The 62,759-nt window shown below is 52.2% G+C and overlaps 2 protein-coding genes and 1 non-coding gene across 7 annotated transcripts; 2 read left to right on the forward strand and 1 right to left on the reverse strand.

Moving 5' to 3' along the window:
• Positions 1 to 31,894: 31,894 nt before the first annotated feature.
• On the forward strand, positions 31,895 to 40,043 carry LOC119113921 (uncharacterized). Of its 5 annotated transcripts, none has more exons than XM_037238146.1 (9): positions 31,895 to 32,035; positions 32,223 to 32,305; positions 33,282 to 33,371; positions 33,949 to 34,133; positions 34,477 to 34,591; positions 36,547 to 36,661; positions 37,269 to 37,418; positions 38,174 to 38,401; positions 39,081 to 40,043. In XM_037238146.1, the coding sequence occupies exons 2-9, from the start codon at positions 32,230 to 32,232 to the stop codon at positions 39,121 to 39,123; spliced, it is 1,002 nt and encodes a 333-aa protein (XP_037094041.1). In that variant the 5' UTR covers positions 31,895 to 32,035; positions 32,223 to 32,229; the 3' UTR covers positions 39,124 to 40,043. The 5 variants fall into 5 exon arrangements, with proteins under 5 accessions (XP_037094041.1, XP_037094044.1, XP_037094042.1 ...); XM_037238149.1 differs by having other exon boundaries at positions 31,907 to 31,932; XM_037238147.1 differs by having other exon boundaries at positions 31,908 to 31,987.
• Positions 40,044 to 46,978: 6,935 nt separating this feature from the next.
• On the reverse strand, positions 46,979 to 47,050 carry TRNAA-UGC (transfer RNA alanine (anticodon UGC)). The gene has a single exon. It is a non-coding gene; the product is annotated as a tRNA-Ala (tRNA).
• Positions 47,051 to 47,911: 861 nt separating this feature from the next.
• LOC119113479 (zinc finger protein 2-like) lies at positions 47,912 to 51,508 on the forward strand. The gene is made up of 4 exons (XM_037237788.1): positions 47,912 to 48,102; positions 48,654 to 48,784; positions 50,143 to 50,894; positions 50,939 to 51,508. The coding sequence occupies exons 1-4, from the start codon at positions 48,017 to 48,019 to the stop codon at positions 51,506 to 51,508; spliced, it is 1,539 nt and encodes a 512-aa protein (XP_037093683.1). The 5' UTR covers positions 47,912 to 48,016.
• Positions 51,509 to 62,759: the final 11,251 nt, after the last annotated feature.

Raw genomic sequence — 62,759 nt, forward strand, 5'->3', positions numbered from 1 at the left:
CCAGCGGGAGCCGACTGTATCCGGCCAGGTGGTCCCAGCAGGGCCGACTGTATCTGGCCAGGTGGACCCGCCTGCGACACAGTATTTATCCGCCACGGTTTATCGTCCTGATTATTGTTTCTGCCAGAGCTGCTGCGCCAGCTCCGCCCCCGGCCAGAAGAAAGCTTCCGCGGCCGCGCAGCTAGCGAACGGAGTCACGCGGCTCGCCAGGCATCCGCCGGCGCAGGAGAAGCGTTCAGCAGCCGCCATATCACCGCCCGACGCAGCGGCTTCGCTGGTCCAGGCGGATATGCGAGGAGGAGAGGATGGCTTTGACGACTTTCAATTTCACGCCTGGCAACAGGCCGTGGCAGACAGGCGCACCGCACCCCTTAACCGCAATTCTCTGCATCGATACTGGCGTGCTGTCACCAAGTTTGAGTTCAACGCTGGCCTTCATCAGCCGCAGATGTAACGGTCGCCTGGGTAAGATTTGCTGGGAGCGTGCGGCCGAAGGTGTTCTGCCGTCCACCCGGCAACCCAATCACTCCCACGGGCTGTTTTCTGCTCTACTCCTTTTTTGAGAGCGGTGCCCATATTTTACACGCGCTCGGGTGGGAGTGGGGGGTCCAACTGAACCCCCCGAAGGTTTTTCCAAAATGGTTTCCGAACGGTGCGGCGTAGCCGCGCCAAATTTTGCATAACTGTACACAATTAAATAGCGGATCGTTTGAAATCAAACATTTAGATGTACCTTGTAAGGTCTCTGACCTATAGCAGGTCAAAATCAGGCCATGGTTTCAGCGAAAGAAATTTCTAGGGAATCATCCAATCTGGTACAATAACGGAGTGTTGACGAAGCCATACATTTCTGAGATGCTTTCTTAGACACCACAAATATTGAATGAACAAATTACGTTGACCTAAGGTCAGGTATGAAGGTAAGACCAAGGTCACAACCAACCCCATTTATCACTCTAGGGCTTGCTGTATGGGATAGTTTCTGGTGCTTTTTTCGAATTTATTGAGAGCAGAAATCGTATTACACATCTTCCATTGACTTCTTGGAGGTCAGAAAAGGTCAATGACCTACGATGACCCGGGTCGACATTTTCTTTCAGAAACGTACTGCCTGGCGTCATCTTTGTTGCTTATTCAAATGCAAAACTCAAAGCAGTCTTGCATGCTTTTCGTCACCATGACCGTCAAAACGTCAAACAAGGTCACTGACCTAAATGGGCTTTTGGCCTTTTGCTTAGAAACAGTTGCCTGGGTTCTGGGGCACTTTGGAGACCAACCTGGAATCTGACCTTGTTTCACCTTATTTGGCTTGAATGCCATGACCCAGGAAGCTTGAACTTTGACCTAAGTGAGTTCACGTACAGGTCAAGACACCCGAAAACTTGGTGTCTCTAGCTTTCTTAGTTCCCAAGATCTCAGGCGGGTCAAATTGACCCCCCACCCCCCCACCCGAGCGAAGGGTATCTAGCCGGCCACCCTGGCGCGTGTTAAGGCCATTATGACTTATACACCAACCCTTCGTTTATATTTCAGTCACAAAAGCGGGTGAGATCGGCGTTACAACACACAAGCACACACGAGGCAGGGTACCGATGACATGCGCCAGAGCTTCGTTATTGCAGCATAAATAAGTCGCTGAACTGCAACCGTTGCTGGTATGGAGGTGAAACGGATCTACTAACTAGTTGCACTAAGCAAGGGTTCCATCACAACCTGGTCTTTGTAAACGCACCATCCAAAGGCGCGTAGTAAGTCGGCTCACGCTTGAAAGCGACACACGCCTGTCCATGGTTCATGTTTGGCGCCAGGGCAGGCTGTACGGTCTCGTCTCGAGGACAGACAGGGTGTCGGGACCTAGTGTCAATGCAGCGGCTGGGGCGTGGAGATATGTCATCTGCAGCCAAAAACCGACGAAGGGCGCCACACATATGCAAGGTTGCAATCCTGTCCCTATCATCAATGGGACACATCGGCTGGATTCACAGAGCGAAGCTTTCAGTAGGCTCACGGAATGTCTTACATGACCGCGTGCAGCTGGCATGAAATGCACAACAGCCCCACGTGTGTAAGACCTAGTACACCATATCCACTGTCAAGGTCAGGAAAAACGGGCAGTTCGTTATTCATTTTGCTACAAATGTCACAACCGTTCTCTAACAAGATGTGGCAAAATTTGACGGGACAGCTAATTGGTCTCGGTCATTCCCAGGTCCAATCTCAAGAGAAAATATCCGTGTAATACTCGTACACCAATGCATTAATTTGTCATGGCTTCACCGGATTTTGAAGCGTGGAAGTGAATGCACCATTATCAATTCACGAAGCGCTTGCATCTATCAGATTCATCTATTGTGGCCAACAGGCAATCTCCTGCCGTTCAAGATTTCGCCACGCAACGCGGTGCAGACTACCACCAGCAGCGAATTGTGTCAAGTGCAAATGTGAATATCAGGGAAACGGTCCAACCCTGCCGCGCAATCAAATCCACCCCACTCCACTCCACTCCACTCCACTCCACTCAGACTTTGATGCGTCTCGTTGGTCGGCAACATCAAACACGAGCACCCAAAGCCGAGCACTCGGCCCAGTCTGGCGGCGGCACATCAACCGAGTGTCGGAGCCAACTGCGCAGGTCCGAACCACCCCCAGAGACACCTCACTCAGCACGAACCTGCCGATACAGCGCCACTGAGAGCCTAGCCGGCGAGAAGGCGAGCTGGGCGAGACCGCGGCATGTCGTAACCAAACCCCGGCGCTGGCTCGCCCAAAGTTCGGGCCGCTTCGCAAGCGCCCGAACTTGGGCGGAATCAACACATTGAGCAAGAGGCGGTCGCTGGGCGCCGAGCAGCCCCCAGGAGCGGTGGCTGGCGCTAACGACGCCTCCCTGGTGGGACTCGCGCCGGGCGCCTCCAGGAAAGGTGGCTGGCGCTAACGGCGCCTCCCTGGCTGGACTCGCGCCGAGCGCCCCAGGAGTGGTGGCTGGCGCTAACGACGCCTCCCTGGCTGGGACTCGCGACAGTCCCCTTCTGACCCGCAGCGAAAGGCGGCCAAGACGACGGCCACCAACTTTTCTGCCTGTCAGCCGGCATGGCCGCGAAGACGGCGTTGAGAGGCGATCTGACAGCGGGACAGGCTCACCGAGAGAGGCACCGGCCAGCTCCAGCCTGCTGCAGAGGGCCTACACCTCTACACGCCAGTGAAGGCCACTCCAGTGGACCTTCCAGTCGTTCCGGCACTCGCCATGGATATTCAGACCCGTCAGGGCCACTGCTAAGGTGTGCATCGGGCCGGCATGGATGGGATACAACCGCCACACCGTCCAGCCGAGGGCACCACCCCTTACCCCCCCCCCCCCCCCCCCCCCCCGTACCCTACAGACCGCGTGACCTCACCTGACCTGGCCGGAAACCGGGCGTTTCAGAACACGTGCCTGAGGCCAGAGCCCCTCCCGTTGATTGCGCTATATAACTCCGGCAGTATCTGCCTGCCGCATGTGAATGCATGGGCCGGCCTGATCCCTTGGTATTGATTCGCCATCTAGCCGGACGGTGGGGCCGGCAGGACGACGGCGGCGGTACGGATAGCCCGTTCCAGATGGCGTTGGTCGCGACTATCCTGATGTCTTGCGCCGTGACCGCAGGACTACACGGTGCCCAAACGCCAGCACCAGCTGAACCACAAGGCGCACATGGAGTGGCCGCTGGCGACTGTGCGACACCATGTCCGCGCGTGAACCCTGGACGCGGCGGACATGTGGTGGCCGCCGGCGACTGTCGGACATGTGGTGGCCGCCGGCGACTGTGCGACCCTGGCACACGGCGGACATGGAGTGGCCGCTGGCGGACTGTGTGACCCTGGCACGCAGCGGACATGCGGTGGCAGATGGCGACTGTGCGACCTTGGCACACGGCGGACATGGGGTGGCCACCGGCGACTGTGCGACCCCTACACACGGCGGAGATGTGGTGGCCGCCGGCGACTGTGTCACCCTGGCACGCGGCGGACATGGGGTGGCAGATGGCGACTGCGCGACCCCGGCACACGGCGGACATGTGGTGGCCGCTGGCAACTGTGCGACATCGGCACGCGGCGAACATGGCGTGGCAGATGGCGACTCTGTGACCCTGGCACGCGACGGACGAGTGGTCTGACCAGTCCGACAGCCGGCTCAGCCTCTCTCGCCCGAGAGCGGGGATCAGGAGACGCCCTGGCGACCCGCGGCCGGCGTCCGTCCCGCCCACAGCACACTGGTGACAGGGTCAGACAGCACCGCTGGTGATGGGGCAGACAGCATCGCTGGTGACGAGGTCAGACAGCGTCGCTGGTGACGGGTCAGACATCACCACTGGTGACGGGGCAGACAGCATCACTGGTGACGGGTCAGACAGCACCGCTGGTCACGAGGTCAGACGGCACTTGCCGATGTCGACGCACGACAAGGAAACTTGTGATGAAGACGCCACGCCACAGCGGGAGTCCATAGAGGTGTCAAACAAAAAAACAACGTGTTCTCATGAATGGCGGGCCTGATAAAGGTGCGCATTGCTGGCGTGAGGCTGCCATCACCGCTTTGAAAACCCCACAAGCGCCGCGGTCCTGCCAAACTCTCCACGGAGCGGCCCGAGCAGCGTACCCTGCACCACCGCAGCCGCCGCCATCGGCGAGTGTCGCCGTGAGCGGGCGGGCACGCGAAGATCGTCCGCGCGTTTACATTTAGACCAATCGATAACGGCCTGTCAGCTGGAATCGCGCGGCAATCGTCGCGAACGTGGGCGGGTTGCGGCCGCACCGACCGCTTCCATTGCGCGCGGCCGCCTTAACGGAGCCGTAACCCGTGGGCGCGCGTCTGGCCGCCGCCGTGACGTCAGGTGTCACGTGGTGCACGCGCGTCTGGCTGCCGCCGTCACACCAGGTGTCACGTGGTGCACGTGGTGTCTGGTGTCTGGCCGCCGGTGAAACGCGTACGGTGACCCACAAAGCTGGACCACGGGCGGCGGCGGGCCGGGGTGAATGGAGCACGAGCACGAACATGAGCGCAGCGCTGGATTTTTCGTTTGAAGCGCTGGATTGCAGAGCAACTGTTGTGTTGTTAGGGAGTAAGAAGTAAAAAAATAATTTCATGGAATCGTCGAAGGCAATCAGCAGCTTTCCAACTGCTTGTAGAAGCCACATGCATCATCTGCGATGATTGAGCTCTTCTCAAATAAGAATTATGCGGCAGGTCGCGTGAAGACGAAGTAGAATCTGAGAGTAGAGGGAGTGAAGATCAACCTCTTTCTGAACGGAGAAAACCCAGCAGGAGTCCCAGTTCCCACCGCTGCTCGAGCTCGAGTGGCCACGGATCTCTGTCGGTTTGTGACAACACGCCACCACGCCACCACGCCGAGCGGCAGGGGTGGTGTGGTGACCTCTCCGTGTCGCTCGCGGGTCGGGTAGATCGAGGCGACATTTCATGGCGCAGGGTAACCGGGCCGCCCGAGACGCGCGGCGCTGGCGTGGATTTGGTGGTGCTATTTTTAAGCGTTTTGTTATGAGCGCTGTCGGGAATGGCATGCGGAATTAGAACAGAAAGAAGACAATTCGGTGACAGAGATGTAGACAGCTTCACCTATGCCAGCGAATATAACGTTGATCAGAGCACAGCACATACGAAAGCATATACGAAAGGGCATCGTACTGGCTGGCAAGGGCGCAGAAACGTCCTACACTGGGAAAATACCCCTTTCCACCCGTTAAGTCTTTCCATACACCACAACAGAGCTCGTGTTAAGCCTCCAAGATGAGTGGGGGCATGGTCCCGCTCCCTCTTGCCCCGATAACCTTCGCTGATGTAAGCTGACACACTCACATCGTGAACCTCTGGACATGACAAAATGATTAACATAATGTCCACAGAATTTCAAGAACTCAAACGCAAAACCCCGCGCTAGGGAGATTGCAAACCTTTCATCAGCTTGAAACATAAGTCACCAGAAAGCATGTTGCATCAGTATTGGGAACACGGTGGCCTAAATATCGATGCTCGATTAAAGGTTCCTCTAACATCACTGAGGCCAACAATGTATCAAATGCGACTAACCGTACTAAGCCCTTCAGCCTTGCGGTCTGAATAGCGATAAATATATTGTCATCATCATCATCACCAGTCATCATGCATTATTCACTGAGGACGCCCGCTCGGACAAAGCTCTTGTGAGAATGTAGTTTCTTTTCGATGAGGATAGTCATTGAGTGCACAAATGCACGTGACATGCATGCAAGATGAGGTCACCTGTGAATAATAACCTACCAACATCCCGGATCAGCGTGCTTTCAGCTTGGCAGCAATTGTACGAAGTTCAGTGGGAACAGATACACAGTCCATACTACTTTTTCAGAGCGACCAACAGAAAACCAAACTGGGTGCCGATTCGTTCGTTCTCTGTCATACCACAGTCGTTCATCATCCCGGCAAATCGATTATTATTTTCTGATAATGAACGTGCCATCAGCGGCCCCTCCCCCCCTATTCAGTAGTGGGGTGCTTCTTATGCTAACATTTACCATCATTCACTCATCACTGACTGACTGGAACATATCAGACACAGCACCGATTTGCACGGCGTCGCCTGCCCCCGGCAGCGAGCCCCCAGTCGCCGGCACACAGTCGGCACACAACCACCCAGCCAGTGCAGCTCAGCCACGCAGCGAGCCTCCAGCCGCCGGCACACAGTCGGCACACAAACCACCCAGCCAGTGCAGCTCAGCCACGCAGCGAGCCTCCAGCCCCGGCACACAGTCGGCACACAAACCACCCAGCCAATGCAGCTCAGCACGCAGCGAGCCTCCAGCCGCCGGCACACAGTCGGCATACAAAGCACCCAGCCAATGCAGCTCAGCCAAGCAGCGAGCCTCCAGCCGCCGGCACACAGTCGACACGCAAACCACCCAGCCAATGCAGCTCAACGGCACAGCGTGTCTTCCTATACCGCTTCACTCGCTAACTGTAACCCCCCCCCCCCCCCCCCCCCAGCGAACTAACGCGATAGTTTACAGAAACGAGGCGCGTTTCCAAAGCGGATCACCTTCGCACAACACTTCACGCCCATCAATGTGCTGAGAATTGTTGACCGCGGCCGACTATTGAAGATCGCTCTCAATACACGGACTTGACGGACCGCACGCTTCGTCCGCCTCACCGTCCGGGGGCGCCGCTGTTGACGCAGCGGCCTCCACACCTCCGGGAGACGGCCGGAGAGGCGGGACGGGGTACGGACAGGCTGGGTTGTTTGCATGCGGCGGGGATGGCGGCAGGCCGTCCGAAGGACATCTTCGTAGCGTCAGCAGCTCGGATGGCGGGGACAGGTAAGCAGAGGCGGTGCAAGGCAGCAGGAGGGGGAGGGGGCTGTCCGACGCGCCATCATAATACAACTGCTGCTACGGGTCACATCTGGCAGACAGACAGAGGGGTAGAGAGAACAGGGGAGACAATACAGAGGAGGGAAGACACGACAGACAAGGATAGAGAAAGAAAGGCAGGCGGGCAAACGGAGGGAAGAAGGGCAAAACGGCGGAAAGGCATATGACAGGCCGAAGAGAGGCACCGACATAGAGGTGAAGGGAGAGAGAGACAGGCAGACAGGCGTACCTCCCCATCCCCATACATCCACCCACCCAAAGCACACGCGAGGAGTAATCTGCCCCGCGACCGAAGTCCAGGCGGCCGGCTATCAGCTCCCATCGCTCTGCTGATAACCGTAACGCACAGCGTGCCTGAGGCGACAGACCGCCCTGACTGAGCCATGACGCTCGCGCAGATCACCGTTTCCGGCGGCGCAGCGGACACAGCACGCAGCGGACACTGCACGGGACCGTAGCGGACACCCCACGCAGCGGACACGGCACGCAGCGGACACTGCACGGGACCGCAGAGGACGTGGCACGGGACCACAGCGGACACGGCACGGGACCGCAGCGGACACGGCACGGAATCGCAGCGGACACGGCACGGGACCGTAGCGGACACGGCACGCAGCGGACACGGCACGGGACTGCAGCGGACACGGCACGGGACCGCAGTGGACACGGCACGGCACGCACCGGACACGGCACGGGACCGCAGCGCGGACACGGCACGGGACCGCAGCGGACACGGCATGGGACCGCAGTTTGACACGGCACGGAACCGCGACGAACACGGCACGGGACCATAGCGGACACGCACGGAACCGCAGCGCCCTCCCTGCATGGCTGCCCCGGTGGCGCGGCAGCCGGGGGCGTCGCTCGGCATACCAGCACGGGTCCAGACGGGCACACAATGCCGGTGGGGGGAGGGAGGCTCAGGACCTGCACGTAGTGAGGCCAGCTGGGTGTGACGCGCGCTCGCTCGATAAAGCGGCGCGTGCAGTGTGGCGCGGGCACTGACATGGTCCCCGCCAGCATTCCCACGAGTGCGAAGGCGCGGCGCGACGTTGGACGGAGTCGACCCGCACATGCGGCGGTCAGGACCGGGGTGGTGCCGGCTGGGCTGGGCGGACCAACGCTGACCAGACCGGTCAGAGGGACCAGCCGGGATCGGGCAGGACCACCTGGGAGCGAGCGACTCGCGGCTGCGGTGGCTTCAGACCCGCCCCACCAAGAGCGACACGAATACCGTGTTCGCCGCCTTGAAGCAGGTGATGACAGACTTCGGCCGCGACGATGACCGAAACACGGCGTGAAAGATTTCCTTCGGGTTCGGCTGCGACTATTATCTCGTGGCCATTCACATGTACCCTCACTCAGTGGAGAACAGAAGCGTGGAATGCAGTCAGGACGCCGATGCGAACCCCGTGTGTGCACTTCGTACCTCGTTAGAGTGATGCCCGGTTCCTTAAAGTCGCCGTTATATCTTCATTGAAGTGTCAAGTGAAAGGCCACTACGGTTCTGGATCGTTGGCGAAATACAGATATGAATCCGAATCTGAATCTCGACCTGACCTAAACACCCCGATCTTCGTCTCCTTGATCAATGAAAATCGGACCAGACGATATCAGACCAAGAGCAAAAACGTACGCGAAAACCGACCATCGCCAGGGAGCGCGAACGCCGGCGAGCAGCGGCCGGACGGCGTACCGACCGGACCCAGACCACGCTGGCCGGACGACACACCGACCGGGCCCCCAAACCCACCAGAACCACCAGACCACGCTGGCCGGACGGGGCAACCGACCGGGCCAGCAGCTCCGTCCGTCCGCCCGCCTGCCGCGCCGGGCCGACGGACTCGGGTCAGACTCCGGGCGCAGCTCGGCTCCGACGCCGCGCCGTCTGGGCCGCGCCGCGGCCGTCCGGGCCGGCACGGAGCCTCGGCCCCCCGCGGCATCGGCCGGCGCCACCCGCGGCCGCCGGTCACGGCGTGGAGGCTGCGCTGACGGGCGGAATGTGCCGGGCAGCGGCGCGGAGCCGGAGCGAGGTCGGCCGGGGACCGCCGAGCGACGCCGGGCCGGCCGGGCCCCCGGAACGCCGCGGATGACAGCCCTGATAGCGGCCACGGTAATGCTAATGCTGATGACAGTCACAGGTGGGATTGGCCACGGTCTGGGCTGCAAGAGACGCTGAGTGCTGGTGCTTGCTGCAACTGGCGCCAAGGGAACAACACGAGGACTTCCAGTACCGGTTCGACGGTCTACAGCCATCGCCTCGAACCCCCGGGGCGCGCTGCAGGTGCAGCATCCCAAGTCCAGACAGCTGGCTGGAACGCTCCGAAGCGAGGCGAAGCGCCCCAGAGACACAGCGAAACACACGGCAAAGTTCAAGCGCAAGCGAGCCTGAAGCCCGCCGCTGAAATGACGAACTTTGCCACTACGGCACGTCGCAAAAAGCCCTCCCCGGCTCACGAAGGCGTCGCACTCGCAGACGGACCGCTAGCGGGGCATGCCTGCCAGCGTCACCGGCCGCGCACCAGCGCCCGGCGCGCGGCGCGGCGGAGAGCAGTGCCCACCTTTTCATCAGTCGTATCAGCAGACACCACATCGCGCTTGGCAGGTGTCGTCGGCTGCGGCGCCGGCGGCGACGACTTGTGCTTCCGGCGCCAGCAGTCCAGCAGGCCCATGGCCCGGGGCGGGCTGGTGGGCGCGGCGCGGCTCCGGGCGCGGCTCGACGCCGGCTCTCTCGTCACAGCGCTCGCGGCGCGCTCACACACCCGCTCACCGCGCGCTCACGCCGCTCACCGCGCGCGACCGAGCTCACGCGGCGCTCCGGGACGTCACCGTCGAGGCTGCGCCGCCACGCACCACTGCCCCGTCCGGCGGCGGCCCACTGCAATGCGGCCGCACGCCGTCGGCCTGCACTGAGCGCCGAATTGCCGGCCGCGCGGTCGCTGGTTTCCTCGCCGGCCGCGGGTGGCGCCACCGTCGCCGGCCGATAACTGACGGCGACGCTCGAGCAGTCACCGCCCCCCACGTGCCGGGCAGTGGGCACTGCCCACGGAAGCAGAGGCAGCAACATGCCTGACATGCTTGCTACGAAACCGGGAGATGTTGAATCCAGCGGAGCGGCATTTGGGCGCCCGAATCGTCCCTTACCCGCCCGAACACCTGAGCCTCTCATAAAGGAGAAGCGGTGAGCCGTCCAAGCACAACGCCTCTCCGACGTCCTTTCCGGAGCATCACGGCCTACCAGCGCAGCCTCCAGTGCGCTTCAGACCACTGGCGGGTGATCTCCCAGCGGATGACGATCTTGTGTGGGATCAGTCCAACAGTCCACGCGTCGTCGCGAGTGCCAGACTCTTCAGCCCAGACTTCAGCTTCAGCCCAGACTCCGCCGATCCTTTCCGAGACCGGCCGCAGCTGCAGTGCCGTCCGGTCTCCCGCCCCGCGAGCCGCGCGAGCCGCCGCGTCCCCGCAGCGACCCAGACAAGCCCCGGCCCGGTGCGGATCAGCGTCCGGTGTTATTAGCGTCGCGTCGCGCCGGACCACCACATCCCGGTCTCGCCGACCCTCTGCCGCGGTCGTCCGCGAGCGGGCCCAACCACACGCCAGGTGCCGCGTGACCCAACTTGTATCAGCCAACCGACCTCACCCCTGATCACCGACCTCCGCGCCTCGGGTCACCACGTGACACAAACCAGGGTCAGCAGTGGCGGACGCAGCCAGCCGGGAAGGAAGGTTGACACCTCCTCCACACGGAGCCCGGTCTCGCCGACTTCCTCTAGAGATGACTCGCCGGAAGGGCTGACCACTCGCGGCGGCTGATAAGGCCCGAACGGCCGAGGACTCGACCGATCGGGGCCCTCGACCACCAGTCTGCGGCGCCGGAGCCGCCGATGACGCCGCGTGACCTTGAGAACGTGGCCGGCCGAGCTGCACAAAATGGTTGATGAATGGCTCCGTGTGTGCATACCGACAGCACGTCGTTAAGGCTTCACTTGTTTAGATATGAATCAGTTCAGGCTGTTTGAAGTGACAGTTTTGGCGGTGGCAGCTGAGGTGGGCGTCGGCTCCACCACCCAAAGCCCTTTCTCGAACGTGGGGGCTGGTACGCAGCCGGGAGTTTGCTAAAAAAACGTGCCAAGTGTTCAAAGAGGCCTCATGGGTTCTTAGCAGTGCAATTCAAGGAATTCCGTCTGATGTGCGATCTCATCGGGCGATTCGAGACGAAGCCACCAGTATTACGGATTAAACGGTAATTGGAAGTATCTTCCTCGTCTCGTGCGCTGGTATTTATATGTCAGCATCGTATGCCACGTTTCGGTCCGTTCATTCTCCCGCCGTCGTCGGGTGTTGAGTCTTGAAGACGGGATGCTATAAGGCTTTCAGTCATGTACGAGTTACAACCAGAATTTTTTCCCTCGAACTGCTGGAATTCGAACCAGGGTCTGCTGATGGTGAGCTTCTGCGCTCAACCACCTCGCTTAACGATAATGGTTCCCCAATTAGCAGCTCCAGCGTTCCACCTAACCTGAGAGTCCTTCCTCGGTTACCAAAACTGGGACCCGAGGGAGCGCTTCTCCTCTTAAGTGACCGAAGCCGATGCCCCTGTGGATTGGTAGTCAATTGCACTTCACTTCAGCGAGCTTCGCCATGAAATGCTGCAACGTTGCAACGAGCGTTGGAAATGTACGTGTAAATGACTCACAGAGTTTCAGGACTCATACTGAGGACTCTTCATGTTTGGGACTCATCGCGATCTGGCAGATGCATGGGTGTGGGTTTGGCTCCCCGATGCTCCGGTACCTGCTGAGGTTCGAAATCATGTGGATTTCGAACGCACGGATTGCGAGTACTATCAGAAGTTAAACGATCGGTTACGAGGTCTGCTCCTTAACGGGCGGTCAAAGCAGCTTAGACGCCATAACACCAGGAGTGACTTCGCAATTTCGCCAGCATATTTTGTAATAATAACTATTCGTGACCTGGCGATCAGACGTAACATCCATGAAATTCCTCACAGAAGTGCGCAGCAATTAAGCACGATTGTTTTCATAAGACGTAAGTTTGTTTTCGTAACGCCGGCAGAAATGAACACGCCGTGTGCTCTGTACGTCCGAGGTGAATTCTGGCGAGCGTTCGACGCCTGTCGTGGACGTCGGCGGTTCGCGTTCAGCAAGACATCCTTCAGACGCGGCCAAAACATTCAAGACATTTAGGACATTCAAGACATTCAGACGGCCACGGCCAGCTGCCGGCCGGCTGGGACCCCCGCTCAGCAGCAGCGAGCAGCTTCCACTGGAAGGCACATATTGAAAGCAGGCATGTAACACACACAAGCTGCCGCTAAAACGGTAGTAGCTCGAGGCATGTACACACAGCTGCCGCTAAAACGGTAGTAACTTGTGCGCATAGTCACCGTGTGTTGTTTGCGAAAGAGATTTGACGTCAAGGCAGTCCTGGATTCATGGATTCACTGATTCATGGATTCGCTGATTCATCTGGTCATTACGGTTTGCACCAGCTCATTTCAACAGCTTACGTTTATATTCGGGCTATTTGCATCGGCGCTTGCGCGGCGCTATTCGGCCTGAAAATGGGTGGATGAGGGCAATTTCAACTGGGTAAGGGAACGTCGCTCTTGGTGTTCATGTCCATTCGACACTCACGACCAATCGCGTATTCCGCACGTATTGTCGCTACCACGCCTGCATTTTCAACCGCAGCGCACCTAGCATCGACGTTCCCTTCGAATTCCCATCCACTAAATCAGCGCAGTTGCGTTCCCTCCTTCCGGCGCATCCCGCGCGCCTGAGTGGTGCTCGCACGCCGCCCCGCGTCCAGGCCCCCCCCCCCCCCCCCCTCCTGCCGGCGCATCCCGCGTGCGGAGTGGTGGTCGCGCGCCGCCCCGCGTCCAGGGCCCCCCCTCCTTGCCGGCGCATCCGCGCGCCGGAGTGGTGGTCGCGCGCCGCCCCGCGTCCAGGCCTCCCTCCTGCCGGCTCGTCCCGTCCGCCGCGCCTGAGTGCTGGTCGCGCCCCGCTACCGCCCGGTCCACGGTCACGGCGGCGGCCGGCACCGGGTGGCCGTCTTCTGCAGGCAGTCAGGTGAGGTGCGGCGGCCGATAAGCAGCGACGGACCAGCTTGCAAACACGGGGCAGGGGCGGGGCGGCGTGCAGACAGCGCTGAGCACCGGGACGCGGCTCGCGCTGCGGCCAACACGGACGCTTACAGGTGAGGGCGGTCCAGTGGTAGCCGTGGGGAAGACCAGACGGTGCTAGTTCCGTTTGGGGCCGGGGAGGAGAGCAGGTGGGCTGTGTGCAGCAAACAATGAGCGGCATGCAGGATGGCAGAGCCTGGCTGGAGTTGACAGACACAGAGATTACCTAAACTCGCCTACTTAAGGGCTAAGTCTCCTCTACGCTTTGTCCTCTCCAGAGAATTACTTAGTTGCACACAAGTTCGGCGCCCTGTGCCGGAGGCTGGTGAGAAGTTACAGTCATCATCTGATGATCACACAGAGCCTTCTTGGTGATGTCCACAAGAGCTTGATCGGTGCCTCGACCTATTGCCTAGTACATAGCTGGTACCAATGATTATCTTGAACACGGCTGGTACCAATGGCCACCTGGTACATGATTAGTACCAATGATCGCCTGACACATCGCTGATACAAACATCCACCCCGATGGAAACTGAAAGAAGAACGTTAACTAACCCTCATGTACTCTCTCGGACCATCCAACTTTTTTCTTTTGTGGGAAACTTTCGTTTACCGAGGGGAAAGGCCTTCGGCTTTAGCGGATGAGCGTCCTGGAAAGCGCACATAACACACTACATAAGACTTGATCAACATCGCGCGTCCCCCTCCCCCTCTCCCATTCCCACCGGTCTCGTCCGTGACACTGTGTGGAGCTCTGACACGGCCACCAGTTTTGTGCTGAATTTACAAAAACGGGGAAACATCACACCCTTTCACAGCCTCGGGCCCGCGCGCGGAATGTGCATGCGTGCGTGCGTGCATGTGTGCGTACGTGCGTGTGTGCGTGTGCGCGCGTGCATGCGTGAGCACTTGTTGCATGTCACCACCCCACCATACCTCCAAGATAGTTACATATGTTCAACATCAGACTGGAAACGATAAAATTGGGTTGGGACACACACGGACCATGAGGCCGACCACAACCGAATTATGTTTTCGGTTCGGAAAACCACGGAACACAGGCAATACAAACTGAGCCAACAAGAGTATCGACCGCTTTTTGCTAGCCGCGCGATGTAATATCTTCCCACGGGGTCAGAGCGCAGATATCGAATAGAAGCCCGTAAAACTGAAGAACGCAGTGGTTTGGCGTAGCTATCCAAGGACACCGCACCCAAGTGGCGTGGTGGCCAGAAGCCAACATTTTTGGCGTCTCATTTTACAAACTTACTCAATCCAACAAATGCACCTTTCAGAACATCCCAATAAATCAGGCCAGTCGCTCCGCCACGGCTGGCACAACGGAGCACGATCCAATCAAAAGCTGACAACCACGATGGGAAAAACATCCATGCCGGCATGTAGTCATCCGAAGGAACTGCAGCAGCCTTCAGCTCGCGCCCAGACAACATTCCAAAAGGTTGGCTGCAAACCGCAAGCCACGCTGTGGTGAGTGTTGCACAAAGCATGACATAATAAGAGCAGTGAATGAGTGTGTCGTTTAGCAATGGCATACGAATGAACGGTGAGGCAACCATCCATCGCCATTATCACAGCGCATGTTGATTCGTATTTCAGGTTGCCGTAATTATCTGCCCCGTTCGCATGAGGCGTGACGCCCGACATCTGTACTTTTTCTTCGAAGATCCGTTTGGGAAGCGGACGAACGCCAGCTGAGTACTGGAGACTGAGGTGAGCCCGTCTCCGCGTTCATTCAAAACGCTCCAAATACTCGTGAGCGGAGCTTCGAGCCACGGCACCTCAGGCCCCACATCACAAATATACTCGCTGGGGCCTCCACGAGGCATATTGACCGGAGTGCATACTGCTGTTCCATGACAACTACCACGACATACATTTTTAGGTCATATGGCGCGTAATTAGGCTTTTTTATCAAAGCGTGCGTATAACATTAATCCCCGATGCTGGTGGTCGGCGTTGGGGACAGGAACAGCGCCAAAATCAAGCCCCATGTAGAAGAAGCTCAGGGCCCACGCGAGCGTGCACTTGTAGCCGGCGCAGCCTGGTGCCTGGCAGGGCAATTCCCCTGGAGTATGACATACTCGACGTCCTGTCGGCGCCAGGGCCGGCCACTGAATGGGAGCGCAGCGCTCGCCCCGGCCGCTACAACCGGCGGCCTGCCCACGACGGCAGGAGATTGGGACGTCGGAGGGCCTCTCGTCGGCCTCTGGGCGCAGGTCCGTCGGCGATATACGGTCCCCTCCGGCAGCCAATGGCCTGCCGCTGACAACCGAGGACGTGTGGCGTCGCAGATTAGCCGCAGATTCCGCCGACGGTGGCCTACTGCAGTGGACGGCGGCGGGCTGATAACCGCGGCCGCGGGGCCACATCTCCCAGGTCTCCATCAGCCACCGTTCATCTGCGCGTGCAATAGCCCAGTTTGCACCGCAGCTAGGCACTCCCCGAGCATTGTGGTCCATGACCTGGATCCTGTGACGCCAAGATTTTGTCGGAAGCTTGACTTTGAAGAATGAAGCTTTCGTGACGCTAAAATATGTTGCTGATGATGCTTGATCGCTTGCCGTGCCTCCCCGCCACGGTTTCAGCATATTTTGCGATAACCGGATATGCCGTGCTTGCTGGCTATGAATCTTCTTCCCTTGCCGCGACCGCCAGCGGCGGCCCCACCGAACCTGTCGCGGGCCACTTGTACACCGTCGCTGCAGACCAAAGTAGCGTGGATAGCGGCTAGCGGGGTGCCCCTAGCGGTACAGGGGCTCCGCTGACAGAAGCGGGACGCCCCAGCTGTACAGGGGCTCCGCTGAAGAAAGACGGGCGCCCCCAGCGGTGTAGGAGCTCCCCTGACAGAAGAGGGGCGCCCCTAGCGGTACAGGGGCTCCGCTGGCAGAAGCGGGACGCCCCTAGCTGTACACGGGCTCCGCTGAAGAAAGGCGGGCGTCCCCAGCGGTGTAGGAGCTCCGCTGACAGAAGAGGGGCGCCCCTAGCGGTACAGGGGCTTCCGCTGGCAGAAGCGGGACGCCCCTAGCTGTACACGGGCTCCGCTGAAGAAAGGCGGGCGTCCCCAGCGGTGTAGGAGCTCCGCTGACAGAAGAGGGCGCCCTAGCTGTACAGGGGTGCCGCTGACGGAAGAAGAGCGCCCCTAGCTGTACGGGGGCGTCACTGACGTAAGAGGGGCGCCCCTAGCGATACAGGGTCGCCACTGACTGACGGAAGACGGGTGCCCCCAGCGGTATAGGGGCTTCCGCTGATGGAAGAGAGGCGTCCCCAGCGGTACAGGGGCGCCGCTAACCGAAGACGGGCGCCCCCAGCGCTACAGGGGCTCTGCTGACAGAAGAGGGGCGCCCCTAGCGGCGCAAGGGGTCCGCTGATGGAAGAGAGGCGCCTCCAGCGGTACAAGGGCGCATCGAAGAGGGGCGCCCCAGCGGCACAGGGGCGGCCGCTAACAAAAAAGGGACGCACCAGCATGGGACTCGCGCAAGGGGCAAGCAATCAAAAAGCCTGAAATACAAGGAATTTGTGTATGTTGGTAGTACATTTCTACTACGTAATTTTTCAAGCACGGTCATAAGTGACAGAAAGAGGTAATTTCTGGCAAATATTCTGAGGTAGTAAGAGAGGATCGCGCGAGCTCACCATGCCTGCCGGACGCCAGACGCTTAGTTCCAGGCTGCGGCTGGAATCGTGCCGTGTCTGCGATACCAACGCGACGAACGACCCTCTGGGAAAATTCGGACATGCAGATTGTATGCAGGTCAGAGAGCGTCCGCACCGGGCTGCGACACGGTTTGTCGCTGTGAGCTGGCCCACGGGTGCAGTTTGTGCAGTCTTCCGGAGATGCTTCAGATCAGAACAGCGCGGCCCGCCGACGAACGGCAGCCAGGACACAGCCGCCACCTTGTGCTGGACGAGTCATCAGACCGTTGCCCGCCATCAGATCACCAGCGTGTATCCCACCGCCAACCCGTCATCCCACCACCTGTTCGCCATCACACCACCACCCGCCATCAGATCAGCAGCCGGCTATTCCACCGCCAACCCGTCAACTCACCACCCGTTCATCAGACCACCATCGGTCATCAGATCAGCAGTCGGTTACCCGACCGCCAACCCGTCATCCCACCACCTGTCATTCACCACATCACCAGCCAGAACTACCGGGACGCAGCGATCCTGCCAAGCTAATCAGGCAGAATACCTCAGTCCGGACGTAATGCTGGCCAGTCCACCCGTCCATATCGTCCTTATCGCCGACACTATAAACAGCACGCAGATGCCACCACTACGGAGGTCGACTGGTGGCGGCTAAATGACCGTCAGAGATAACTCGAGGTGGACGATATGGCGTCACGTCCAATCCAGGATGTAATGTACGGTGAGATTTTGTTTCGTTTCGCCAAGAGCGCGCCGATTTCGCCTTTTTTATCGAATTTAACGCACACTTCGTTAAACAGGAACCTCATTTCGAACGACCCAGTGTCTTGACCGATCCAGTGGTCCTAAGGCCTTCTGTCATGTGTCATGTCATTGGGGCTCTACGACGCACCCAGCTGCTGAGGCTATACGGCGTCGCCTGCCTCTCACCCTGGCAGGAAGGGCAGCCACCGCGGGAAAATCGAACCCCGTACATCTGGTTTCCCAGACGCGCAGTGGTCAACGCAGACGCCTTAACCACTACACTACCGGCACCCCCCTACGGACTTCTGAAACGATGAAAAAGTACACGACATCGGTGCGCCTCAACATTTTATAGGATTTATCTCTTAAACCGAAGCAATCTCGGATCTCTTGAGGGTGGCCAGAAGATCTAGACTTCTCATGGGGGGGGGGGGGGCACCGTCTCCTCCCCTTGGCGTTCAATACATGGCGAATGGTCCTTACAACGCATGCAGATCACGCACGCCAGCGTTTGCAGCACGCGTTCGCCAGCACCCCAGCTGCGGAGAAACTCCTGCATTCGGGCGCCACCTGTCTCCGGAAGGCGAGCTCAGCGCCAGCGCCTCCGAACCCAGGCGCTGGCGGCGCCGCCACCTCCGGTCCACACCAGCCCCGCCGCCTGGCACAGAGCGGCCGGCGCTGCGACGGGCCCGCGCCCGGACGGCGTCGCTCGCTCCCTGAGCTGCCGGTTTGAGGTGCGGCCGGCGCACCAGCAGGATTACGCCGCCGTCGGGGGGGGGGGGGGGGGGGGAGGGGGGCGGGGCCGTGGCCGCCACCTGAGCCGCCGCCGGCGGCCATGGCTGGCTGTGACGTCACGGCGCCGTCCATCACGGTGGGCTGAGGTCGCACATGGTCAGCAGGAGGCGGCGCCGCGCGGCCAACCGCCCGTGCCAGACGCCAGGTCAGGGCGGTGGTGGTATGCGACAGTCCGCTAGCCGCAGACTCTCCGCAGCTGATGGGCCTGCGCGGCCTCGGCTAATCGGCTGACATCACGCGGCTAAACGAACACAGCCACGCGGCTAACCGGCCGGCGCCTCGCGGCTAATCGGCTCCCACCGCGCGGCTAATAGGCTAACGCCGCGCGGCCAATTCGCTGACGTCACGCGGCTGGAGCTGACGAACAGAGATTCGGCACCCCACGTCCGAGCATAGGCCACGCAGCACTGATTGTAGAGGACACGCTATCACAGGCCAGGTCACCAACTCATGCCCGTCACTGATAATGCACTATCAAATCCTTGACGTCCAATCCGACATCACTTCAGACTTAATGAAAAAGACCATCGAGCACTTATCAACCCAGCAGCACCAGTATCGCATGCAGAAACATGGATTGCGTAATCTGGTGAACATGGCGGGTGGAAAGCGAATGCTTGTAATCGCCAACAGCACCGATTGAGCTACAGACATTCGAGTTTTCCATTCAGTCATTATGAATCGCAACGAGGTATCCACGGCTGCTTAGCCGCGTGCAGAGACTATCCCGAGCCAGATTTATCTCATTGGCCTTACACCGGCGTCCCAAAACAGCCCGATCACTTCCAGGGCACTATTGCAAACGTTTTTTTAAGCAAACATACGTGAAACATCGCACGAACTAGCTTGTATGTTCAGATCAGTTTGGCCTGATCGCAGTGACGCGCACAAGCACAAGGTTTGGTTCGCTGATGCCCCGCGGGCAATTACTACCTACAGTGGATAAATACTTTACAGACCGGCATGAACATTGTGAACTAGGCTCATAGAAAGATCACGCTCAGGAACTACCTGTATATCAGAAAAACAGTGCTCTAAGTTACGTCATTTTTTGAGCGTGGGACAATCCGGTTCTTCGGTTGTTGTAAAGCCAACTGTTTCCGATTTCAACTAAAAAATTGTGCAACTTTCGTGAAATCCTCACATCTCTAGTTAGGGACGGCACAGTACCATGCTGGGGTTGCATCCCAGTTCTCACGAGAAACGGGATAACCATGCTCAGATGCACCCATCTTGCAACGGGCCTGTCTGGAATGCATAGCTTCGAAATCCAGTGAGACAGGGCATTGATCTGTGTGAATGATTGCGTAGCTGTGCAGAATGCCTCACAGCCTAATCTCCCGAAATGTGTGTTCTTAATGGACTTGACTCTCTTTAAGCTGGTAATAACATTTCGCTATTTTTGTCATAAAATAGTCCTTTAGGTGACATATCAGCCATGACTGATGTCATATGGTGTCATGATGTCATATAGCGCATGGTGTCATATGGTGGCATGGCGTCATACGGTGACATGGTGTCATGTAATGTGATAATGGTGTGATAAAGCTGTAATATTTCAGTGACACCAGATCTCTCATTTTTTGTAATGCTACACAAAAATTCTGGGTCCATGAACCCATCTTGGGGTTCAATAGTGCGTGGGGGCCACATTCCAAAATTGATCCAGTAGGGTGTGCAAGATGTAAGAATAGATTAATGCTACCTAGAGTCCTGGCTTTCCGGCAGCCCTCCACGCAATGCCTGGGCACTGACCTGTCACCCTTTGATTCCGAACCCAGACAGAGTTGAGCTGCCTTGGTTCTACTGGCTTTTCTGACGGTAGCACCTCTACAAAATTTCCCCCAAGGCGTAACATTAAGGCTACTGCGTCAACAATTTGCAGTTGCAGTATCGCTGGCTACCCTCGCCTGGTTACGCGCTTCCCTCATTTTCCTCAACGCATTCGCATCGCACGAGTAGCGTTTGCCAAAGTACCCCCATGCCAGAAGGCGAAACATCTGGAGCCAGGTAAGCACCTCACGGCTGTCGTCGCTCGCCGCGCTGGTGATCCTTTGCAGCATACCTGACGGGAGGTGGCGCGACAGGCCTCGGCTCTGGGTCCACCCTCTACACAGGCCTCCTCCTACAGGACCGTGGAGCCGGTTTGGCAGCAGCTCGCGGGGGCCGCGAGCCGCTCCCTCCCCTCCCCGCTGATGCAAAGCGTTTGTGAGAGACGAACGGGCTGTTCGCAGATCGTTCAGACGTGCAACAGGTCTGGAGCCCACGTCTGCAAGATAAATCTTTGCAAACAATGCAGGGAGCAGGGCCACACCCAGCGGCTTGTTTACATTCTGCACCAGTGTTTGCCGTAGTGTTTGCCGCCAACGGATCCAAACCCTTCCCCGAATTCGCGGGACCGTTAAACCATCAATGTTTCATCGGCATCCTCGCAGGACACGCAGGTGTTTGTTCCGCAGCAGAATCAGATGGTGGAGTCGCCTGCAATCTCGGTTTGTCTCCAGAGCAGTCGTCGTAAACGCGACAGAGGACAGACAGAAGTACCTCAAAGTCAAACATTCCAAGAGCTAAATCTATCCAGGGTGTATTCAAGCCCATCGATAATGTTCCATTATGCATGACGACGCCACGTAGGATCTTTGCCGGGCGTCTTCGCAGCGCAACTCGTTTGCTGTTTACATCTGCGAAACTGTCGTGACTGTAGGTGCAAACGAAAAGGCACACACACACACATTTCAGTTGCCGGTACTACGCGCGCTCATAATGGAAACTACAAATTAAGCTATGTGTCACGTACAACACGTTTCATCACCCGTGGTCAGTCTCGGGCACACACAATGACTCGTTTCTTATTGAATCTGCTGCGCCATTTCTGTTTCACTTCATTCAAGTCGCGAAAAAATAGATTCTGCGTGTGCGACAAAGATTCCGCATGACGTCACGTAGCATCTTCGTCGTCCGGATCGCAGCGAACGCCAAAAGGTGTAGAAGTTATGGGGCATGACATGAATAACGTCGACGGCATAGATTCCTGGTCGTCCGGGTCGCTGCGCGTACGCCCAAAATCCATGTATTTAGTAAAACAAGCCCTTTAAAACCATGATTAATTTCTATGCACGCTCAGGCCCATTTTTCAGCTCGCAGTTCTGGCGAGATGTTTATCGACGCAAAGTGACCTGGACCATTCCCTCTGTTCCTCCGACTTAAAATGCGTATGCTGAGAAAGAGAAAGACAGACAGATATGAACTGAAAATTGCAACTGCGCTTCGATGTCCTGCTCTAAAACGTATTCATTGATTGAAAGCAAATGATTTCTCTTCGCCAATATGTAAGGCATGGATGGACGCACACTGCATACAAACTCCTTAATAGTTAGATAGCCGCTATTTCGATTTAGGACAGGCGAAACCTCACGGGGTTTTGTCATTGCTGCATCGACCGCCTCCCCCTTCCTTCTCCGCTGACGATTTTGGTGAAAAGAGGGCACAGAAGAATCGAGAGGAAGGAAACCAGCGTTCAAGGAAACGTTTCAGTAGTGAATGAACCGTTTTGCCTCAATGGGGGCCTAGCGGGCTCAATACAGGCGCGGGGGGATATCGCCACCTATTGGCACACTCCAGAACTGATGTTTCTCATAATTGCTACACACCGGGCAGGGCAGTGCGGCACTGGGGATGGACGCCGGTTTGGAGGCCACATGTGGATGGCTTTGTTGTTTAAAATGATTCGGTTGATTCGGATGACAAAACAAAATGCGTTTTCTACCGATTCAACGGTGCAATCGAACCTCAAATAAGCATCTTGCGTTCCTGGCGCCAGTCCTAGTGACGCACCTGGTGTCAGTACTGCGGATATTCCGTGCATTATAACGTAATGTGCTGTAGTATACACACACATATACTTATTTATATTTACATTTGTTTACACATGCATTCACAAAATCACCTTAGTTTCTACTTTTGTACCTGGATCAGCCATCTAGACTCCAATGTTACTGCAGCATTGTTTTCCACATGGTTCAAATCAGAAACCAGCACAGCTGGTGGAGCAGTGTTGCAATGTCACTTGGAAGGTCAGAATCAACAGGATGACATGCACTATGCTAACTGTTTACCTTCTTCACACTCTTTAGAGCTAAACAAGATGAGGTGTAAGCCTGATGAGAAAAACAATGATGAAAAAACAAGAACCAAGAAAACTAAGGTGCAAAAAAACATGATACGAAATCAGTGCAGTATATGTCAACAATGCCTGCCACCCTAAAAATGAACTTTAAAAATATTACAACCCTACACATAATGAACCCAATGCCATACAGAAGACATTATCTTCTATATGATGTTGGGATCCTGCTCTAGATTTACAGAATGCTCTGTTGAAGCCATTTGAGGCCTTTTGGTATCATAATGAGGCCTGCTGAAATGCCAAGGAAAGAAATGCATGTTTTTGCCCCCTGGTAAACTGCACTAGGCCATAACCCCTCCCTGTCCTAGTAGAACTACCCCAATTCACATTGTTTTGCTCACAATTCCTTCAATAAGTAAACTTAGCCTTCCTGCCAGGAAGCACAGAAAGCAAAGGTGGGTTTCTCTCAGGAGTTGGCCCAGGAGACAAACAAAAAATCACCTTGTTATTCCATGTGTATTGCAGACACCCTATGTTCAGTTCATTCCAGAGGACTTGAGCGTATTCTGTCCTACTTACATGTATTCTGTCCTATTCACTTCTGTCATCCCTGCTTAGTGATTGGCCATGCATGTGAAACAAATCACAACCAATAGGCAAGTACCTGCTTAGCTAAATCACCCTCTTGCAGTGTGGTTTCACAGGGTTGGGCAGAAAAGAAAGCAGTGCGCCTACACAAAACATGATAATGGACAGCCTACTAGACACTTACCCTTTCAAGTGTCTGGAAATAGTCTCTCAGGTAACTGACGGGGTCGTCCTGGGCGATTGATGCAGAGCTGAACAATGCAATCTTTCAGTATTTGCTGAACATTGTGATGCTGTATATAATTTTCACATTCACGGAGACTCTGTTCCTCATCCATGTTGTTGTCCAGGTCTGTTCTGAGCAACGAAGACAATCCCATTCAGTATCAACGTTGTATCGCACACTCCACCACGCCACCAAAATAAAATACTCCCTAAACGGATCTACACCCACGACCTGCCTTGTCACGCACCAACCACAATATTACACGGCCCCCACAGCACACATCCCAACAAGCGACGCACGGCATGCACTGTCTGTGTCCTTGGAAATACCGGAGAAACAAACACGGCAAGTAGGGCCAAGGATGCTGCGGAAGTTAGCCCACATTCAGACCAGATTCGGCCCAGCCCACATTTGGCAGCACAAATGTAGACCCATTTTGGGCCAATATTTTTCCTAGTACTGATGTAAGTTAACATGTACTTTTCCCGCCATCAGCGATGGCGTAAATAACTTTGACGGGAGTACTTCTCTCAGAGCACCGTTTGGGCCACAATATTTGCACGTAGACATCATAATATATCAGAATTCCACCTCTGCGTGCGTACCAAAGTGCGCACTTTTATCTCTGATGGGCATTTGGGGGACGAGTATCTGTGTGCCTGCATCGTACATCTGCGTAGGAACTTTTACGGGCGCATTTTTTTAAAACAAAATCCTTCGTAGGCGAAAAATTTCATGCGAATTCAAAGGAACTTTGAAATGAGCTTTTTCCGATAAACATTTCATCATGCGCATTTTCTATGCCACGACCCTTTAACCTTATGAAACTGGTAACCTACGCATGGGCGTAGGAACAGGGGGCCATACCCCCCCTCGCTTTTCAAGGTTGGGAGCCAACAATATTAACTGCCCCCACCCCCCCACCCCACACTTTCAGATCAGTGTTGCATTTGGCTTACTTTTGCACTGCATTAAACATACATGCCGGTTTACATAGTTAACCAGCCGTCTCTCTTAAAATGCGTCATCTTTTTTCTTTGCTCGTTAGCCATTGCTTAGTATTACAGCCGCAAGGCCCAAGCCGCGCGGCCCGGAGACTGCAACGCCGGGCGTCGAGGCTGTTATTGTTATGACTTGCGAGCATGCATGTTCAGCACCATATTGCGTAGTTTTCTCATCAGTAATCAGCTCTGACAGGATCTTGAGCATTTGAAGACGAACATGGATTAGCCATATTAACACAAAGAACCCCATTTCATCTACAATCTATATTCAGGGATAACTCGGTATCTTTGAAGAACACAAAACAAAAACACGGAACTGGAATCTATGTGACAACTATCGGACTACCTGCGGTGATCAGGGATGTTGTTGCGTCAGTGAGGGCTTCTGTGCTGATTCGGGGCTAACTGTGCGGGTCAGAAGGCCTCCCGTGTCAGGGATGGGAACATTGTGATATGTACCCTACTGATGCCCTCCGGATCAGCCAGGAGATCCCGCCCTGTGCCACCAGAATGATAGCCAGCAGACAATTTGCGATGGCACGGAATGGCCCTTCGGCCCTTGACCCGGAACGGTAATGTACCCCTGGTTTTCTACTCAAGAGGCCCCTTGCCCGGAAGGAAATAAGGGGTGTTATTATTGTTGAGTGGAGTGGGGGTCTCATTATTGTTGAATAGGGTGGGTCGAAATGAATTTAAAAAACCAACAAGGTCATGCCATGTTTGCCTGAAAACGTTTATTTTTTCAGAATGGATTGGTAAAATGTATTACATTAAGAGGTTTGAACATGGCCGCCCAAAACCTCGAGAGCAAGGACACGAATGGCATGGGCTACAGCTTCCGTAAAACCGAACCGCGTCAGCCACTGCAAGTGTTACCAGACGGCGGGCGCCTTGTTAATCTGTCTTCTGGATGGATAAATAGCTGCGAAAACACGAAAAATAGATATTTTCCTTAACTCTTCCAGTTCAACCACCAGATTCCAGCCCTACTTCTTGGTGCTTTAAGGGCCAATTCGTTCTTTTTATCAGTCTAAAAATTGCACACGTGAAATATGCGCTCAGACTGCCTTCTAAATGTAAGATCTGATGTCATGAAGCGTCCAAGGATACTCTTTCAGAAGCGTAGTCATTTTCGTCCACTCGTTGGCCACAACTTAATATTAGCTGCTAGGCAGACGCTGCGCGGCTTACGGAGGCAGTAACGCCTGGGGTGGAGGCTTGTGTTTCTAAAATTTTCGGCTGCGCATGCTCAAAATTACATCGCATAACTTGTATTACTAGTCGATTTAAGTGTTTAAGGGTGAAGCGTCATCATTTTCGTCCACCGGTGGGACGCGGCTAAATGTTAACTACCGGGCTAACGTTCCGCGGACTACGGACACTGCAGCGCCTAGTGTCGAGGTTTTTGTTGCTACTATTTGTGAGCGCATACGTTAAACAACACGTTATGTAAATTGTATCACTAATCGATTCTGACTGAATGGTGAACATTTTCAGGCAATCATGGCTTGGCCATGTTAACACACATTGTTGACCACTCGATCTGCAATTAACTTTCCATCTTCAAATTTGGATCAAACATATAGGTCTACAATCTCCCTTCGCGATGACATCAATGCCTTAAGAACCCAGATAAAAAAGAAATTGACAAAGCTTCTGAATTCTATCGGTTTAGAAAGAGTCAACTAACCATTGTAAATTAAGAGCGCCGGTGATTTATTTCATGCAGTCATTCAACGCCTGATTTCTGCAGCTTATTGACCTCAAAATGCAAACAGAATTGAGCTCACGGTAGCTCCTGGTTTCTGTTCTGGTTACAATGTAAAAATATCAAAAAAGCGAAGGCAACTGTCACTTGTTAACAAGTAAGCTATATCCGGGGATTTTGGGGGATCACCATAAGATGGGCTTTTGTCAACCTTGTGTTCCCCCTTAGCAAGGCTTTGGCTACGCCCCTGCCTACACAAAAGCAGATCAAGTCGCATACGTTAAATGATGGGCAATGAAGTGTCCGTTAGGCCAATTCATTCCTAAGGCAGACAGATACCAGGAGGCTATTTTTGCGATGGTGAGGTATGAGGGAAGATAGTTCGGAAAAAAGATACTGTTGCAGGTGCCCAACACTTCTTTCATACACCATGTAGTAGTAACGCTAGTCCAAAAGTATGCGACAAAGCAGTCATACGATCAGTTCGCAGTCAGTCACGCGGGAGGCATCCGGGACGGGGCAGTGGCCACCGACGGCGGACGGGAGCAGGGCCTAGATAAGGAACGCATCACAGATGGGCGCTATTATATGGCTTGATTCTTAAAAGTGAATCCCCATGTTTATGGCTTTTGTCATATTGTTTCTAGCAGTTTTCAAGCTCCCGAATTTGTTCCCGCCTAAAATGCTGCGTTAAATCTTATCTCTTGAAAAGCAGCCAGCGAAATGAAGGCGCATGAAAAATCTGTCGCGCTGTGAGCCATCGATTCACTTTCAAAATTCTCACCAGCCTATATCCAGACCGTATTTGGGCATCTACACTGTGGAGGCAGATGCTTCCTTTATGATCCAAAGTGTCTACCCGCTCGTGGAATTTCGCCTCCCCAGGAAAGACAATGTTAAAATGGAAGAACAATCTAGGGAAGCTGGATAGCACTATTAACCAAATGACATGAGTCGAATAGGCAAGATTGTGCACCAGTGATAAACAGCTCTAGATGCATATTTAGCATAGCAGCCATGAAATGTAAATAAAGAGCGATAACAACTTCCATCCCTACCCCCCCCCCCCTCCACCGGTCATCGGGCTCGCTTTCCAAAAAAAGTTCCTGAAGGACACCCTGAGCTTGCCCCCCCCCCACACTTTTTGAAACGCTCCTGCGCCTATGACCGTACGTAAGCTTATCCTGACTAACTTAAGACACGCAAACTTGTACTTTGCAAACAACTGCCATACGAACTTTTCTATACTCGTTTTTGTCCACAAGCAGATGCAACACCTTGGTGTGCTGCCTCAAGCGTCATCCGGCAATTATATCCAATCACGGTGTTGATTGGTATAAGGACAATCATTTCGTGAATACATATTAACGTAACCAGCGTAACGTAACCGGCACGTTACATATATATATATATATATATATATATATATATATATATATATATATATAACGTAACCAACATATCCGAAGATATTGCAATCCTTTGCGCTACACATATCCAAAGCACTTCATATTTAACCTCCTTCATGTTTCATAATCACGTTCTGATATGGTTAAAGTCATGCCCATGTACCCAAATTCATGGCGCTGGCTCCGGGAGTTCTCCCAGCAACAAGCTCCGCTTGGCTGGTTGGACTCCCTGAACATCCAGCTCAAAACCCAGTACGAAAATGACCAGATAATTGCCCCCTCCGACTTGTGTGACTGTACAACCCTTACTAACACGGTGAATTGAGTGGTTTTAGCTTATTGGGCGGTTATAGCGGGCTGTCATTAGCTGACTTTGGCTAATGACTACTTTAAGCCTTCTCATGTATGATTTTTCCTTGCCTGTTGCATAACACAATTCCTTCGGCACCACATCTTCATCAATATCCACATCAATTCCCAGCACACTTCCCAGCACAATTCCCAGCACTTCATCCACATCAATTCCCAGCACCACATCTTCGCCTGCTTCTTTACGTTTGTTTCATCTTCCTAGCTGGGAGTGCTGCGACTTGATTTTATGTTTTCTGGTGTTAACGTACGGTTTATTACGTCGATGGGATTATAGGAGGGGCACTCCTGCTCACCTGTTCTTGGGTAACGGCACCGAAAAAAATGCCAAAAGCACGCATGGAAAAAGATCGCATAAAAATCACTTCTAGGATACATTTTGTAGGCTTCAGTTCGCGAGAACAACGTACGTATGGCAAAGAGTTCGTCGTGTGAAAAGTTTACAATGCAAAAAGCTGCTATAGGAACAGTTTGTGTGACAGAATACTTGTCGGGAGACTTTCACGTGACACACATAGTCTAGACACAGATCACGCAGGTAAACGTCGTATGCGACCGTTTGTACGAACACGAACGAACGGAAGAACGGCAATTACGAGATTCCCGAAGTCCAACTTGCATAACAGTAGCAAGCTCCGGGGCTGACTTAAAAAGTTGGGCAAAGTTTCTGTACGTATGTTCCAAGTTACGTATATTCGCACCAAACCTTGCCATTATTGACAGCATCTGGTTTCTTTGCATTCCTTATTGTATTGCACACATTAATTTTATGCAGCAGCAATCTGTGGGGGTTTTACGGAAAAGACGTTTTCGCCCCCATATGTTGGAGAGCGAACGTCACTTTACAGGGATTTCGCCACCAGTGTTCACACATTCACACCATCTATTCATTTTTGTTTACCGACCATATAAAAGGGAAGACCTGCAGACTGTGTGATGGCTACACACAGTCTGCAGGATGGCTACACACAGTCTGCAGGTTATGTGCGGCGAGCAGACCACTGAATTATGGGCGCAACAGTACAGCCATACTACGAAACCTCGGAATTTATCCCCAGTAAATACAAGCCCCCTGGTGTCAGGCTCACCGCGGCATCACCACGTAGCCCCCACTCTCTAAACTATGCAGGAATCACCCGTGAAGGAATGAAGGAGGAAAAAATGAAGGAATCACCCGTTGGCTCTTCGGAATTTCGCATCGGCCTAAATTACTTCACATCGGCCTACATTACTTCACATCGGCCTATAAACGGCCGCCGGGATCGTCGCCTTATATCTCGCACCTCATCATTTATCGGCCTGCCGGAACTCCTCATCGACTCGCAATGCTTAGTTGCCAAAATCACTCAACGGCTCACAGGCATTTCTCAACGGCTCGCCGAAATTGCCCAACAGCTCACAGCAATTTATTGCCGGAATCAGTCATCGGCTCGCCGGGATCTTTCATCGGCAAACAATATGTGCGAACCTCGCCTTTTGGAGTCGCTGAAATGGTTCTAACAACGGTGCCGACAGCAGTGACGGAATTCGCTGCCGGTGCCAAAGGTCAGTTACTCATGGTCATCTTAGAAAACTTCGTTCTGTGGCCCTGAGGTAATCCACCGACGGAAGAATCAATCAACGTGAATTGCTCTTCTTCCCCGCAAGATGACGCTGTTAATACTTGAAATCCAACATTCTTCTCCGACTTTCACCTTTCGGAAGTTGCTGGGCACGTGCAACTGCTACTGTTACGAACAGCCAGCGACATGTAAAGATGCGTCTCACCTGTCTGTCTCATCTGTGAGTCACAGAGAGATCGATCAACAGCCAACTCCCAAATATATTTAGGAAGTGGGACTTTCAGACTATGGCTATGACAACTACCCACATACTGCGCTGGACTTTCTCCATCGCTACCCGCGGGGAGCTCTTGCGTTTGTGACGCTTAGGCCCTCATCTGTTGCTACCCGCGAGGAGTTATCGAGTGAAATATTTGTGACGTATTTAGCTCATGACAACAACAACAAAAAACAAACATTTGATTGAACTCGTGAGAAATCTTCAGTCATACCCAAGATATATGCATTATAAGATACTGATGTTGACGTGGAAACATGGGCCTGATTACGACGCGTCCTAACTTATCAAAATAACTGAGGCTGCACATTCTTCACCTTTGCATTTTCCCAAGACCAATTCATTGAACCACACGGAGGAACACCAGACAGTGGTCAGCACGTGATTTGACACCGTACATTATGGCGACACATTCACATCATGGGTATGCATGCTAGGACAATACGCTAAAAGCACTAAAAGAGTGCAAGACAATGCGTGGTAATATAAAACAAAAAGCAGAACGGGCCTGGATCTCAGAAAACTGCCGAAAGTCCGGTGATTCCTCGGTGGAATTACATTTTTTAGAGGCGTAGGTGCCAATCGCCCAGCCGTCGGCGGCCAGGCCGGCAGGGTGTCTCAACATCGTCAGTGTCTGAATGTCCGTCTGAGTGTATATCAAGCGACCCTGTCCCTGATGGGGTCGGTGTATTTAAAGGGACCGTCCCCTATTGATCGTTCCGACGTGCATGTGCGAAGCGACCACCCGGGCCAAGCGTAACAAGGAACCGCACTCGCACCTTGAAAACGCGGCATGTGGCCCGTGACAGACAGATGCGCCGCGCGCCGCCACAACGGACGAGGCCGATAGTCCGAACAATTAAATTCCATTCTTGTCTGTCCTGTCTTGCCCATTAGTTTTCTTCAGCCAGACTGATGAGCAACGGTCGACAACTGGATGGGATAGTTTCGAAGAAAATCGCGTGGGCCGCCCTATATAGACAATGTCGATGGTCTATAGCTTTTACCATACATAAGATTGACGGCTTTTGTTTGCACGTTTGTATTTGAGTTGTGAAGTGGTCTCATGCGACATACAGCTTGGCCCATGCTTGCTGTTAAGTGAGTGAAAAATATGTTATTTATGTGTTTTAAGGAGTTTGACACCGTTAATATCAATGGCCTATAGGGTCACTCAGCCAGATTAATGGGGACTGGTCTACTACTCTCTGGTGTAGAAAATCGGATAGATAAATAGGCGTCCTACAAACATGAATTTTGGGATGATCGATTACTTTCCCGGTGGACACGATTTTTTTTAAAACGATTTAATCCAAGCCATTTGAATCGATGGATTTCTGGGATCAGAGCTCACCCTAAGCACTGCTTGTAGCGGAAGCCCCGGCCCCTACCACCCGATCGTGCAATTCCATGTAAACGACAGAATTTGATGGCGACAGCTTAACGTGTCGCAACGCTCGGTATGATCCTCCTGCCCTCTGACGTCATTCAACCTTGATCGCGACCGCTGCTACCAGTCGCACGCCATATCTGTCAAGAGCAAACAGCGAGTGCCTAAAACGACTCGAACTCACCCCGCGAAGAGCGGCTGAATCGGAAGGCAGGCACCCTAACCAACTGAGCAGTCGGGAAGAACAAAGATGGCTGATTTTCTGCGCATTGCTTTCTTTGGATCAGGCAGAGATCTCAGGAAATGATTCTCTCGTTAGGGAAATGTTTCGCCTGTTTCGCCCGCCTTTAGACCTCGCAGAGGAGTTGTTGACCCGTAAAGGGAATTTTCTACGTTTTCCTGCCAAATCTAGGCGAAGTTGAATCTGGGCTGAACGTGGTCCAACTTCTGCTGCACGAACTTCTACCGATTCGTTCGATTCCACGTGAAGCCTGGGAATGCCTATGCTGATGCTGTGTAACAGCAGGGCAATAGTGTAAAGGAGTAGCGTCACAGGCAGAGTTACTACGTTGTCAGTTGTGATCTGTAACCAAACAGGGCAGTAGAACACTGCGGCGGGGTAGCTGTCTGCATGCATGAGCTAGGAGCTATATCTGTAGTCTATATTGGTTGTCTACAAGATATGGGATGAACCTCAGTTGCAATGCTTGTCGATGTTTATTTCATATTTGTTGCGGTGTTCTCATATTGGATGTTTGCCGGAGCATAACTTCTTGACAAGAACTCACTATCTTCTATTTTCACAGGCCCATCATGAACTGCAGTACGAGAAGCATCCTGAAATTAAGCTACAACCTGGGCAGGGCCAGTCACATACTTCCCAGGAATGGTAAGGGTTTGTCTTGACCAATCTGACATTCACACAGCACATGGAAACTGGATACCAATGAAAATTACATGACATGTTCTGACATGACATAAAATTCATCACAATTTTGTAATGCAAAACATCATGTGATGTTATGAAGAGCCCTTTGTTGCTGCTTTATGACAAACAGCCCCAGATGGTGGTGATGTATGCTATCAATGCGGGGCTAGTTATGTGCTGGCAAGCAGCAAACTACCTCAGAACTAATGCATATGCTGGAGGTCATTTCATGTAAAATGTGTCCAGAAATGGAGACAATTTCCATAAACTGTAATTTTGCAAGATATGGGAGTAATTAAGTGCCTGAAAACATATGCAGTCTACAAACCTAGCAGGACTGTGATGTTGGTGGTTTGTGCTGGGTGGGATATGGATGAGATCATTGGGGTTGTCTCATTCCTGCCTCAAGAAGGGCAGCAAGCAGCTCTGTTTGGAGCAGGTTTAACTTTGGACTTATCCTGCCCTAAAATTAAATTTTCATCTGGTTTGGGGCACTGTATCGCACAAGCCCGTGCAAAAGTGTTGATTTATGTGGATGATCAAAGGAAGATGGGGGCAGGATTGTATATTTGCCAAATACATGTGGGCCGAGCTGTAGAAATAGCTGAACATACCCAACACTACTTCACCAGTCACTTTCTCCTGGAATCTGACCCGCACTCCTAAAGCTGATGTGGCCAGAGCACTCCTCTCTCCCCAACTGAATAGGAAACTATGCCCCTGCCCAAGCGCATGGTAACATGATTTCCTTCAATGACCATCAAGTCTGTTTTGGGAAGGTCAAACTTGATTTTTTTATGTTAAAGGGACCTTATGGTCTATGAATTGTAATGGTAAAGGCCAAGCTCAGTTCCATATCAAATGGATGTTATGAATAACATTGTTCACATGGTTACTTGCTTTTATTTTGTCAGCTCTCATGTGCTGTTAATTCCAGAGCTGCGGAGACAGTCAACTGCGCCATCTGCTGCAGAGGATGAGAAAAAGCTGCAGTTTCTGGGTGTGATGCGGGAAGTGCCTGCTCCGGGTGTGTTTTCATCGAAGGAGGCAGACCAGTAATGTCATGACATTCAGATCAAGAAACAGTGTCACAGCATCCTTTACATCTTCAGGAGAGTAATGACATATAACATGGTATTATTTGTGCATGTTTTAAGTGAGATCTATTTGGTGTGGGCACTGATGTCCTCTAACAACACAGTAATGCCATCAGCAAGCTCTGACAAGCTTGTGATAATTCCATCCACAAGCTATGGTTGTCATGTTCAAGCTATGTTCAGGCCTATTCTGAGCTGACTGCAGCATGGCATACAGTCAGAACTCTGGCTGTGATGATGTGATCTAATGATAATGATCTAAGGCTACATGTTCCCATGTTACATGCTCATGTACATTGATTTGACCAGCATGCATGTCATCATGAAGCCTTTTGTGTTTTGCCTTTGCAGCACCACAAATATAAGATTATGTGTTCTAAGGCAAGGGCTTGGTTGTAGATTTTTGGGCCGGTGTAGGGATCCCTTGCCTGCTCGCCACGACTCGGTGGCCTGCTCCGCGGCGCACGCCGAGCGCCGGCAGTGACGTCACTCCCGGCTTGGCCGCAGTGGTGGTGGTGACGGCGGCCGCCCCGGGCCCGGCCGGGCCGCGGCGCGGCTTCACCTGCACCAGCTTCACCAGCGTGTCGGCGCACCCGCCGCTGGTCAGCGTCTGCCTGCGCCAGCCCAGCCGCTTCCTGCGCCTGGTGCTGGCCACTGGCCGGTTCAACGTGCACGTGCTGGCCGAGGCGCAGGTGCGTTTATACCACCCTTAGCATGACCCAGCTGATGAGCACAAGATGATCATTGCATTTGGACACCATATATATTCTGATATGCATCCAGAATGATGTATATGTATCATTATAGCCATGCATGATTTTGATGCTGTAAGAAACTGCCTAGGCCCCCAGTTCCAGCACAGCTGGTTGAAATGCCATCTCAAAAGCAACATCTGATCCCCTCTCCAGCAGAGGTGGCACAGGGGGCCATGCCGGGACCAGTGACAGACGCGCGGACTCCGACGACTCGTTGTTGACTTGGGCTCCGAGTCAGTGGCGGTACCTCACCCCCCGCCCCCCTCGCCCCCGCCCCCAGGTCAGCCAGAGCATGCACTTCGCACGGCCGCCGGAGGCCGACGAGGACCAGTTCGACGGCATCTCGCACACCGTCGACGAGCACGGCGTGCCGCTGCTTCCGGACGTGGCCGCAGGTACGCCGGCGGCAGCACGGTCGCAGGGCCGCACAGCGGCGGTCGCGGCTCTCTGGCTGGCTCAGAACGGTGGGGCTGGTGTAGGCACGGCGTCGATGCGTCGGCGGCGGGTGCACGGAGCGTTGTACCCGTGCGGGAGGAGGTAGCTGCGCCACTGCGGGACGGCAGCGCGTATGTCAGTGCAGGCACCCTGGTGACGGCGGCAATCTGGCGGTACCGGTGCAGGGACGCGTCGGCGGCACAGATGGAGGGGTTAGAACGGCGATGCGGGAGCAGAAACACAGGCGACGGTGCCGGCACAGGGGCACTGGTGGCTGTGCTGGTGCTAGTGTACTTGCAGTTGCGCCTCTACGGAGACACAGACGGTTGTACCGGCACAGGGTCACGGACGTGTACACCGGTACGGACGCGGGAGCCTGCCCCAGCACAAAGTATTGCCAACCATTCCAGCTTAGAGTCATTAGAGTCAATAAATCAATAAGATGCGTGACCAGAATAGGGGCGAGGAGAGGGCGTAACGACCTATTGCTTAGAGCATTTGTGTTTGTGTGTGAGGGGGGGGGACATCTCTCGTTACGCTAGAGCCCCTGAACACCATTAGAACCGCCGCGGCCGCTACATAGAAGTGTACGTGATAAGGTGCATGGCGTTCTCTTACATAAAGCTGGGGTGGAATATAAACCGAGGCGTCGGTGTCACAGCACAGATGCACCCACTGTGGTGCTCATTCAGGGACGGGGACACCAGCGCCGCCCCCGCGACAAGGCGGCAATGCCAGTACAGGAGCGCGGGTGACTGTACTGATACCGTCGGGGCGCGCGGAAGGCATCGGTGCTGGTGCAGTGCAGGGACAGGGCAGGGACAGGTGCGAAGTGGCCGGGGGCGCTACGGCGAGTACTCTGTCGCAGACGCACGGCCGCCGGTCCGGTTTGTGATTTAAACTTCGCGGAACGTAGTGCTAGCGCGGCGGCGAACAAGCTGCAGCCCCCCCCCTCCCCACCCCCCTCCCCGCATCCCGCACGCTGTGTATACTGGAGGCGGAAGCTGTTGAGCTGGGGTTGAACCGGAAATGGCTGCAGCCTGCGCGGTGCCACCGTCTCCGTTCCGTTCCATTGTCCCCATTCCGCTGCGCTGTATCCGTTCCGACCGGCCGTCTCCATTCCGTTGCACCGTCTTTCTTCCGTTGCGCCGTCTTCGTTCCGTTGCACCGTCTCCGTTCCGTTCCATTGTCCCCATTCCGCTGCGCTGTATCCGTTCCGACCGGCCGTCTCCATTCCGTTGCACCGTCTTTCTTCCGTTGCACCGTCTTCGTTCCGTTGCACCGTCTCCGTTCCGTTGCACTGTCTCCGTTCCGCAGCACCGTCTTCGTTCCGTTGCACCGTCTCCGTTCCGCTGCTCCGTCTCCGTTCCGTTCCATTGTCCCCATTCCGCTGCCCTGTATCCGTTCTGATCGGCCGTCTCCGTTCCACTGCACCGTCTTTGTTCCGTTGCACCGTCTCCGTTCCATTGCACCGTCTCCGTTCCGTTGCACCGTCTTCGTTCCGCCGCTCCGTCTCCGTTCCGTTCCATTGTCCCCGTTCCGCTGCGCTGTCTCCGTTCCGTCGGCCTCCTCTGCCCGTGAGCCGCAGCCGCCGGGCCACAGGCTAGCGTCGCTGTTGCAGCGTCGGAGGCTGTTGGGGCGCGGATGCTGAACCTGGGGAATGTTAGTCCTCCTAAACCGTCCAGGGTGTTTCTGTTTGTGGGGCCACTCGTGCTTGGATCAATGCGGCTTACGCTGCTGCTTACGTTTTGTCTCGCTCATGTGTGGAGGTGTGGTGCCGGAAAATATGTGACGCATTCAGAACGAAAGCGTTGCTGTTTGTGATCGAATGTCGCATGCTGACCTATCCAAGGTCAGATGCGAAGACAAATGCCCGTTCCGCAGCGTGAGAAATGTGCGCATTGCTTGACCCTAGGTATTCGGTGTTCCGTCTTCAAGTCGGATGTGGTCGGCGACCATGCTGTCATCTATGGCCAAGTCTTGGAATCAACAGTTGCTAAGGACTGCCACCCCATGGTGTTCTACAAGCGGTAAGATGACGTGGGTTTGGAATCGTGTCCTTAGTGTGAGGTTAATTCGCGTGTGTAATGCGATATGGGTTTCCACGCCAGTACAGAAAAGCCTCCCGGGGTGGCAGCTATCCTGTAAGGCACCAACGAACGGGGCGCAGGGTTCGTGGGCACGTTCAGTGTTATGTATTGGTGTATGCCCTGATCTTGATGATTTGTGATGTGTTCGAGGAACGCGTCTTGTATATGTTGTGGGAGCTTCACAACGTACGTCTCGCTCTCCTGGAGCACATCCGAGCGTGGTTACCAGCGCCAAGTCCGGGCAATTCCTTGCAGCACCCCGTCGCTTCGATTATCGCACAGCGGAAGGGACATCCCGGGCCGCCGCTTGATATCAGCTACGTCCTGAGACTGACGTGATGCGCATTGGCCGATAGCCATGCTACACGCAACACGCTCACTTACGCACGCATGCACGCGCCCACCCACTCACGCGCGCACGCACGCACGTACGCACAGGCACGCAGACGTGTGGCGGGGGCGCGCGCCGAATACGAGAGCGGTTGTCGGCTGAGAAGCAGCCCCGGACGTGCGGGGGTCACGGACCGCTGGCCGGGACACTCCGCAGGTCGTACCACAGCCTGGCGGACGCGGCGTTCATGTCGGCGTTCGAGCACCAGACGCTGCCGTTCGAGGACTGGACGCACGAGGCGCACGTGCGCATGGCCTGGAATTACCTGAGCAGTCACCCGCTGGAGGAGGCGGAGCGCCTGATCAAGTGAGCGCGGCGTGATGGCTGGTCCCGCCTGGGCGGCGTGCTGTGTCGAGTGGCTTGGGGTACTGCGTTGGTCTGGCGTGGCTCTTCGGCGGTCAGGGTTGTAGCTGCTAACGTCGGCGATGACTCCCTGTTAACGTAGCCTAGACCCTTCTGCTCTTGTAATGGCTCCTATCACCTTCGACGACTGTTGTGACGCGGGACGAATTCCTGCTAGTCACTTCGGGTTAGCGTTATTGCATCGGTTACACCCGGGCAATGCGTTGCGGTTTTATTCTGCAGGCCCGGCGGGGGCCGCGTGAGAGTGAGCGTAGTGCGTCACGGGCTTGGCGGAGCAGTGGTGCAGGCATCAGGGGACCAAGTCAGGGGCCGGGCCTGTACTCTAAAGCATGCCGGTTCTGAAGATCACTGCAGTCCGCCAACGGGGGCGTGGGCTCCTTCACCCGTGTTACGTCGTCTGGGTGCTTAAAGCCTCTAAAGCCTCTGACTGCCGTGCATTGTGCGGACCGCCAGTCCCGCCTTTGACTCCGCTGACAGACTGCGGGTTCCGGTATCTTAAACGTAGTCTGGCTGCGGCGTTTTACCATGGCTGTGATTGTGACCGGCACTGCAGCGAATGCTGTCATTTGTGTCGTCCGTCCGGCGCTTGCTTCAACGTTGGCCAACTCCAGGGTCTTGGTTCCTCCCGTGGCGTGGCCTGTGTGTTCGCCCCGCACCGCAACCTTGCGCCGCCTACCCCCGCCCCGTCTCGCCCCCAGACAGGGCATCCAGCGGTACAACGCGGTGAACAAGACGCGCGTATCACGCGGCTACCACGAGACGGTGACGTGCTGCTTCGTGCGGCTGGTGGCGGCGGCGCTGCGGGCGGCGCCACCGGCTGCCACGTTCGAGCAGTTCCGGCGTCAGCACGCGCACCTGCTGCACCCGGCCGTGCTCGGCCGCCACTACTCGGCCGCGCTGCTGGACACGGACGAGGCTAAGCACAGGTGGGCGTCGGCTGGAGGGCTGCGATGTGGATGGGGAGAGAGGCGGGAGGGGAAGGGGTATGCTAATTCTGATGAAGAATTAGACCAAGGACCAAGGAGAAGTTCGGCCAATGCCTATATTGCGCCTTGGTCGAACCACTTCCCCTCGATATATCGAACAATTCAAGGATGATTTTTGAACGTGAATGCAATGGTTCACTAAACTTAAATGGTTGATTTCATTTGTATAAGATAAGTTGTGTAGTAAAACTTTAAAGAACTTCACAGGGGTACCATTTTTATGAAGTATCATCGTATGGGCTGAGGTGATTTGTTTTAGGACCAAAGCCTGCTCCGATTCTGTTGTTCAAGGCTATTCATATCTCTTTGAAATGGAGAGGCTCATATTCGTGGTGACGTGATTGCATTGTGCGGGACAATACCGCGCATTGGTAGAGCGCATTGATCAGGCGACATACTCTCGGCAAGCATACACATTGCCCATCGATCAAGCGACACTCCTTATGAGGCGATGGTTGTTGGGGGCCATTTCCAACCCAAGTTTGGAGATCTTCCGCAATAGTTGACCCGCTCGTGCGTCCCGACTTCGCGCTCCACGGCTCAGCCGCGTTGCCGGCGACTCAGAGATGACTCGCCGGGCCGCTGACTCCGCGCGCTCACCAGCCTGCTGCCGTTGCAGGTTCGTGGCGCCGGACCTGGCGCCGCTGCCGGAGGTCAGCTGACGCCGCCAGCGGCGCCGCCCGGCCGTCCGGGCCACCCGCCCGCACCTCGGGCGCTAGCTGGTCCGTAGATGTGATAGAGGGGTGGCTGTGGCGTCCGCAGAAACCAGCGCCCTGTGCTGCTCGTCTGTCGGTGACGTCACCGACATGCTGACGCATGTCGGTGACGGAGATAACATTGTCTTTTGCAAAGTGCGTCCATGTGTCTGGAAATGGTGAGCAGTTTTGACCTGGCATCTTCAAAAGGTGCAAGCGCTTGCCCGTCGCCGAGTGCACAGAGCGTAACCGGGCGTCCCACACCGCCACCTTATGACGGCTGCTGGCGGCTCCGTGCGGGGGCAGGCCCGCGCAGGAGCCTGCCGTGGCGCAGTCGGCTGGTTCGCCCGGCCGCGCGCCATGTCCCGCTCCTCCCGCCCTCTTCAGTCCGAGGCGCAGTCTGGCTGGTCGGCGCTCCGACGCAGCGCCTTGTGCTGTGTGGACGCTGTTTCAGCTGCGCCAAGCTCGCTGCTGTGCGCCGCTGTGCGCCGCTCCGGCGTCGGCGGCGAGCGAGGGAGTGCTTGGTGCGGTGTGCCGCGCGCGCTGTTACGACGTGGGCAGGCGGGCTGCGGCTGTTGTTACACGTATCCCGGACCTCAGCGGGCGTTGATCAGCTGACGCATGACGTTTGTTCCATGCTCTGTTGCCCCCGCTGTCGCGTAGCGCCTAGAGATTGGTGCTCGGCAGAGCTGTTAAGTTTCTGTTGCTGTGTAACCCTCGCCGACGTCATCTTCTGCCCCGACACGCGGTGTGGTGTGAGTTGGCGTTTGGCCAAGAGCCTCAGGTGTTACAATGTCCCTTTCAATTTGCTCACCAGCGCCCGGCTCCAGCAAAGACTTCGGGAGTCTCGTCGACGAGCTGTCCGCTCGAAGTTTGTGAAAGACAGAGCGATGGGGTGAAGGGCATACGATCGAGCCGCAATATATTTCAGCTGTTAACTGTTTGTGTTTCATGTTCTTTGTTGCTCGTAAGCCAAGGTCCACTGGTTATTGATGCTACAGTACGTGACTGCAATTGTCTATGAAGGGGAACGTGCTCATGCCAGTGGCATGACTTAAATGATTATAGATTATACATGAAGGATAACGTTTATTTATTGGCGCCCGCGCTCATTATCACTGGGACTAAAAGCGTCCCAAAACCAAGCAAGATATGGGTTGAACACAGTGTTGTTTATGTGCCACAGTCCACTCACGGACTTATGCTTTCCGACTGTTATGTTGCAATGTTCGTGGATGGACTGAATGCCAGCCTTGGATAGGAATTAATACAATAAATAATTCAGCCGGTGGCGAGGGAATCTTGCGTGGGGCAATCTTTTACATAATGGGCTCATAATGCATTCCAGCTAGACCAACTCAACTCTGGGGGTATAGATTACAACAAAGAATCAGCGGGATGAAAAGGATCCCCAGCTCTCAAAAAAGATAGTTTTCTTGAAGCGACTTGAATTACACCGAACGAGAAGTTCAATTTTGGATAATGGTTAGCTACTTCATGACACTGCTTCGTTCCCCCGAAACCTGAATTGCTGTCTGGGCAGGGTTGTGCACGCAACTACTCCATTCGACATTGATACTCGCAGTGATATTGCATAAGACTGCAATCATCGCGAAAAGAGGCAAAGACGGCGAACGCGTGGGAACAGCAGGAATCCGAGCTGGAGCCTCTCGAGCGCAAAGCAAACAGCAGATGTGCCCGAGACGGTGGGCTGCGATGCTCACGAGCTACGATCACCGTCTGTTGCCCCGTGTAATCCAGTGTGGGATTTCTGGTCGGCGGTTCTGGACTGTGGAGTCAAGATTTCCCAGATACAAATGGTAAAGGGTAGAAATTTAGACATTGGTTGCTATGGAAACTATGAAAATGACGTTCACACAATGCAGTTTTAGCTGTGTTGTAACATGAAACAATATATCAATTATCGGATCAGGATACTGTAGTACTTCAAATCAAGAGTACGCAATCTGATAGTAAGACGGTGAAGTGTTTTATGGATGGATTAAACCCCGCAAAAGCTCTTTGTCAATCAACGGTATCGCCCCAGCATGTGAAATAGTCTGTGTAATTTGTCACGTGCCATTTGCTGTCGTGACCCGGCAACTGACCTCGCCTGTGCTCGTCTTCCTTCGTACGTGCGACGCCTAGTCTGAACCGAACCGACGAACTGATCGACTTAAGATCGCTTCTAGTGTATCCAGACCAACGTCATTACTACCAGGACTTTACGCGTGACCAGCAAGTGATACATGGGTGCAAATAAAACTCATGAAATGAGCTCACTACCAACTTTTAGATTTATGGGGTTTATGACACGTTGCACTTTGTTTATCCTTGATTTATATAGCCAATCGCCTTTGAATTTATTCTCCAAAGGTTACAGATATAACTGGCTCCAGATGTCAATTGGGGCTCTTCCAAAATTTTGTCAGTGGCACAAAGAAATAATCCTGGCCGCACCTGCTGCGCACAAATTACGCGCACCTGCTGCTGCCTGTTAAATTGGTCTTTCCGAATCGGCGCTGGAGCAGTCTCGCCAGCATTAAGTGAGACTCTCTCTGGGGGGGGGGGGGGGGGGGGGGACCAAACAAAATGGATGCCTTAATCGAACAGCTGTGTTTGTAATGGAAGCTGAAATCCTTTACCGGAATTTTCGAATGCACAAAGTCACAATCTTCCAGATTCATTATTATTTTCCCGGGCCGCCGTATTCTGGCCACCACTTTATGCGTAGGAACACCACCGCTAGCTTTTAGCTGTCCAGGGGTGACTTGACAAAATGGTCATGTCTTACGATGTGATATTTACATAACCGAATGATATTACCTCCGCAATAATATCGTTCCTGCAAGATTTCCTCTTCGGTCTATCAGAAGCTTTCTCGTGTGCCGGCCGCTGCCGCTAATGCTGGCCACTAAAGGCCACACTCGCCACTCTAAAAAAGCCGCCCTGCCCACATCCTTCATCGCTCCAGTTGGCTCAAGTAGCTGCGATTGATATCGATCGTCGATCGCAGCTCGAACCTGCACCGTCTGCGTGTGTGTGTGTGTGTGTGTGTGTGTGTGTGTGTGTGTGTGTGTGTGTGTGTGTGTATGTGTGTGTGTGTGTGTGTGTGTGTGTGTGTGTGTGTGTGTGTGTGTGTGCGTGCGTGCGTGCGTGCGTGCGTGCGTGCGTGCGTGCGTGCGTGCGTGCGTGCGTGCGTGCGTGCGTGTGTGTGTGTGTGTGTGTGTGTGTGTGTGTGTGTGTGTGTGTGTGTGTGTGTGTGTGTGTGTGTGTGTGTGTGTGTGTGTGTGTGTGTGTGTGTGTGTGTCTCAGACATGGGCAGAGTCGTCGGTTTTCCGGACGAGTTGTTCTTATACCAACTTGCTCACCTAATGTTGATGGTAATGTCGAAATGTCGCATGTTGTAGTCACGCGCTTAACATTCAGCCAATTCAGGAGGGTTAAAGCGTCAGTCAAGACAAGACGATTATCAAACTTTCAATTCAAGGTCAAACTTAGTAGGCTCACACATGATGGTAATCAATGCCGTGACCGAACAGAATGTGACGTTTAGACTAGCATGGCGGGCGCAAGTGAGTCGAAAATATGCCTTGGTGACCGAACAAAATAAAGGAAAAACATTTGCACGCAAAATGTTAAGATATTTGCAACCCAACAACACAGTTTGCATTCCAACACGCATAACGCCTCGAGAAACAAGACGCAAGTGTCCAGGAAAACTGAATGAGTATCAGCCCCAAGAACAATACTAGCGGCACCCATAAACCAGGCATTGGTACTAGTGACGCCACCTAGGTGAGCGTTGCGACAACTGTGCAAAATGACTTGCATTTCAAAACCAAAGCACTAAGATTTAAAAGCACACCTGGCGCACGTGAGACCACACGTTTTGTCTAACGCTGAAAGCGTTTCAGCCGCCTGTACCCTCTCAATCCGCCCAAAGGCTGCCTTTGAAAAAGACTCTTTCCTATGGGCGTACAAAGTTGTGGCTTGTCCAAGCGCGCGCGTGACGTCACAGCGGTGTTGCCAGATAAACTTTGAGGGGCCCCGGAAGGGCGTACCCGATTTTTTTTCAGGTTTTTTGAAAGAGCAAGCCACAGTTTTTACATAACACTAAAATTCAGGGGATTAAACAAAGAGCGGTTGCCAGCCACAAACGAATTCAAGCAAATAGACATCACCCATCACGCTTCATTCGAACATACAAGCGAGCTGAAGTAAACAGGCACCACAAATCGCGCATCAACTATGCATGCAAACGATCTCAATTAAACAGGCATCGCACATCACGCGCCAGGCATCACTTACACATGGAAACGATATTAAGCTAGCACATATCGCACATAGAGGCACATATCACCTTCGCACATTTGGCTATGATGAGCCCTGTATATTAAGATTTGGTCGCCGACCTTTATAAGAATAGATTCATTTATTTTCTGGTCTGGGTGGTTCTGTGCTCTGTAGATGACTTTGAGCTCTAAAAGGGACATAGGGTCCATACTTTCCTCGATTTCAGCCTGAGCGTGATTTGCCAAAAATGGTCACCGAAAGGAGTATTCCTTGTTTTGTTTTCAGCGTCTCACAGGTATTCATGATATCTCAAACAAATAGGACGCATGGACTCCCCGACATAGACCATGTCCCTCCCACATTTTCACACAGTTTACACTTGGTTTCGTAATCACGTTTTTTTTTGCTTGCAAACCCCTTAAAACCCAGGACTGCATAAATAGCATCTGTTGGTATCCGGACACTTAGGCTTCGAGATGAAAGATTTCACCAGAGACTTTTTAACCTTCTGGTCGTTTTTCCAAGCTATGCGTACGCGCAGTTTTGATTTTTTAACGATGTAACGTTAATTTAACAAGGCATGTTCACGTATGTCCGGGCATTGTACCTTACCTACCTTAGATAGATACCGTATCTTGTTAATGGCTGGCAATCGCTGTTTGTGTAATCTCCTGAATGTTCGTATCCTGTAAAAAATGCGGCATGCTCTTTCGAAAAAAGAATACAAAATGGAGTAGGATAATCGGCACGCAATTTTGAATTCACTTCTGCTATTGTTTCGAGAAAGGCATGTTGCCAAAATATTAACCTAACTATATATCTGTTCCCCTGGTTTTTCCGATGAAAAAGGCGAATACTACTGTCATATTTATGCGACTAATGTTCATCGCTAATGCACTGGACAACTTACGTAATGTCGAGGGATCGATGAACAAATTCGAAACCAGAAGCGGATGAGCGTGTCGTTCTGGGAACTGATAGGCGGATATCAGTGCTAAAAAATGCACTCGGCTTTAACCGCTGGGTTTAGTTGAAGTTTTTTCTCCGGGCTTCTGCGTTATGTTTATTACTCCGCGTGTAGGGAAACCGTTGTTAGCGCAGATTTGCAAGAATGCGGCGTCCTGTTCGAAATTCTCGTACTTGTGAGCAAGAGGAACAGCTTTCCCGCAACGATAATATGGTGGGAAAACTGCAGGTTGGGAGTGTAAGCCTAATGTCGGCAGATATGACCTTTTTTGTTCAACTCACGCCTTTACTACACAGAGCTAACGGCGGGCGGCAGCACGTGAAGTGATAACCATAACTCATTGGCTCGAGAAAAATACCTACGTATAGATACTTGCATATATATATATATATATATATATATATATATATATATATATATACATGCCTAGGTATTTTTCCCGAGCCGCCGAGTTACGGTCATCACTTAACGTGCTGCCGGCCGCCGTTAGCTCTGCGTAATAAAAGCGTGAGTTGAACAAAAAAGTTCATGTCTGCCGACGCGAAATTTACATTCTCGACCTATGGTTCCACCACCATAATATCATTACGGGAAAGTTGCTCCTCTCGCTCACAAGTACGAGCAATTCGAATTCGACGCCGTATTCTTGCAAATCTCCGCTCTGATCCGAACGTCAGCATCAAATGTTACTTTGCCGGGGATTGACCGAACAAATCGAAACCAAACTCGGACGAGTATGCTGTACTGCCAGCCTGATACCACCGATAACGAATGCACACATTTGAAATCGATGACATTAAATCTGAGCATTTTCCCATGCGGCTGTATTGTGGCAATCACTGCACATGCAGGCAAAACGCCGCTAGGTCTGCGCTGTGAAGCGGTAATTAAAAAAAAACTTGTTATGTCTACTGATGCAAGTGCTTTCAGTGCCGGCCGATAGTACTTCAACGCTGACATCGTTACGGCAAGGGGGACCTTCCGCGCACAAGTAAAAGGATTTAAATTTCAGCGACGCATCATTTCAAATCACTCCTCAACTTGGTCCGCCGGCATTGAAAGAGACGCTGTCGGGAATCGACTGAAAGCAAACCGAAACATTTATCTGATTGGTGTGTTGTAATGGAAGCCGATAGCCTGCACCAGTTCTATCGAATTTACCAAGGAACAATCCCCCAGATTAACTGTAGGTATTTTCCCCAGCCCGCCCGTATTATGGCCGCCACTCTTTTTGCAGGCAGACCGCCATTAGCTCTGCGCCGTCAAGGGCTAATAGGAACAAGAAAGGTCATGTTGGCGGATGCGAGATTTACGGTGTCGCGACCGGTAATGGCTTCCATTTATATAAGCTTTTACCTCCCGTGCACAAGAGAACATATTTTTAGTTGAGCGCCATATCTGCTCAAATCACCGCTCTATTATGTGATACGCTGCTAGGGGACCTACCGAATGGAAAAAGGAACAAAAGTAGGACGAGTGTGTTGTACTGGCAGCTGATATCTCTACACCAGTTCTGTCGAATGCGCCATGTCGCTATCTTCCATTTCGACTCTACTTATTTCCCCGAACGGCGTATTATGGCTCCATCTGCAGACAGCTCGCCGTTAGCTCGGCGTTGTTAAAAGGTGATTTGACCAAAAAAGTAATGTCGGCCAATGCGAGATTTACATCGCTGCCTGACAGCGTCCCCACCGCAACAATGTTACGGCAAGGTTGCACCTTTCGTGAACAAGCAGAACCATCTCAGATTAGACGCTTGTATCCTTGCGAATCAGTGCTCCAGCTGGACAGCCAGCTTAAGTGAAACGCTATATGTAGTCGACAGAAAAAGTAGAAACCAAATTTGGATGAGTGGGTTTTAATGACAGCTGGCAGTCCGAAGCCAGTGCCAAGGAAGGCGCACAGTCGCAATTATTGAGTTTTAAAATCAGTATTTTTTCCCGGATCATGGTAGTATAGCCATCACTGGATGCGCAGGCCGACAGACGTCAACTCTCCACTGCCAGGGGGTAACTTAAAACGCGTCAACAGCTAAAAAAAAACAACAAAAAAACAAAAACAAAACGTTCCGAGCCGGGCTGATCTGTACTTTGTGTACGACGGGTCATGATAGCCTGCACACATGGGCTCACGCTTTTGCCACTGGGTTCGCCTGTGTTCTACGGTAACGCAAGTTAGTCTCGGGTTGCCGCAACGGCGTGTCGCATACACCTGGACCTGATTCCAACCCGTTTCTACAGCTCTCGCAATTTGAAAAATTACCTTTCTACGTTAATTGCATCTGGGAGACTTTGTTTACATAATGTGGCGGGAAACTCATCTGATCTCGGCTTATGGGAATCGCTCGTAATTATCTCGTAATGAGAGTCGATTTGACTGCTTAGACGGAAAAGGTAAAAATTTGTTTGTCAGAATTTTAGTTCACTTCCTTGCTGGGAAGTTGCACTGAAGAAAATGACGGATGTGGAGGTAAGGTAAGGTAAGAGGAATGAATACTTAATAGTACTCGAATTAGTCACCAAAACAAGGACTAATTCCAAAAGTGCGGAAGGAAAACTGTGGAGATGCCGGGGATCGAACCCGGGGCCTTTCACATGCAAAGCGAACGCGCTACCACTGCGCTACATCCCCAGCTGTGCGGAGCGGGTGCCATAGTAAATGCAGCCAAACCCGTAGATTCGGGACAGGTGACATAGTAAATACAGCCAAACCCGTGAATAAAGCCAAACTCAAAAAGTCATTTTTTTGTACAATAAATCACAATGCTTAATGAAATATCTTGAGACGAATATTGGAATCACCGGAATACTACTATTACGTTCTTTTGACATACATGCAAGTTATCAATTGTGCACGCTGCTATTTTGGTATGCAAACAGCCCGTAAGTTTCTGAAAGACTACCAACTTCAGAGTAGTATATCGCCTTGAGTATATCCATGGTTTTAGTTCCTACTGGCTGTCTCGTATTTCCAGATGGAGCGAAAACTGCGAAGATGATTCGATAGCGGTGTTTTTGCAAATTTTCCGGAAGGGTGTGTGACGCAGTTTCTCGGGTGGTTTTATTATTGTGCTGCTCGGAATCGTACCTCTTGTGCAGGAATTCCAACCATTTTTCTCATCGGCCATTCAACTTTCTGTTAAATTTCACTGGATAGTTTCTGGATAGATGAAGTGGTCATGTTAAACTGTGAAGCGTATCAACGGTTGCATCGCAGCCCCTACTTTATTTTTGATACGATTTTAGTTTCAACGAGTTGTGAGCTTAGTGCATAAGACCAATTCAAGTGCTTAGAAAGTCATTTTTAAGGAATCGGGATGTCTCGAGTTTGGTTGTAGGCAACATTATCCGCTATCATTTGTGGCCAAAAATCAGGTGTGTAATTTTAGCACAATGTTTTTGGGCTCAGTTTTGAAGTAAGTAAGCATGAGGTTCAGCTCACTGATATCTGGGTTTCAGCATTTGGTGCAGTGGATGGATTTTCAATGCAGACTGACTATGACAGTGGTTCTCTTTTTTCTTGTTATGAAATGTATGTTTTCACTGGCAGCTGGTGTTAAGAACACTAGCACCATCTTTGAATTCTACCCTTGTCCCAATGGAGGCACGGTTGGAGGCAGCCTGCAGCACTCCACTTGACATGCCATCCAGCATCCCGGGATTCTTGAATGGGGACATCAGAATGTGAGTGTGTGAGATGCCTGGGACAAGCTATATGATTAAAGGCAAAGGAAATATCTATGCAAGCTGTATCCTAAATTTTTATTCATATATGCCATGATTTATTTTGATAAATTTGATATCTGCATATGTGCTGTGATTGTTGGAAGATACTTGTTAATTACTTACTGCTTCTACCTGTTCTTGTTCATTCCAATGCAGATCAAATCAAATTACTTGGCTCTTGTACAACTTGCAATGCTTCCTGGCAGGAATGGGTGTGAAACTAGCATTGAGTTTGGCCTCCTGTCATTGTCTTGGCTTCACACTCAGCTTTAAAGCCAGATGCCTGGCTATTACCCCATATCTGCCACCCAGAGTTGTTCAATATGTCATGCTTTTTAATTTGCCTCTGAAAATGTTTGATATAAAGTCAGTAACACATGCGAGATGGTTTGCAGTGCTCCTTAATGTCCTATTTGCCTGACTCAGGTTGTCAGCAGAAGTTGAATGTGTTAGCTTAAGCTGATAGCTTAATTTGAGGAAGCAATTTGATCACTTATATCACATTACAGACCTGAACAGACACAGAAGGACTCCAAACTGCTGGGCGCTGGCAGTGCAGATTGTCATGCCAAGAAGCTGCATATCACTTGGCAGGTGTCCAAGAACATTTCCCCAGCACTGACTGGAGCATCTACCTCTGGTGTGTATGCTTAAAAGACTGAATAGCTTGGTTGCTATTTTTTAGTATTTTTTAGTTAGTAGTTTAGTTTAGTTTTTTAGTTAGGTTAATGGGGCTGGCCTCAGTCACAGAGTGCAGAGGAGAAGGGTATAACACCATTCTTTACCAATAAGAGGGTCATCTAAGGCCGCTGCTGCTCACATCCCACATTGACCAAGGCCTTGACCTGTTAATCTTCACCAGGGCTCAATTCTGGAAACTGGAACCAGAGGAGGGTTTCAGAACCAGCCAGCGCTGAGCGTATGAAGGAGGGGCCGGGTCTTTGTCATAGTGACAAATGGGAATGATGCCTCATGGGTCAGGTGTCTGAGAAGGTGTGCTATTTTGTGGAATGGATGATTGACACCAAATTGAGTAACAACCACAGTGCACATGTTCCTTTTTGTGAATGTTCAATGTAAGCATTAATCTGTGCAAACATTTTTTTACACAGTGATTTAATGCTGCTAATGCCAATGGCTCCTTTCAAGCTGCAAATCATAACAGTTCTGGCAACAACCTCTTCGACTGCTGTTTGCCTGCCCCCGAGAACAAACTTGTATGCCTCATGTATCCCCGCGTGCTGGCCGGATACGGACCACTCCTGGGCTCCAGCATTGGGGCGGTGCTTTGCCTGACACCAGAAGAAGTAACTACTCACCGTCTGTGGAAACAGTCAAATCTTCGAAGAAAATTAAGTGATACCCAAGGCTGCTTTTAGCACGCACTTATTACCCTCCTACTCGAGATGTTACATCAGGGGGTCTCTTAAGAGACCACCTCGGTTGCCATGGTTACGTGGTGTACCTGTGCACCGACAGGTGCCCCTGACGCCTGTGCGATCAGGCAGTTATGCCTGACTGATGCCTGTGAAGTAAGGCAGTTACGAGCGACGAATCTTAGTAGTCTCCCGTCCGCCCATAATCTGTGAAAAACTGGTCATGGTGACACATCCGTTGTACGCACGCTAGATGAAGGGAAACAAAATGAGTATGAGAAAATTTGTGTGGTCGCACCGATCCTCAATAGTTGTGCGCGCCCAACGGCCGACGCGCGGCACAGCGCACACGATCTTTTAAGTGTTAGCTATTTTCAAATGTTTTTTGTTTTGTTGATTTGCTCGAAAGCTTTCCGATTCGATTTTGGGTGGATGTGGTATAGTTGTGGAATAATCTGTGTGCTCATTACTGGCGTGATTTACGCTTCTTTGTTAGCGCAGTCACGTTTTAGAAGAAATTGAAAAACAAAAACGTAAGATAAGCAAACACAAAACAAACAACAACATAAGAAGTGGTTTCCGGTCCGAGCCGCAGACCAACCCATGCACGTTTTTATTCCAGGTTCTGCGCCCCTGCGCTACAGCCATTGCAACTACGGCGGCCCGAAGCGGCCCTGTCCGTTTCGTTACTTCGGACCGCTGCACCAGCCGCTGGGCAAGAACGGCCACGACCACGGCTTATCGCCCCAGCCGCCTCGCGAGGCCAACGTGAAGAGGCTCTGCCTGGCGGGCACCGGGCAGATGACGTCGGCTTTTCAGGAGAGCGCGAGGTCATGCAAGCAGCAGGACGGTGATGACGTCAGCGATTATTCCGGGGCGCCCACGCTGCACCGGCAGCACGGGTGCGACGTGTGCCTGAGGACCTTCTGGCGCGCCAGCGACCTGATGCTGCACGTGCGCCAGCACGCGGAGGGCAGGTCGTGCGCGTGCGATACCTGCGGCAGGACCTTCGCGCGCCAAGCCGACCTGACGCTCCACCTCCGGACGCACGAGCTCGAGAGGCCGTTCGCGTGCGAGGTGTGTGGGAAGGCGTTCACGGCGCAGAGCAAGCTGAACTTCCACGCGCGGATCCACACCGGCGAGAAGCCGTTCGAGTGTGACACGTGCGGCAAGGCGTTCTCCCGGCAGACGGCTCTGAAGGACCACCTCCGAACGCACACGCGCGAGAGACCGTACCCGTGCGAAGTGTGCGGCAAGGCGTTCCTGCGGCAGTCGCATCTGACCGCTCATCTCCGGACGCACACCGGCGAGAGGGCGTACCGCTGCGACGTGTGCGGCAAGGCGTTCGTGCGGCAGTCTCACATGAAGGTGCACGTGCGAAACGCACACGGACGAGAGGTCCTACGCGTGCGACTTTGTGCGACAAGGCGTACTGGCGGCAGTCGCACTTGGACGTCCACCTTCGGACCCACAGCGACGGCAACGGGCGGGCGTACGCGTGCGAGGTCTGTGGCAAGGCGTTCCCCTCGCAGAGCAAGCTGAATCTGCACGCCCGCACCCACACTGGTGAGAGACCGTTCGTCTGTGGTATTTGCGGCAAGGCGTTTGTGTCCAGGAGCAAGCTCAATGTCCACTCTCGGATCCACACGGGAGTCCGGCCGTACCCGTGCTTTGTGTGCGGCAAGGCGTTTAAGTACCAGCGAAATCTCAAGATGCACCTTCGCATCCACACTGGAGAAAAGCAGTTTGAGTGCGATTACTGTGACAAATCGTTTTCTCGGCACAGTGCTCTGAAGGTCCACCTTCAGACTCATACGGGCGAGAGGCCTTATTCGTGTGAGACATGCAGCAAAGCATTTTGGCGGCAATCGCACCTGAAGTCCCACCAGCGAACCCACACGGGTGAAAAGCCGTACTCGTGCGAAACCTGCGGCGCGTCATTTGCCTATCGGAGAGGTCTGAACGCTCATGCTTTAACACACGCTTAGTGGAGCCTACGCCCTTTCATGGCTTGCGCGGCGGCACGCTGGAGATGTGACGCGGGCGCTCCTGCCCCCCCCCCCCGCCCCACGGGTGGGCGTGCTCCTCGTGCGGACTGAGCGCTCACTGCCCCACATTCCACCGGCCGTGGGGCAAACCGCGCCCCGGGCGTGTGATGCTTGCCGAGCAGGGCTACCAGCTGAGCGGCGCTTTAGTCGCGGCAGTGGCGGTGGGTTGCGTTGTCTTGGACGCGTGCATGGCTGGCTGGTTTCCCTGAAGGAAATGGTCGCTGTTGTCGCTGGGGCTCATACATTGTGCGACGATGCGTGTATCGCAGTGCGCCCGGCATCGCGGTCGAAGCGGGCGCCAGCCGTGTTTATCTATTGTGACCGTGATCAGTATTAAGCCTGTCGTCGGCTGTCGTGCTGCTGCGGCCGTTACGTTCTGTGATCTGCAGTCCAGGCTTGGAAAGCGGCGGTGTCTCATGGTCCACACCAATAACCAGATGTTGGGAGATGTTTCTCGTCTGTGTATCCATATTCCGCAGCCGATATAACCATGTGTATCCATATTCAGCAGCCGAACGTGAGCTGGAGTTGAGAGTGCCGAGAAAAGTTGTGGCGAAGCTGCCGATACGAGCATATTTCAACGATGAGATGCTAAAATTTCGTTTCGTGCGTACTTTCGATGAGCGTTGGTGTCGCTACCACCTGTCATACAATAGTTCCCACACAATGACACCGGCATTTGCGCCGGTTAGATGCTCCGCTTTCAGGTAAGGGTGGGAAATCAATTCCCCTTGTGATTTCGAGAGCTAGGAGCTATAGGCGACCGATTCACTGGGTAAGTAGATGTTTATGCGAACTCCCTCGTCTCACATTTGAGGTGCCCAGTCCGTAGCTTTTGGGCCAATCAAGGTTAAACTCCAGGTCGGTGACCGAAGGGTCCCCAGGTGCCCTCACACGACCAGCGTTAGCCTAGACGTCAATAATGTTACGAGATCTTGCGCCTTATTTGACCTATGGAAGGTAAACATCACCGGAACCTGGGGGTTATTTTGGCATTCGAATTTACAATCAGTGCCAAGTACTGCTCTGGGTGGTATGCTCCTCAAAGGAAGGAAATGTCTAGGTCAGTCTAGAGCAGTAGCCCCTTGACCCTCACGGAGCCGAAATGTTAAATGCTTTGTCGTGATCTCGAACGTTGGTATGAGCATTAAAACTTCCTGATGAAACCTGTTGTCCAGTAACAAAGCGGCATGGTTTTCACCTTGATCTTGCCTCCATACTTATGTAACGTCAAGGAACTAGTGATGATAATTTCTACTATCTTATGGCCTAGCATACCATCTAAAAGTTCTATGATTTCGTTTATCACTACGCTGTCGCAACCCATTGAGCGATTCCCGAAAAATTAAGTACGTAGTAGCCATGGCCAGACTCTGCCCCACCCCCACATGTCAGCAAACTTAGAAAAGTATGTCTAATTTTGCATGCTAAACGGTTGGCTATTCAGTTGCCTACATCTAAACCAAATTTAGCGCTGCAGGGCCGCACCGTTTGGAAGTAAGTTTTTAAGCACCTTAGGACATCGACCCGCCAGCCGAGCACGTGTTAACTGAAATCTGATGAGGAATGCGCGCTAGATAAGACAACGCGGGTGTGACATGATAAGCAAATGAAGTCAACCAGATATATTGATGGAAGTGGAAAATGGACCATTTGCACACAAAGTTGGGTGGTTTACATTGCAGCTTGGGACATTCTGACGGCGAAACCACTTTTGCGCCAAAGTTTGTCATCAGTTGGGCCAAAGCGGCCTGCGTTTGGTGCGGCTGTCACAGTATTGATGCACGCATATCTACCAGACTGCAGAAGTAATGGAGCGAGCTGTAGTGTTGTGAACCTCAGCATTGTTGGCACGGCGTCATGGGTCGGCTGTTGTGCGTCAGGCTCCACGGGGCTCGTGGAGTCGGGAGAGCGGGGGTCGTGCTGTGTCTGCTGGTTGCGTTCAACAGACTGCCATATATTCAGTTTTACGCGGGGAACGCTTGCCAGTACACGCCGGGGGAGCTGCTCATGGATTGACCGTATCGTCCCGAGCCGCCGCCGTCAGCGCCGCGTCAGGGGTCAGCGAGGTCAGCACAGGACCACGCCCATGAACGCAGAACACATCACCTAGCCTCTGTCACAACAAACGAAACAAAAGCACATCGTTCAGGACAACCTGAGAGGGACACTGCGTCGCCCACTGTGTCGGTCCCCCCCCTGATGCGGCAGGCTCTGTGGCCGGAACAGCTGACACCAGATCGACGCAGGGGCCATCGTTGACTCAAAGGGATCCATTGGCACACGAGCCCCAGTTCGGGTTATTTGGGTATAGCCCACCTGAAGTTCGGCGGGAGTACCCCGTCGGTACTTGAACTCAGACAAACTGAGGAGCATTCCGTCGTCTCTTTGTGGTCCCTTTCATCCGATTATTCAGAGTTGGTGGCGTCTGGCCGACGTAGATGCACGCATTGTCCCTTGGGGCCCCAACCGGTGCAACAGGCCCCCTGGCTTGGCATTTGAGGGCTCGTTATGCATGCTGAACAACGCTCCTGACGATCTATTTATGTCGACAGTTGATAGCAAGTGGCCCTAAAACAATCGCAATCATGCCTTCGGTGACAGCTTCGTGTGACAACTGTAAGGTCTTGAATGAAATACGCTGTACAGATAAGAGAAAGTGAAGGGCATTAGCGCAGCTACGTGGCATGGACATCACCATTACAGCAACAGGGGGGGGGTGGGGGGAAGGACAGCGGTGGGCTAGACTATGGAGGACGGAGTATTTAAAAAGCAGAGGACTTGACGGTTGGGCAAATCCATCTGCATCCATATGGAACGAGTAACAGGTTGGGCAGATGCTTCAATAACTACTGCCCATTGTCGCTGCTTACGTCTTTTTTGTCACGTTTTTGTCCATTCATACTACTTTTCTACTGATCAGTGCAAAATAGCGTGTGTGGGCGTGAATTTTCCTGAAACATTTCGGTCATTTGGAATCGAACCACAGGAATAGCGTAGAAGGGTGGATAAGGGCTTCACCCAGCAGATCACGAGTCGGCAGCGTTTTGGGGATGATTTTTGGCACAGCCCCGCGGAAAGCGCGTGGATGGAGTAAGGATATCTACCCGCGAAAGCTTTCAGATTTGTTCTGACATGCGTTGCACGGTGTTTTTCACAGCTCTTGGGGGCAACATTGCGTTTCGAGCCGAATGACATTTTCCGACTTTTCGCACCAGCCCCGCAGATCCCATCACGGGAAAAAGGAACGCACATATTTGTGCCCCCCCTACGACTGTACTCCAGCCAACCTGGCGGCCGTCACGCGAAGTGCGGTATGGGCAGGGCGGCACTCGAACGCTTCGCGCGGCCCGCCTCCTCGCTCCACCCTCGCGGTTTTCATGAACGGGACTCTCCAGTGGGACGGAATGCGTTGTCGTTGCAAAAGTGCCTGCCTTCCTTACCACTGACATCCATGTTATGAAAAAGTTGACCTCCCGATCGTCATGCCCAGGCAGCGGTGGCTGGGCTGCTCAGAGTACCCCAAATTTCGACGCATTCCCGACGTTCATTAAGTTTCCGTGTGGTTGCCGCGTGGTGCGATCAGGCAGAGGTCAGGGTCGCAGCAACGAGCGCCACATGCCAGAGGCGAGGGTGGGACAGTACAGAGATCAGTGGGTAATAGATTCCACTAACATTCAAGACTTTCGTGGACTGCCTGCATGATGACTTTTACTGTGTTCGGAAAGAAAGGAAAGGAAAGGAAAGAAAGAAAATTTTCGGAAGCATTTGAGGATCCGCATTACGCGTGCTTCGAAACCAAAAACGTTGTTCTAGGTTTTCTGATTTCGGAGCGGCGGCAGTTTTAGTTGAAGACTACACGGAGATCTACGGCCTGAGCGGGCGGGGCGGGCGGCAAACAGACAATACGCACAACTCGCGCGGCAGGCCGACATTGTTACGTGAACGGAATCGAGCCATATGTCGTAAATGTATGTTAAAAACACATTAAGTATACGCCATTGTACCAAGAAATAAGTGAAACGCCTATTTGAGATTTGCTTCACCTCAGAGTAGGGACTCGCGGTATGGTGATGCAAAGCTGAAAAGTGCGGTTTTCCAGAAAATGAGACATTTGACCCTGCCATAGAGGGTCAATTAGCTATCTAACATCATAAAGCAAGTGCCAATGGCGAGCTCCCATTGACACCAATTCAGTGGTGTTTTCTGCTAAGCTTTACCCTTATTAACTTGAAAACGACATGGGGGTCGCCTTCTCACACCAGAACTCGCCGTCAACGTGAGTGGGTTGTTCATCACCAGCTTATGCTTCATGCAGACTAGAACGTGCTCCGTCAAGTTCAGCGCACCGTTTTCATACACATTCTTAAACGTCTATGATAGCCGTCACACGCTACATGGGCTACTTCCATCTACTTCGGCTTGAGGCTTGTGTTAGTCTGTCGCCCCTCTCTTATTCTTGTGTTTTCTGTCGTCTGAGTCACAGCTGTTACGCAACGCTCCCCATTTTTGTATTTTAACTGTCAGTTCTATAAAAGTACGGTTATATAGCTATCGCTCTTTATTCCCACAAGTGACTGAGGCCAACCACACTGATTCATTTCACCGCCTGACCTCGGAGACATCAGCAGCCGCTGCCTAATGACATTGATGGCCACCGGACACCGGCTGCAGCCAGTGCACCAGGTGGCGACCACCAGTGCGCCACAATGGGCGCGCGCGAGTCTAGCTCGCCTTTTTGAAGCACAGATTCCTCGATGCCAATTATTATCCGCTTTTAAAAAGATCGGCTGATGGGACGAAAAACTAACTATATTTTTAGTGTAGAGATGATGACCTAAAATCATCGCTATTGCGGAAGCCTCAAAAACGACAAAAGTTTTTATCTATTCGGCCGCCGTCATAGGCAGCGCAACCAATCTTTAATATCGGGAGGGAGGGGGCGGGGAGAGGATAAGATAAAACTCCCTCACAAGGACACTTGAAAAAAAAATAAACGATAAGGAAGAATGCGTTCAACGCATCGCATTTTCGTGAATAATCATAGCTATGCAAATCTCTCCTGTGCCTTGCCGTACAACACAGTCTGGAATAAAATGACGAAAAAATGAGATGCCTGCAAAGAGAAAGCACGACGGCGAGTCAAATGTTCTGTTCACTTTGGTCAATACTGAAGCCCTCTCAGGTCATAACCGGTCCGAATGAGCCGGGATCGAAATGGAGAAGGAAAAAGATAAGTTTAGCTTCATTTGAGGAGCGGGAAGGACATTTTTATATAAACGTATCAAACACATATGACACATGACAAGATACCTTTCTTAATTTCGCCAAATCAGTGCATGGTTAAATAAGTTATGGGGAGTTTTGCGTCGTCCATTGTTTGGAGTTTTGCGTTGTCTGTTACCTCGACAAACGACCTAACTTGCTCAGAACATAAAATTGGCACATGAGGTGACAAAAATGAACGAAGAGATCCCCAAAATTTTGTTCGATGTCGTTCACTATTTTGTCGTTAAGCTCGGTAAACATTGATGGAGACGAGTTGGCGTTCTCACGGTCAGGCCCTGCTTAGACTCCGTGGAAATTTTAAATGGAGATGTAGCCGCATCCAGGTCGCTCCAAAGAAAACCTGTTCATAGAGATAATACTAGTGTTTGAAATTCAAGTTACTAGATGGGGTTTCCAAATCTACTAGAGCTGCAAGCTTATAAAAAAGTTTCCTGCAAGGTCGTCAAATTCGGCAAGCATTAGTCAAGAGAATATTTGATAAAGATTCTTGCCTTATTTGCCTGTTACAACTAATTTGTCTTCTAAACCTGCCGTCAAGGTTCGAGAGATGGCGGTGCGCTTAACACGTTATAACTACCAACCCAGACCATGCGGAAACACCTTTCGCACCCGGGAAAGTCTAGCGCATTTAAGTGCATGCACTACCTCACGTTTTTCATAATTTCAGTTAGTAATTTCAGTAACCGATTTCACGTGTCTATTCTTAAAATCTTTAATACCCACAGCTTTTCAGGCAGATGGTGATCTTCTCTTATCCCAAACAAATAACAACGAACTGCATAAACTAAATTCGCTTGGATAATCTTTTGGTGTAAGCCTCAGTGCTGTTGCACTTTTGCAGTAAAATCTGGCAAGTGTGATTTACCTTAATTAAGGTATTAAAATTAGAATCTGGGTCTATGAATGCAGATGCATACAGATGATATCTAATTCCTGCAAGGAGATTGCTGGGACAGGGAACCGTCCCATCGTATCCAAACGTATAGGGAAAGGAACCCCCGTCTGCCCCCTCCCCGGTAGCACTGCCCTTGGCCGTCGCTTTGACGTCTGGTTGGTTTGACTTGACCATCGCCATGATGCTATAATGCGCAAAAAACTGCAACAAAAGACTGTTCTTATGTGCATGTGCAGGCAACCGCTGCAATATGGCATGATGTGTCCGACTGTGCCGTAGTCTTGCCCGGATTTTTTTGCACGGGGCATATAAGGTGCAGCGTAATGCAATTAAAATTCTCAAGTGTCCTGCCACCTTCGGACAGTGCCACCTGGCGGTGCCATCTGACGCTGCCACGCTGCCACCTTTGAGAAATACTGCAAACACGTCCTGTGTCTGAAAAGCTCGCGAAATCAGTGCTTATCACAGGAACATTGTCATGCTTTATTTACTAGCATCATGGGACTGTGGCAGGGCTGACTCCCGTAAATGTCGGCCCCTCGCCCGCGTAAATTATGCACCTGCGACCTTCATAAATGAAACATGATTGCTTTTGTGTGCCACATGCGTGAGCTATGCATAAGGAGGCTGTAGCAACAAGTCGTGGCATTGCCAGCCAGTGGCCGGAGGTCTCGAGGAACATACTGCCGTAACATATTTTACGCATACCGCGTCTTGTGGAAGCAACAAAACATGCCATTACATTTGTATCAATGCTACTATAGACTTCAATTTAGGCTTACCGTCGTTCGCAAACTTAAACTTGAGGTGTAAACGATTATACTACCTATTCAATCGTGCAATCATACCTAAACTGCATTTTTCATGAAGGTTGACTGGGCTTCCTGCGATGCGTCATTTGTGTACTGCTATCAAGCAATTTGTATATTTTACCCGGTCTGACGTGTCAATGGGGTGCCTTTTCAACCCAAGTGGCGCGTCGCGTGAAAATGACTAATGACACGTAAGATATAAAAATAGTCATAGAATGCACAAATCGCCACATGGTGTACAGCTTACATATAATCAAACAATCATTCCTTTTTTACGAAAAAAACAAATACATATGATTGAAAGGCAATACATTATCGTACACCACAAATATAGAAGTTGTGAATTGAGGCGATCTCTAATTTTTTCACATCTAAAGATATTTAAGCAAGCAACATCTATGATGGTATAAGCTTACTTATGACTATTGGTATACTTTTAAATGGAAAGACTTCTTTAGACAACACAGTATCTCTGTTTTGAAAATGTGCTCCTCAGTACGTTATTGCTTAATTACGCCATCGTGCCTTGCACAGCACTGATTACAAGCGAGTTGACGGCCGTTATATGTGGATATCGTGCCCACAAACACCACATGTCAACGACTCGACAATTTTATCTACCTTGGCCTTGATCACCGCATGTCAGTGGAATGAAGTTTCGAATGACATTAAATGGCGTTCGGTTCAAGGTGACCTTGAAATGGTCTACCGGACATAGTCTGCGCATCTTCGCGGCCGTGTAGCTCAAAAAGAGAGGGATTTAGGTCTTAAGAAGGGCAGAACTGTGACCTCAACCGAATAACCTTTAAGAAGCTTTTTCAGTTCAAAACCCAATACACACGAGAAACATTTCCTCCTTCAAAGGGAGTGTTTCCCATTTATGAGTTTTTTAAACTGAAGCAACCTTTTTAAGGATCATTCATTGCAATTCACGGCTATGACCTTCATGAGACTTAAAACCCTCTATTTTCTTAATTTGACGCATGCAACCATGTGGAGGCTGTTTCGTGCAATCTCATTCAAGGTTACTCAGGCAACGATAACGCCATGGAAACGTTGCTCAAAAACAGCCACCTCATTGGTCATGCAGTGTTCAGGGGCGAGACAAAAATGACCACCGAATAATTCCTGTCTGGCGTGCGTCAGCACGATTCGTGACATCAATGGACATCACTTTGCCTTGAATCGGTTCATGCACTGGTTGTCTAGAGCGGTCTTTTACGCTTAGAAACAAGCCAATAATCACAAGCGAGCTTATTTCATCAAGTCTTATGCTTGCCTCCACATCTTCAAATGTAGAGAAATCCAAAGAAATCTTCCCCTTAGAAATTTAGAGAGCTCTCAACTTTAAATTCAAAGCCATTGATGAACGTACTCGTTCTTTCTATACTGATAACAAAAAAAAAGAAACTGTGTACGTGGATGAGATACATACATGAATCCACAACCCATGTTTCGGATCTAGGTTTCCGGAGTTTGATTATGGAAAGTTTAACGCAAGTTGTTCAGTGCATTAGTGAGAAACATTATTCATATGGATAGGACAATAGTAACAGCCTTATTTCCAGAAAAAAAAAGGGAATGGAAATATAGTTAAGATATTTCGGCGACATGGTTTTGTCGAAACAATAGCAGAAGCGACCTTCAAATAAAAATTAACTTCTGCGATTGCTTCGATAAAGGCATGTTGCCGAAATACCAATCTAACTATATCTCCATTATCCTGGTGTTTCGGAGGAATAATGCTAATACTACCGTCTTATCCATGAGATGTTAACGCGCTCAAATAGCTATGCCAGATCACAAACGAAAGAGACGTTACATCGAGCATAGAGACGTCTCCTTTTCATTATATGGGCTTCTGAGCTACAACAGAATGTTCGTGGTCCAGAATCCATCTAACATAGTTTTGGACAAAATAATGCCATTTTCATCACGACTCATTTTGTGGTCCGAGCCCAGATGACTGGCGTTGAACCAAGCAAGAAATTCGGTTAAGCAATGCAAAGGTGCACTCCATTTCTTTAAGCATTGTACGTGATCTACGCCCGTGATTCAGGATACCTTCTCAGCTAAAAATATACAAAATTTGATCTTAGCAAAATCAGTGGGCTTCGGTTCGCAATGCGGTGTCAGTTTTTCGTAATGCGCACTTAGCAACTCAATATCTTCATCCGCTGGATGGTTTTATTTCAGCCAGTGGTTACGGGGATTCCATCCATTACTATTCGGTAAAACTAGTTAATTGCAGCGGCTGCCAGCCACTGCAGGATTATAAGCTTTACATTGAAGCTGCTTACCGAATAAATTACGTCACAAAAATTGTTACGGCTCAATATGTCTGATACCAGTACAATACTTGCATTGAATTTTTTGGCCGGTGAACTTGAGTACCAAGAGACGTAAGCAGGGAATCGGTCTCCCTATATGCGGTACATGAATGAAGTTGCTTTTAGACTCAAATATTTCTGTAATATTTATTTAACAGTCGACCATTGTGTTTTTATTGGCTTTTTGTTGGAACCCGTGGAGTTAGTGATCCTAGTTTTCAGTGGCATGAAAATTCCAGGGATGCAATGGACGGAAAAGTGCGTTTTGCACCACCTGGGTAAGTTGGTAACCAAGGGAGCTCGTACACCGATCGATATGCACACACTGCGTCCGGTGGCGTCGTTGGGATTCGGCACCAAAATAGGCCGGCCGATGTTTGAGCGGTCACAAACTGTTGCGCATGGGAAGGGACGATTAACTTGCAGGATCAGAACATTGAAAAATAACATTAATGATGTCAGCGCCGAGGAGTTAAGGAAGGCCCCTAGGGAATCGTGTTTCCCTAGTACCTCCCCCCCCCCCCCCCCCTCCAACGGCCCCACAATTGGTCACACACTCACCTGCACCATGTGCATCACTGAGAATAGGTTTTTCATAATCTTGCAATCGCTGCAACAACATCGACGGCTTACCGTACCGTCTTACGTGCGGGAAATTCAGCCGCTATCTTCACGTGCACGCTCCTGCTGTGTGGTAGCTGAGTAATAAAAATGCATTATGGCAAGATGTATTTCATGTACCATGCACATGCAGAATGAAATGAAACGCTGATATTGCGCGAAACGCTAACAGCCCCCATAACCAACTGAAAATACTCTTTCCCGAAATATTTCTTGCATCTCCGGATCTTCCAGGAGTGTTAACTTTTAAAGATATTGAAACAAGCATAATACACAATTAAATAAGCCCGCGTATAGCTATGCGTACGCTTCTCTAAGTGCAACATACTGCTTTAGATATCTAAACTCTACTTTTAGTAAATATGTTTCTCATACGTCATTGTTTGATTGCGTCATGGAACATTAGCATGAAGCTAAGTGCTGCAAACCAGGCCAGGAACTGAAGGTCCCTGTCGTCCCACGCTCCGGGTGACAAGCAACTGCTATTCTGGCGATGCGGGACCGGGGTGCCTTGGTCAATCCGGGGCCTCAAAATGATACGACCTGCCGGTCTCATCCTTGATGCGGCAGGCCTCTGACGCGGGCATCTGACACAGGATCGACGCAAGGACACGTCACTTACGTAAAAGCATCCGTTCCGGCAAGGGGCCTAGTGCTTAATTGGCGTCGAGACACCAATTAAGCTTACCAGCCGCTACCCTCCTGGTTGAAGCAGTGCAGAGGGCTCCTCGTCGGTATCGCGACCACTGTCCGGATGCTCTCTGGAAATTGGGCGCCTCTTGAAAATCAGGCTATGGTGTATATGTGATGGTTTTAGTGCTCGTTCGCCGAATAGGCCGATTCCGATTTTATCAAACGACAAGGCACACGTATTGTAGTACCCTGGAATTCGGCGCCTCCCGGTAATGGAACCTGCGATCATTTTCATGCGTCTGGAGTTAAGTGTCTCTTGGACATAAAACCTTTGCGGTTTCGAAATAAAGGTTTTGGTATTCCGTCACCATGAGCTTTTGTCCCACGAGGAGGCAACCAGAATCATTCGATACCCCGCCCGTAGCACCACCAACCTCATGAAATTCATAGGGCTGTGTAACATGGCCCACGCTCTTCCACCCACCTTCAGGATACGCCCCTGTCTGTTCCGTTTGATTACACGCAGAATGAGACCGGTCCAATGTAGACAGTCCTGGAGCATTGTCATCACGTTATTTAACGAAGCATCTTACTGAGCCTCTGTTTGGTAA

Source organism: Pollicipes pollicipes, unplaced genomic scaffold, assembly GCF_011947565.3.
Source record: "Pollicipes pollicipes isolate AB1234 unplaced genomic scaffold, Ppol_2.1 Scaffold_7262;HRSCAF=8765_pilon_pilon_pilon, whole genome shotgun sequence".
NCBI classification, from domain to species: domain Eukaryota; kingdom Metazoa; phylum Arthropoda; class Thecostraca; order Pollicipedomorpha; family Pollicipedidae; genus Pollicipes; species Pollicipes pollicipes.

Excerpts from the sequence above, each read along its gene's own strand:
- LOC119113921 (XM_037238146.1), top strand. The coding sequence starts at position 32,230 with ATGAACTGCAGTACGAGAAGCATCCTGAAATTAAGCTACAACCTGGGC. Across the intron at positions 34,134-34,476 it reads ACGTGCTGGCCGAGGCGCAG|GTCAGCCAGAGCATGCACTT; the intron begins GTGCGTTTATAC and ends CCCCGCCCCCAG. Across the intron at positions 37,419-38,173 it reads GAGGCGGAGCGCCTGATCAA|ACAGGGCATCCAGCGGTACA; the intron begins GTGAGCGCGGCG and ends TCTCGCCCCCAG.
- LOC119113479 (XM_037237788.1), top strand. The coding sequence starts at position 48,017 with ATGGAGGCACGGTTGGAGGCAGCCTGCAGCACTCCACTTGACATGCCA. Across the intron at positions 48,785-50,142 it reads GACTGGAGCATCTACCTCTG|GTTCTGCGCCCCTGCGCTAC; the intron begins GTGTGTATGCTT and ends TTTTTATTCCAG. Across the intron at positions 50,895-50,938 it reads AGTCTCACATGAAGGTGCAC|TGCGACAAGGCGTACTGGCG; the intron begins GTGCGAAACGCA and ends CGTGCGACTTTG.